The sequence below is a fragment of the Ochotona curzoniae genome, unplaced genomic scaffold (assembly GCF_017591425.1).
Source record: "Ochotona curzoniae isolate NIBS_2020 unplaced genomic scaffold, NIBS_Ocur_1.0 contig_2210, whole genome shotgun sequence".
Lineage (NCBI taxonomy): Eukaryota > Metazoa > Chordata > Mammalia > Lagomorpha > Ochotonidae > Ochotona > Ochotona curzoniae.
Window position 1 is genome coordinate 20,964,433 of NW_024465369.1, and position 72,089 is coordinate 21,036,521.

General features: G+C 37.7%; 2 protein-coding genes across 3 annotated transcripts; one reads left to right on the forward strand and one right to left on the reverse strand.

The window, feature by feature from the left end:
* Window positions 1-6,982: 6,982 nt before the first annotated feature.
* GALNT5 (polypeptide N-acetylgalactosaminyltransferase 5) lies at window positions 6,983-43,291 on the forward strand. The gene is made up of 10 exons (XM_040971992.1): window positions 6,983-8,427; window positions 20,068-20,234; window positions 21,858-21,977; window positions 28,004-28,139; window positions 28,793-28,912; window positions 31,902-32,019; window positions 32,989-33,312; window positions 38,669-38,749; window positions 42,571-42,732; window positions 43,151-43,291. The coding sequence occupies exons 1-10, from the start codon at window positions 6,983-6,985 to the stop codon at window positions 43,289-43,291; spliced, it is 2,814 nt and encodes a 937-aa protein (XP_040827926.1).
* A 7,564-nt stretch (window positions 43,292-50,855) lies between these two features.
* On the reverse strand, window positions 50,856-56,364 carry ERMN (ermin). Of its 2 annotated transcripts, none has more exons than XM_040972031.1 (3): window positions 56,127-56,364; window positions 55,507-55,554; window positions 50,856-52,941 (listed from the first exon to the last, which is right to left on the reverse strand). In XM_040972031.1, exons 1-3 carry the CDS (start codon window positions 56,362-56,364, stop codon window positions 52,424-52,426), a joined length of 804 nt encoding a protein of 267 aa, XP_040827965.1. In that variant the 3' UTR covers window positions 50,856-52,423. The 2 variants fall into 2 exon arrangements, with proteins under 2 accessions (XP_040827965.1, XP_040827964.1); XM_040972030.1 differs by having other exon boundaries at window positions 55,507-55,599.
* Between the last annotated feature and the right edge of the window lie 15,725 nt (window positions 56,365-72,089).

Below are 72,089 nucleotides of genomic sequence, written 5' to 3' on the forward strand. Positions count from 1 at the left end.
ACAGAGAGTTTTCTCCTGTTGCTTCATTCCCCAGATGTTAGCAATGGATGGAGCTGGGCCGTGTTGAAGTCAGATGCCAGACGCTTCATGCAGGAACCCAAACACTTGAACCATCTTTCACTGCTTTTCCCAGTCCATTAGAGGAAATGGATCTGCTGAGACTCAAAACAACACCCATATAGGATGTTGGTGTGACACATGGCAGCTTTACCCTCTACACAGGGTGCTAGCCTCTTATTTATTTATTTATTTAGTTATCTATCTATTTGTTATTTATTTTAAAGATAAAAAGACAGTGGGAGAGAGATGGATGAACATACAGAGTGAGATACCGCCTGCTTATTGCATCGGTCTCCAAATCCTTACAAAATTAGAACCTGTGGCTGGCAAGGACCCAAATATTTTCATCACCTACTGTTGTTATAGGTATAGATCATTAGACAATCAGGAACAGGAGCTGGAACTTGAAGTTAGACACTCTGATACAGGCTGCAGTTATTCTAGGGAGCATCTTAACCACCATGCCAGAGCAAGCACCCTCCCCAAGGGAAAAGGAATTCTAAATATTAGGCTTTTGGCTCTCTAAACTCAGCCTCATTCAAGAAAATTGTCTTTCTTATTATTTGATGCCTGTCTCTTTAGGGATAATTATTCTTTAAGTTTTCTCTTAGGGAATAAGACCCAAAAAAGAAAAAAATGAATGCAAAACATTGTTACAGCAGATCCTAAACCAGGATCTCCCTTGTCTTGGCTGCCTGTCTTTTGGCAGGTTACTTACATGTAACATAGGAACAGATATGTTGTAGTACGCATCTCTACTCCCAAATAAATTCTTAAGTACACTCCCAATGAAACTGTTAAATATACTTTGACTATATGATCCTTGGTTTTCTATAGTGTAGTGTTTTACTACAGTACATTATTTCACCCTATACCTGCAATTCCATAATACACTTAAATAGCAGTTTGATGGACTTGTGTCTGTATCTGAAAAGCTACACTATTGTAACAATATGGGGGAAAACAGCAAGGGGACAAATATAGGATCTATGGAGGGGGAAATCCTTGTGCCTCCAGAACTCTCATGAAAAAGAAAAGAGGAGAAGGAAGAAGAGGAAGTGGAGGAGGAAGAAACAGGGGAGAGATTGCATGATGTAATGCCCATACCGGAGTGAATGTTAACCAATGCAATGAAGTCAAGCACATGCGGATTAAATCTACTATGGAATCTGATTTCTGTCCATCCCTCCAAATTCATCTCCTGTTCTTTATGTCACTTGCTCCAGTCTGTTCACAGTTGCATTACCACCATTCCACAAAACACCAGACTTGTTTGCAATTCAGTGCCTTGGTTTTGTATTCTCCCTTCATGACTTCTCCCATATCGTTTTCTATGGTTTATTCCTGTTTTCCTACCCGACACTTTTTATTTTATTCCAACATGCATGCATCATTGCCTAAATAAATACTTTGTTCAATCTGACCAATTTTGGAAAAAGACTGTTAGTATTATTTCACACCAGGCTAAACTCACAGGAGACCTCTCACAGGAAACCCTACAGGCAAGAGGAGAATGGATTGACATATTCCAGATTCTAAAAGAAAAAATTGTCGGCCCAGGATAACATATCCAGCAAAGCTTTCTTTTGCCTTTGAAAATGAAACAATCTGCTTTTTAGATTATGACTTTACACCTTTTGTTTGTTGGTGGTGTGTTTTTTTTACACAATGTTCTCTTGTTGATTATAATTTGCTTCTTCTGTAAGACTGTATTTGGGGGAAGATGGTCACACTAAATGTACATGCTCACATGAAATGAGAAGCACACCAATCAAGCTTTTCACTTTGTTTTCTGGTAGTAGTTTTTACCAATTCTGGTGTCATGTTTATGTTTTTAATCAATTTTAATTGATTTTATCTCCAAAATAAATTAGACAAATGATATTATTCATAATAACATCAAAAATTGTTAAGGCTACCTTTACACCAGAGTAAGGAAAGATCTTTACTCTAAAAATATAAGATATTGAAGAGAAAAATCACAGGCACAAACACTTTGAAAGCAATTTTGCAATAGGTAATTGATAGCCTAAAATTTGTACACTCAAAATGATGCATAGATTCACTGCAATTTTTGTCAAAAGTCCAATAATATGCTAGTAAAAATTTAATGCTAGTAAAAAATTTCTAAAAATTCAAATCACACAAGGCCCTGAATAACAAAAGAGCTAGAGACATCAAATTAACCTGATTTCAAAATACACTTTCAAATTATCATAATAAAATAGCATAATTTTTATAGTATTAAAACAAATATACTTACTAATGGAACTGACCAACTGAGAATTCAGAAATAAATGCACACATTTGTAATGTTTATCTTTGATAAAGGTGTTAAGAACAAAGAGGGTACCAAAGTCTTTTCTATAACCATTGTTAGGAAATTGAATATCCAATGCAAAAGAATGAAATTTCAATTTACTTTTAAAAAATATTTGCTTACTTATTTAAAAATCAGTGTAATGAAGAGAGATAGGGGAAAAGAGAGATTTCCTATCTTTTGGCTCACCCTACAAATTGTTACAACAGCTGGAGCCAGTTAGGTAGAAGCCAAGAGCCAGGAGCTCATCCTGCTCCTCCACGTGTGTGGAAGTGTCCCAGAGACTCTTGCTATGTCCTATTGCTTTCCCAGGCACATTTTCAGGCAGCTGGAATGGAAGTCAAGTTGGCAAGATTCAAACTGGCAGTTGGACATGGACTGTTGGTAGTGCAACCATAGGTTAATTCATTAACAATTCCTGACCCTCATGTTTAATTTAGATTTTTGCATTCCATTTGCCATTGGTGTTAGATGGGAAGCAATAATTGTGTCCAAAGAAATGCTTTTAGAAAACGGGAACTGTATGTAATTGATGAAGTCACAAGAAATTTGTACTAAGTTCAAGAAGGTTCAAAGGATTGAACTGACAATGTTGTTCATAAGTTATTTCTCCTGGAAGAAGCTGGACCATTTCGCTAAAAGAGTTCATTCATGGGAGATTCTCCATGGTCGTACTACTGTTAGTGACCAAGTCAGTACTTTGGACCAAGTCTGACTGTTGATCAGCTCCTGCTTTTCAAAGGGATTTGGGCATTTTGTTTTCACTTTTATATACTTTTTGTGTCTCATTCTGAATCATGCTTCAGATAGACTGAAGTCAGAGTTAATAAGTTGCTTTACCTGTGATATGTAGGTCAATATTCCAGCTTAGTTTTTACCTCTAGTGAGTAAATTTGTTTTGGTGTGTAAGGACAAGTCAGAGTCAGATAAGTCAATCATAACTTCTAAATAAATATAGAACAGTAAAGATATAGGAAGGTAATTTTTAAAATGATGTTTTTTTATTTGGCAAAGAAATTGAAGTCCATGCAATGAATCTTTAAAAATTTATGAAAATGTATTTTAATAAAAGCTAAACAAATTTCAAAAGCTTTTTTATTTAATTTGGGGAACAGCTGGTATTTTGCCTCCCACATGTATCCACATATCTATCAAAACAAGATATTTGTACTTGTATCAATGACAGTAGCTATCATTATGGGATACAGTAGTGTGGAAAAGATATTCACATGATTTACTCTAATTTTATTAACCTTCAAAAAGCACTTATTTCCTTCTCTCTTGCTCAGTAACCACATTGGATCTAGCTTTACAGTGCATTATAGTGTTGTGTAATATGTAAGCATTTGGATTATGGTGTCAGATATGTGTATTCAAAATCTATATTTTTCAATTTTTTTCTGAAAATTGCTTTGTCTTTATAAATTCTCATTTCTTGACTATAAAATGAATATCACAATTTTTACCTTCCCATTATATTACTTTGTGAATTGAGTTAAATGTTCAATGAAAAAGTGTGGGAAACTACTTAAGGCAAATTGAGAACACACAAAGTACACACATAAACAAACACACAAACATAGACATTTAAGCTAACATCCAAGCTTGTGTTTCCAGTCTTCTTGGATCTTAAAAACTCAAACTTTCTCTAAGGTCCTTTGCTTTGTCTTCATCTCTACATATTTTTCTAATTTATCTGCATTTTAGCATCCATTAACATTCCCTCTGTCCACAATTTGAGCAAAGACCATTAGATTCTAATTTCTTCTTCAAGTCCAAGTCTGGTTTATTCAAAAAGCATCTATGTCCCTCCAAACTGAACTATGAACCCATAGAATCCAATATATTCTTTCTCTAATGTTATTTATTGCATATTACAAAATATAATAAATGTCTAAATATCTGTGTCCACCAATAAATTATGAGATCCTCAGGACAAGAACTATGTTCTATCACTCGGTATCCCTCAGTGTCCAGCACTGGGCCTGAGACAGGGAACATCCTCCGTGGATTTTGAGAGGACAGATGAAGAATTGAGGCAAGGATACTTCCGGAAAACAGTTGATCTACCACTTCTACCATCCGCATGGATATTCCAAGCCATATTGTACAGGCACTGAGTAGAAAGGAGAATCAGGGATTCAAGAAAATGCCACCAGGGATGTTTTTATATGGGTTTTTCCATAGAGCAACATACATACTTAAAGGCTGAAAGTTAGAGAAGGCAATGATTTGGGACAAAGAATTGAGTATCTGTCCTTACTTCTCTACGTTTGCCTTAGACTCAAAAAGCAGAGTAATGTGTGGCAGCAACATCTTCAGTTCACTCACAGTTCCTCCAAGAACACAGCTCCTGAGCACGGTCTTCATAACTCACAGCATGAAATAGTACACTCGGACTCAGTAATCCTTGGACTGCATGATTCTTACTAGGTTTTACTCTATCTTGGAAAGAATTCCACACACTATTAATTATATTATTAAATAATAATTATTTAAATAACTAATTATTTGACAATAGAGTTCTCCTGAGAAACAGAGCCAATGGGATAACTAAGTAAGTATGGAAAGAAAGAAAAAGAGAGAGAGAAGAGGCAATACATTAAGGGAACTGCTTGTCATGATTTTGAAGCCTGAGAAGTTCCACAATATGCTTAAGCACTAAGGAAGAAAATAGCATGGCTCAGTATAAATCCAGAGGCTCAGGAGCCAGGCAATCAATAACGTAATTTTCAGTCCAAGATCAAAGGCCTGAGAATATGTTGGCTACTGGTCTAAGTCATAGAGTAGGAAGAGCAGAGATTCTGGAGTTTCAAGTGCCAAGAAGAAGGCGAATGTCTCAGGTCTAGGAGATAGAGAGCACATTCATCTTTTCCCTTTCAGGTCTTCCTGGTCCAGCAACCAACCTAATGGTTCCCCCACCTGCACTTGGTGAGAGAGGATCTTCCTTACTCAGTGTAGATGCAACCGGTATCACCTATTTAGGTAACTGTTCACCCAGCCAAATTAATATCTAACATTGCGTATGAATTGCATGAAATTGTCAGTGTTCAAATGTACCACTTCTCCACCGCCCCTGCCCCAATATTGATGGATGTCATTTTAGACCAGTGTTTTTCAGCTTTGATCATCTTTAGAAACCCCTCGGAAGCTTTTGAAAATTATAACATCAGACTGTTAGTTCCACAGCATCCTCCATCGATTAAGCAGTCCTTAAAGTCTGATTTCTTGTAAGTGAGTTTGATGTAAAGTTTGCACAAGCACCATTGAGCTGTCAGTTGAACAACGCCAGTCAAAGATTGGTCCAAGTCCCAGAGAAATGTTCAAACTGTTACAGGCCCCTGACAGGACAGAAAGAATGGAAAGTTGGTCTTCATCTGCTTAAGGTGCTATATTAAACACCCTACACTGAGTTGTTGATTAACAATAGCAGTGTATTTCTCACAGCTCTAGAAGCAGGGATGCCAACATCATAACACTGGCATATTCGACATTGGTAAGGGCCACTACGTTTTTAATAGAAAGTGCTTTCCTGGGATACCCTTTGATTGTAGAAAAGGCAAGACTGTTCCCTGTGTCCTATTATTTAAGGGATACTAATCCTAGCTAGAATATCTCTGTTCCCATAATTTCATCATCGTCCAAAGGCCCCCTGCATTCTAATTCTATTGCACTGGTTTAATATGTTAAGTGGAGGCATACTCAGACCTACAGCACACTGTTTGGGAATGTTTGCAGCACGAGACAAGCAAGCTTATATTTCTTGAATCTAGTTTTAAATGTAAATAAACTAATGACAAAAATGCAGTTGGCTTCAAAAGAAATCTTTCAATTTCCCCCACAAGAAATGCTTCTGAATAATTAAATGTCTTCCCCTGATGCCAAGAACACACTGGTCTCCTGCTTTGAGCCAGTGCTCCTGCCAAAGCTGAAACGTTAAGGTCAATAGTTGATTGTCCAGGCAGGGCATTCAAAGCACCAGGGCACACAAGGGTTAATGAGTAGTAGGCGTGGAAGGTTGGGGTTATAAACCAGGAACACTAGCCCTCCCAAGTTAGATAGATTTCTTTCTGTTTAATTGCTCTTAAAACACACACACACTCTCACACAACACGGAAGGTGAGAGCTGAATGAACTTCTCTGGGTAATGCCTTGAAATGTTTTCCTTATGAGAAGTGGTGTTGAGTTACAGCGTGCAGACTCAGAGACTGAGAACAAGGAGGAGAGAAACAGCAGCTCCAATCCGCCCCCCACATTTTTCCTGGGCCGGTCAGAAGGTGGGCATGAATTCACGTGGAGAAGACAAGTGATAGGTCCAACTGTCCGGTGGCTGGAATCGACTGCTCTTGGAATGACCCAAGGGTAGTGTTTAGCAGGGTTTAGCCAAGGCCAGCTAAGCAGGCACAGATGCTCTGCTGCTGTGAAATGCCACGCAGGCAGAGACTGACAAGCAGTAGGAGCTGAGCTGTTTCCTGCTGTGTCCAGGGGAGGGGGCTTGTTCTGGCAACTCTGCTGCTCCTGCTTCTGGTCTTCGGCTTTCTCTCCACTCAAGGTAAGCAAGGCTCGAAGGGAGGGCAGGCTGCAAGGGGAAGACTTTGCATCATGAACAAGATCCGAAAGTTTTTCCGAGGAAGTGGGCGAGTCTTGGCATTTATCTTTGTAGCTTCTGTCATCTGGCTGCTCTTTGACATGGCAGCTCTCCGCCTCTCATTCAGTGAGATCAACACCCGGGTCCTCAAGGAAGGCATTGTCAGGAGGGAACAGATAGGATTCAAGATTCAGCCAGACCAAATGAAGATCCTTTACAGCAGCAAAAAAGCCATAAAGCCTCTACAGAGGAGATATGGGAAGGGGGAATGGGACAAAGAGAACTTCAGAAAGAGTGAGGAGAGAGTGCTCAAAGCTGAGAATGACTTGTACCAAACTCAGTACGAAAGAAGAATGCCTAACGCCCTGGGAAGAGGCAAAGTTTTGCCTTTGTGGCATCCTGCCCATCTGCAGACTCACCCAGTTACTCTCACCAATCAGCAGGCAGAAGAGAGAGGCATCAAACCTGAAGTTTCCTCTCGCCAGGTGGCAACAAAGCAAGCAGCTCAGGGTGCACAGAAAACCCCTTTCAGGGCAGCCGGAGGAACTCCACAGATCCAAACAGAGGCACACACAGAATTTGCTGGTATAAAACAGGAGACCCTAAAGAGTCTTAGCCTCGACACATCGAAGCAAGTGCCCGAAAGGGACCTGAATTTGACCACCAGCCTTAGTACTTACTGGTCAAATCAGCAATCAAGAGCAGTGGCCAATGAAAGGACACACCCCGTCAGCCCACCAGTGCCAAAATCTAGAGAAGCCATAATCTTAAATAAAACCGAGACTCAGAGCAAAAAACTAAACGCAAATAAACACAAAGTCAGTGAGGGTCTTCCTTTTTCCAAGTTCCTTGCCAGTTCCAATCTCCTAAAGAAACACTCTATTAATGAGACACAGTTGGGAGGTATGCCAAAGGATGATGGAACTGAAGTGGCCCCTGCAAAGACGCTCAATTTCTCTGAAACCCGTGTTGTGATTATAAACAAGGGGGAGGAACTGAAGACAGATTATAAAGAAGTCCCCAGTCCTAAAACCAAAAGCATGTTTCCTAAAGGACTGCATGCAAGCCAAAGCAAACATGCTTACAGGAGTAGAAGTCAGGCACCTTTCCCTCCACTTACTTCACAGAGAGCAACAGTGTCTCAAGCCATGCAGACCTTAGCCACATGGAAGGCAGCAGCAAAACTCAACTTAACTGCCAAGACCCAGACCGCAGGGGACAATCAGAGTCAAGGAAAAGCCTTTTTACCTGAGGACAGTGGAATGCATCAGGTGCTGAGAATCGATGTGACACTTTCTCCGAGGGACCCCCAAGCCCCAGGTCAATTTGGACGTCCTGTAGTTGTTCCCCAAGGAAAGGAGCAAGAAGCCAAAAGAAGATGGAAAGAAGGAAATTTCAATGTCTACCTCAGTGATTTGATCCCAGTAGACAGAGCCATTGAAGACACAAGACCAGCTGGGTAAGATCCATTTCTTTTGTTTTCTGGCCCCATGTGCTTTGGTATTCATGTAGAATGGGTTTATCATTTGATAACTAGGGGTGATTTGGGTCACCTAGAAAATTAATTATGAGATGTATTAATTATGAGATGTCCACTAATTATCGCATGCATATAGAGATAATTTCTATAATGCTGTTCTTTCTGTAGTGATTTCCAAGAGCAGGATAATAATGACTTACATTTGCAGAGTTTCACTATTTACCTGCATAGATTTGGAAATCTTCATAGGAACCTTGGAAAGGAGGTGGCAGGGGTTGTGCTTCAGATGACCAGATGAGGGCATTCAGGAGTTTTGTCCTTCTCCAGAGGTTAAAAAAAAAAAAGCTATGAATGGGCCTCCAAGCATTGGTTCTTCCAAGAAGGAAACCCTATATTCCATCAGCAGAGGATGGATCAAGTCATAAACAGCTGATGTGATTTGAACACAACTGGGTTCCTGGATCTTTTTGACCCACTTATAAGTGAGGTACTTTGAACCTATATGAGGGGTTTTTTCAAAAGGTTCATGGTAAAATGAAATTAAAAGATTATTTTGTTGGAAAAAAATTTGGATTACAAGCATATAAAATGAGTGTTTAAAAAGTTCATGGAAAATACACATTATTCAATATATGGAAGAATTTCCCTCTTTCTTGGTAAAAAAAAAAAAGTTCGATGGTTGTTATAGGAATCCAAGTCTTTGAAGAATTAATGTATCAAGAGTCATTTAAAGAGGGATAAGCTTGGGAAAGTGACAACCCTCCTCTTTCAGTTCATACGATGATGCAGAGCACCAAAACCCAAAACAAATGTATCTTAATTCCACTTTTCAATGGTCTTTTTGCAATGACCTTATTGTTTTCTAGGCATTAATGTATACTGCAGGTTGAAGTATGCCTGGACATCCAGTTATCTAAGCCAGACAATGTCATTCTGGTAGCAGAAATGAAGGAATACCAAGATTGAGAATTAGCACATGTGATGTGCAGTTATGGCCTTGTTTAACCTCAGCAGAATTTTTTTTTCCTTGTGATCTAGGTAGTCAGGGTTTCAGTTTGGCCAGTGTTGCCCGGAAGAAGACAGATGTGTGTACACCTTTGTTCTTATTAATAAGCGGAATCTCTTCGTTCTGATATCAGTTAATATCAGTTACAATGAGACCATTTTAGACTCTGAGTCACTGGGAAATGACTACCAGCATGTTACTAACTGCCTGCTTAAATCAAGCACTGTGCTGTTTTTAATTCCTCACCTCATTGATACTCCCAGCATTGAGGGGAGTTGAAAGTTACTCAAAGATGAGGAAACAGAGACCCAAATGGGTCTTCATGAGTAAATGCTTCCTAGATTCCAGATCCTGTAAGAATACCACTAGGTGAACAAAACCAGACATGTTGATTTGATTCAAATACAGCTGCGTTCCTGTGAAGATGCAGCCAGTAATTCTACAGAAAGGATTTTTTAAAATGTTATAATGTTCCATCTCTTGCTAATTACTCCCACCCCCAACTCCTTAAAAATCCTATTAGACCTGTTCTAACGAGAGACCCTGTTATCCCAGTATCATTTATGCCAGTTCTAAACACAAAATGTGGGGGAAAGAAGTTGCTGTTACAGAGAGCTCCAGTTCCAAACTAGAGAAAGGGAAATATACAAGGCTCAGACATGAGTCATAATGATGTTACCCTCTGTGTCCTCTACTGAAGGCTAGGTGGTTCCTAGCCCTTGCTAATTTCTGTAATTTGGTCTGCAGAAGTTTGGCATTTCAGTCCAGGAAAGTTAGCCAGGTTCTGTCTGGAGCAGACGCTATCCAGCTGCAGAAGATACTGACACGTGGACATGAAATGATGAGTCAGACAGTATGTGGCCAGGCCTCCTCCTTCTTATCACACAACCCACCTTGGCTAAATATAGGCAGTTTTCCACAAGTTGCCTGGCTGATCTGATCCATAAAGGACACAGGAGACTTTCCAGCCCTTATAGCATCTGCATGCGGGTCCCCACTCTGAACCACTGGCATTGCTTCTGTGCTACTCTGTCTTGAAATTGGCTCAATTTTTAGCCCCCCTTTTACTTAACCACTCAAACAGTATGTGGGCATAGTGGATGTGTAGACTAAGATAACAAAAATGGAAAACATTTTATTCATCGGGCTAGTCAGATTTGGGATGAGGTATATTTTTCAGCTTCATTTTATTTTTATATTTGCTCAAAAGTATTTGCGAAAGCACATAAGAGTGCATCATGCAAGAAATTTTTTCTTAATAAAATTTAAGACTCAGTGAAAAGGCATATGGTATCTGCGTCTGAGAGACAATCTTTCATAAGAACACAGGAGAGTTGGCCTTAAAATTAGCTATAGCATCAATCCTTTATATTTCAAAGTTCAGGGAAATTTCTCCCTTACTGCTTTTTCATTTCTCACCCCACCCTCCAAAGTTCCTACTATGGATTCATGAACAAAGCTACTGACAGGTCATAATTGTTGATTGAATATAAGTTGAACCCAAAAAGATAAAAAACATAGATGTCTTACAGTCAGTTACATTCTATTCCTGTCAGGAAAGATCATAAGTAGTTACCAATCATTACTGCCTTATGATGAATGATATGCTAGGACAAGCCTAACATTAACAGGTAGTGGGATTATGCTGGTTCCAACCCCATTTGTATGAAGCCTGAGAATAAGGCAGAGTAATGCTCGAGTGATGGCAATTAGAATGGTGATTTCTTACATGAGGTAGATTCAGGTGCGTGAAAGCAAACTTTTTTTGAAGTCATGGAAATGTCCAGTAATTTGTCAGTAGTCGTGAAGATACAGCTGTATGTATGTATCCAAATTAGTTAAATTGTTTGCTTGCTATATAAATGTCACTTCAGTAAGTATTCAACACATTGCTCAAACTTAGAAAAAAATCGGTAGAGACAAGACTGATTCCTAAGACAACTTGCCCGAGAATCTTTGTTTGTTTGTTTTGTTTTTATCCAAGCCTGTGATTCCCACATGATTCCCAAAGAACTATTGCTGAGATGGAATATGCAGTTGAACCAGTTCTTCCAAAAGCACAAGTGCTCCTTTCTCGTGTTACTCAGTATGTTGTGAGAGTTACCTGTGCTCTCCATTCCTGCGGCGTAACCAGGGGCACTATCCAGGGTGGCCCATCCACACAATGATCATGTTTGTTTGCTAAGCCCACTGTTGGGCACAACTGTTTTTACTAACTCCATCCTTTTCAAACCTACCTCTCCCCTTACCTTGCATGGCACCAACCATTTTCTCTTACACACCCTCATTTGTCACTGCTTGACATTTAGATGTCACATACTCCTCGTGAACTGTGACTGGAGCTTTGTTTCACTGGGCACAGAGCTCTGAACTTCATGACACAGATTTACACGATAGGTGTCTTTTTGAAATTTGATATTGAGAGGCAGCAATTCAAATGAAGTTTAAAATAAATCTTTGATAAATGCACAATGGTCATTTTGAATATACAGAACAAGTTAGAATTTCAGTCTAGTATAACTACATCTTGTTTAATGCTGTGTTTGGTTAATTATTTTTAGTTCATTTTATTAATCAGTTGCATTGGTTTTAGTATATGTGCAGCCAAAGTGAGTGCTGTTGCATTGGTTTTAATTTTAATGCTTTGCCTTTCAAGAGAGAAAAATCTCATTTTATCTACAAGAAAGCTTTATGCCAGTAAATAAAATACAATTATGTTATTTCTTTTAATGTATACCTACAAAACTACCTTAAAATTCTATTTTGTCCATTATGTTAAAGTTCCATGTCTAATCATTTTTCCTGGAAATTCTTGGTCAGAATCATTAAAATTTGTTCCACTAACAATAGTCAACGTGCATACAAACACACATGCTGGTTTTGCTAAAATGCACTCCTGTCTACTGAAAACCCACGACAGTTCTACTTGCAGAAGTCTTATCTTTTGGCCTATAGCTATAGTTAAGAAGAAACTCCAAAAATGAACTCTTCCTAAATCTGAATTTAGAGAAAAGTGGCTCAAAGGAATCTTTCTACTAACATTCAGTTTTCAGATTACAGAAAGAATTACAGTATGTGTGTTTGTCACTGTTATGCTGTCATAACTTTGCCTAAATGGTTAATTTAATGCTTTCCTATAGAACTCCGACAAGCCTCTCAATGAAACACTTAAAAACGGGTCTTTATTCTTTTAGTCCAGAGCAGGGACTGTCAACCAATAATTTGATTCCTTCCTACACAGCTTGAGAGTTTCCTTTGGGCACATATGAGAGGTAAAAGATAGCATCGTGCCTTTGCCACAAACCCATCCAAATTACAGAGAGGAAAAGAAAACTGTCTGGAACCTTAATTTTGACCTTGGAAAGGTCAAAAGCTTTAACTGTGTTAGGGGAGAACAGAGGAAATGTGAATGAACAGGGTGCAGAAGAGGGAGATGGAGAGAGGAAATAAACTCATCACCAAGACTCTCAAACCTCAGATACCTGAAGGCTCATCAGGGCTGGAAGAAAGTTTTATTTTTATGGTTTTTCTTATTCTAATAGAATTAGAGTGCTTTTGTGAATAATGATGAATGGAGAACATTATCTAAAATTGACTAGATAAGTAATTTCGCTCCTGGGAGGATGAGGGGTTGCAGCTCACACGATCGTTTGTAAGGCCTGCTTCTTGCTTTTGCTCCTCCAATGCATGACAGCAACACAATAACACTTATTACATAGTGGCTGAGTGTCTGTGTGGGTGAGTGGGCATATGTGTGCACATGTTTATTGTTGAGTTCACATGTATTTGTGTGTTAGGGCATATGCTCTATTTTACTGGAAACCCAGGTAAGGGACGCAGAAATGAAATAAATTAAAAAAATGTTTAAAAGGTTCAGGTTGGTTTATAACAAAAGTTAAATACAACCAAAAGTTGATTACTGAGCCTTAACTATTTTATTTAACACAATCTCCCCATAACTAGAGCAATCATAAAGAGAAAAATAGTAGGAGGAGAGAAATGCGAAACATATTTCTTCAATTAATTTAAGGAGAAGAAAATAGTTACCCAGAGCCTAATTAATGTAACACTGAGAAATGTTAATGCAAATCAGCGACTTGTTCTTCCTAAACATTATCAAAGAGCTAGAAAAACTCTTGGAATAAAGCAATTAGCAAATTAGGAATTCAAACCTGTTTACACTGCTTTTTCACACGTCTAACCCTGTGTCTGATTAAACCAGCAGCCTAATTTTATCTGGGTCTTTTTGTAATATTTCAGTGGCTACTTTTGTCCTGGAAAGTAACTTTATGTTGAATGTTCTTGGCCATTCAGAGCAGAAACTCTCAAGAGGGGAGCACATTTTTCCCCCTCAAAGGTCAGAAAATGAACAGTAAGTGGAAACATAGAAGCTCTATTTTGTGTATGTTTCTTCCGAGGCTGAGGTGTTCACAGTCTGTTGGGGAAAAAAATCTGTGTTATTCTAAATTCAGGTACTTTATAAACTTGAACTGCTTCTAAAATCTTGATCTATGGACAAATGAGAGCAGTCAGAATATACAGCAATTGAGAATTCACAAAGTGCTTACTGTTCGCTTTCTCATTTGATCCTTAAAATCTTTCTCTGAGATGGACTTGGCCATCATACCAGCTTTAATTATAGCAAAGTATGAAGCCCAGAGGAAGCTGAGGCTTCATTTGGTAGATAATGCCGCAGATCACTGTGTTTCATTTCATGTGGTATTTGCTCCCTGTCTGTCCTATGGCCATTCACCATGCCCATCAGCTGGACCTTTCATCCTGCCTGGATATCATTGCCTTTGATCATTACCACAGTCTTGTCTGGTTGATCAAGACTTGTGCTTTGTTAACAGACAAACAAAAAACACCACAAAGAAAGGTAAAGTGATGTGTCTCAGGGCTCAGAGCTCACAAGTGACAGAATTTGATGCAATAGTGTTTCTTGATTCTTCTCTCTGGAATCATTCCATGTTCTCATTTGGAATCATTCCACATCAGACTGTCTCCCTTACCCGGCTGCTCCTTCTTCATAGTGACCATCATCACCTCCATGTGTTTCCTTGCCAGGCTCAGTGAGAGGAATCTGTGCCTTGCTGAGCTTCACATATGTGACGGTGCTTGTCGCTTCAGCAGTGCTGTGTGTATTTGTGCCTACCATATGTATGTATGTGCACATGTGTGAATGCATTTTCAGTCTAACTCATCCTTACATTCTGCCTGCAATGTGGTGCTATAGCATATGATGTTCTTATGTTAAATTTTGCCCCCAAATGTCTGTACCAACATCCTAGAATCTCAGGACTTACGATTTCCCTTATGGTAGAAGTCTTTGTGGTAGAATTTGTTCCAAAAGCAGAGGGGCAAGATGTGGGGAATCGTCCCAGGCCCCGCCCTGCTGCCTGGAGGGCGTGGCTTAAGCCTAACCTTCCCATAGTCAGAGGCACAGCTTCCAGGCCTACACATGGAGTGTGACCTCCAACAGAGCTACAAGGTCAAGGGAAGTACAACCTGACCTCTGACATGGCTGGAAGATCTAAGGAGATAGACATGTCATACAGTCAATTACAGTGTCTTTCGTGCGTGTGGGGTCTGCCGGAAGGCTCCCTCCTGCCCTCCCCTCCCTTACCCTTTAAAGCCTGTAACCTGTGCATAATAAAGTGGCCATTCCTCACCCCCCCTCCAAAAAAAATAAAAAGAATATAATAAATGGAATTCCCATGTGTTTCACAGATGATAAGCAAAAACAAATAATAGTTATTCTACTCAGTATGCTAATATCAGATTTGGGACTCAAAGGACAGTTTCCCAACTTGAGACTCCAGTACTTTTTGTATAAAATAGAATTTCTTTTTTCTTTCTTTTTCTTATAGTCCTATGCCTTTGTCAAAAATTAAAACAAATTTCTTCCTCATCCATAGCTTAGAGGTGCATGAGGGAGTTAGTTTTTCTTGACAGGTATATATTCTGAGAAAATGTGTAGACATAATTTATATAGAAATAAGAAATAATTTTTCTTTAAAATTGCCCCAAGACCAGAGTCCAGATATGCAAGGATATCGCTGGGTTTCTAGTGGATGGTGTAGCATTAGAATATATTACCTAGTTTCAAGTTAGGTAGAGCAAAATACCACACAAAAACACAGGGTACTCCTGGAGGAAGGTAGAGAGAGGTTTGATTGGACTTGACAAGGAGAAGAACATTTGAGCTGCAACATGCAAAGGAAGAAAGTAACAGAAGTGGGGGAAAAGTACCAAGGGAGTGATTGAGACCCCAAATGAAGCTGTCACTGGGTAAAGAAGAGTGTTGAAAACTTATGGAGTAGTAAAAGCCCATAGAGTCCATGCCATTCAGCACTTTGTTAGGGTTCTTCAAACTGCCACTCAGGAAAAGTTAAAATCTCTTTTTTTTTAAATATCTTTTTCAATTATTTAAGAGGCAACATGAGGGAAACAGAGAGATCTTCCATCTATTGGTTCACTCCCAAAGGTAAGGTTTGGGCCATGCCTAAGTTCAGAACCAAGAACTCCGCCCTGGTCCCCCAGCTGGCTGGCAAGTGCTCATTCTATTGCTTTTCTAGTTGCATTAGCAGGGAGCTGGATCTGAAATGGAGCACCATTTGAATGGTGCTCTGTAAAGTTGCGTAGAAATTTATCATGGAATATTGATATTATTTGAAGGTTTAAGAGTGATTTCTGAGTCCAGTAAGTTACAGAGTTCTGGAGGGGAAAGTGACTTGCCCAAAGTCCCACAGAGCAGGAGAAATAGAACTAGCCCAGAGTTCTCTTATCTCCAGCCAATATTATTTCTGCCACATGGCATCTCTTCTGTGTTACTCCCTCCCATCCCAAGGTCACATTGACACAGCTGCCTGCTGAAAATAGACTACTGTTCAGGGATAAACACTGATGCGAGGGTTTGCATTTCCAAGCCTGAGCCTGTCGCTTTGGTTGATACAAGAGTACTTCAGGATGCACAGCTTCATTTAGCAAAGTCTCTAGAGTGGAGGTGATGTGTGTGACTGAACTCATGAGTGAATGTCAAGGACATTCATTAACCCTAGAAAGAACAGAACAGAAAAGTAGATTTTTATAATATTAGATTCTGTTACCAGTGAAAGGAAAAGACAACCCAGTAATGCTAAGGTATTGGAGAAAAGAATCTAATTCCAGGCAGAGCTCCTCTGATGGATGCTTGATTCTCCTCCTGATGTTCCAAAGATATACCAGGACTTGGGGACCGCAGGCCCCTGCAGGCGCACATGAAGGCTCTACTTGAATTGCAAATAGAAACTGAGAAAATATTCTCCTCGACCTTCTGTTCCAACCTGTGAAGCTGAGACTTGGCCTACATAGTACATTTTGACTCTCTTGAAAGAAAATGAAAAATTCATAGAGAAGAGAGAATGTTATCGTTCCTTCAATCTTTAGATCTCAGACTGTTTTCATTTGATAGACTACATTAAATCCCAGTTAGTGGCTGAGTATTCAGCAAATGGGAGCCCAGAGGACAAAACACATCAATTCTTTACCTCATAATAGATGACAGAGCACCTGATACATTCAGATTAAAGAATTGCTTGGGAAAGAATAGCGTATTCTGCCAAAATATGTGAATCTGGATTGTGGAAAATCACATATTCTCACTTCGGTTATTCATCATGAAACTCACTAAGTATTTTAATTAACTCAGCAAATTTTCATAGGCATTATGTGATGAGCCCATTGTTAAAATTAGGAAACTGATCCTCTAGAAAGCTGAGCTACTTGTCCATGGCCGGGCAGACAATAAGTGCCAAAAAAAGACTCAAGACTTTAGTCACTCATTTTCTCAGGTTGAAAGTCTTTCTGTTCTGCCAGAGTAATGTGCCAGCTCTCTACAGAATGGTCAAATTGTCCATGCTAGAGTCCCCATTGGTGTATAATGCTTGAATTGACTCTAGTACCCTAAGTCTAGATTTCCTGAAACTAAACAGAATGGGTTAATTTTTAAATGCTTGTTAAACATAGGTATTTATTTGAAAATATGGAGTCAGAGAGAGAGAGAGAGAGAGATCCTGTGTTTCCAGATTCATTCCCTAAATGACAACTTCTGGCACTGCGCCAGGGTGAAGCCAGGAGCTTGAAATCCAGCCAGGTCTCCTACATGGGTAGCAGGAACCCAAGTGCTTGTGCCATCTCTTACTGCCTTCCCAGACACATTAGCAGGATATTTAGTCATAAGTAGAACAACTGGAACCCCAAGCAGCACTCTGGCATGGGACACCAGTGTCCCAAGCTCTGGCTTGACTGCACTGGAGCATTGGCCACCAGAATGGGTTAATTATTAAGTGAAGCTTGGGGACTGTAGAGTCAAAGCACCCAATTTATGTAATCAATGAATGTATGCACTGAAAATGTGATTTATTAGCTTCAAGAAATGTTTTTTTTTAAAGATTTATTTACTTTTATTGGAAAGTCAAATGAAAAGAGAAGGAGAAACAGAGAGAAAGAACTTCCATCTGCTAATGGCCATAAAGGCTAGAGCTAAGCCAATCCAAAGCCAGGAATCAGGAGCTTCTTCCAGGTCTCCCACACAAGCATAGAGTCCCAAGGCTTTGGGCCATCCTAGACTGCTTTCCCAGGCCACAATCAGGGAGCTGGACGGGAAGAGATGTTGCCAGGATTAGAACTGGCACCCATATGAGATCCTGGCACTTGTAAGGTGAGAACTTTTACTGTTAGGCTACCACACTGGGCCCTCAAGAAACTTTTTAAAACCAGAAATATCTTGTACTTAAATTAGAATTTACTATAGCTGCAATTCTTCTTAAAGAAGAGATCAATGTTTATAATGGGAAAATAAGAACACAGAAAAATTATTTTGACAGCTGCAGTGCAGAACATCCGAACTGTAAAGTTTACTGATTTGTATAAACCACATGGTTGTCAGCATGCATGCCTGATACACAAGTTAATGGAGCTGAAAGCCTCTGGTTTTACCCACTGTGTCTTTGAAGAAAACAACCACATTGGTTTATCTAGACATGTGGAAAATATTTAGAACAATGAAATAACCTAACATCTCAATTATCTAAACCAAAGAGCACTCTGAAACTTTGTGCATGAAACCCCTTGTTTTTCTTGTGATTCTCCTCTTCCTTTAATATTGTCTTTTATCAGGCATCAATATGAATAACAGCATACAACTTATCTTCAGTGTGGCTCCTTAAACACATATAAAAATATATGTTGTAAAAGTGCCAGAAGTACTATTTATTTTCTGGATATTAATACCTCCTGGAATCCTTCATGAGTTACTCATTTGGAATTCAAGTGGTGAAATTAGGCACCAGGACATGTTGAGGGGAAGTGGAGAGTCAGGTTTTGATGGATAGAGTTGATTTTCCACATCTCTCCAATTCTTGAAAGTTTTTCTTAATTCCGATACTTGTTCACATTTCCATGGGAATCCTCTCTAGCTGAATGATTTTGAATAAGACAATTGCTCAAGTTTTATTTTGCTGTACTTGAAGAAGAGTAAAAGATTATACGTCTCAGAATTGTGTGATAAGGAAAATAAATGATACATGTGGGAATTCTTTATCAACTATAAATTATGTGGCACACAAATATAATTTGTTTACTTTTACTCATATGTCTATAATAGATGCATACATATATATCTTATTTGTAAAATAAGTAAAGTGAATCCATATGACTCAGCTGTCACACATCTCCATGATTGCCATCATTCATCTGTAAAGAAGAGTTGCTACAGGTTTGAGGTTTTAAACTAAGATAATGTATTGTGTTGATGATGTTTATTTGTGACCATTGCCATCATTAATTATTGGATTGCTAAAAGTAGCTATGTTCACAGGATATTGAATGTTCTTTTTGTGGTTCAACTGGGCATCATCCTGTGAATAACAAAACAGGCAGGGGATGGAAGAATGCCCGTGGTGAGACAGTATGAATTACAGGACATGGGAAAAAAACAAGACCCACTTAGCCTTGTTCTCCTTGCCAATGAAATGATTCCTACTTTGGCTACTCGACAGCAGAGTCTCAGCAAGGAACCATTGGGTAGAAATGCTGAAGGAAATTTACTTTTTGGCACATATATTCACATTGTCCAAAAAATACAATGACACATCGAAAGGGAGGGAGAATAAATCCTTTGGCACCTGGAAATTAGTACATGGAAAGGACGGTCATAAAGCATTTGGCAGCAGTATATATTTCAGCATACGCTCTTCCGGTATGCAACCCTATAACAATAGCAAGAGCTTCCACTTAGTAAATATCTGTACCAGGGATATTATGCTGGACACTGTATGTGTTTTCCACTCAGTGGCAAAATACTTCGAGCAAAAAGCATTACTTCATTTTTATGGGTGGGTAAATTAAAGTATGGGAAGACTAAGGAATGTATTACTGGTTGAAGTCAGAAATATGCTGATAGGATTCAACATAGAATCTAATCTTAGTGAAATCATTGGCATACCCATTGATCCATCGGTGATAGTTGATAGAGTGTGTGTATATGCACATAATCACACTTTGAGACTTCCAACACAGGCTTGTGGATCTCACTAGCAAGTCTCCTGTGATGTGCTTACATTCTGGCCCAGGTGTGCAGAGCAGCTCATTCACAACAACCTCCCAACAACCAGTGTCATCATGTGCTTTGTGGATGAGGTGTGGTCCACTCTCCTGAGGTCTGTCCACAGCATCCTCAACCGCTCTCCTCCTCACCTCATCAAGGAGATTCTGCTGGTGGATGACTTTAGCACAAAAGGTAAGAAAATCAAGCTTACTTTCTTGTGAAGGAAAGGCAAAATTGAGTTTGAGGCAATCCCAATTTAGTAGGAAGGTTAACAGGGTAATTTGATGAGGTGCAAACGTTTTACAAGTGTTAAATCAGTGCTTCATAGGGAGACACACTGGCCAAGATCTTCTGAGACTTTTGGAGTGTTTAAGTTCATCTGGGGCTCTAGGGAGTTGGCTGTCTCAAATTTCACTGAGCTGCGACCCTCCTGCCTTGTAGGAGTCATTTGCTAGGAATGGCTCCTTGGAGATGAACACTATGTGCACCAGAGTCCAGAAGATGTTTTGTGCAATTACACAAATCTCATGCATGAAACTGAATCTGCAAATGCCTTGCACTAAATGGAATAACTTTCCAATGAGAATATCTAGGTTTCTGCTTAAACCCCATCGAAAGCATAGAAAGGGAAGTCCTACGGCTTCTTCCTCCAAGAGCAAGGCACGTTTCGTGTGTGTAGTCAGGGTTGGGAAGTCATGGAACTGGAGGGATGTGTCTCTAACAAAGTTCAAAAGCAGCATAAAGCATATTCGCCACGTTTCTTTTTATTACAGTGAAGCATCTCACTGCATTGTCAGCTTGATTATTTGGTTGCCTCAAGTCCCATGACTGACACCTTATAAATTTCCAAAATGTAACCCAATTCAGAGAATTAGAAAATAGCAAAGGGATGACAGTGTTAAACGAGACCTAAGCCAAATTTGAGACACATTGACATGAATAGTTTCTTTTGCCCAGGACATTTTGCCATAACCACACTAAACTCAGCAAGGTGGGATGTCGGAAGGAAATCGATAGAAAAGTGGTAGTTGCCCTGGATGCACCAACTAACTTAATATCTAGTTACTAATCAGATAAAAGCCTGTTTATGAGATGATAGATCCAGAGTTTGTTAGGCCTGAGGTTTATAGACTTTGCAGTCTTTTTTAAAGAAAATGACCCAAAAAGTATAGGAGAGGGAGCTGAAAATTATCTTTGAAATCCATGTTACTGGAGCCGTTGTCAGTAGCTACATTAATTTACAAAAAGTGGCTAAAAGCCACAAATATACACCCTGTAAAACACTCAGAAATCTTCCTTATGCTGAGTCACACCATGGCCACCCGGAGAGAGGAAAGATGTGATGAAGTGGAGGTCAGAATAGAATATGGTAGTGATCTCAACCAACTACCACTACAACAGCTTTGCTTTCAGTTTGTCTTACTGCAAGCTCATGCTTCGAACATTGACTAGCTTCTCTCCTGGAAATCAGGAGGAGCCTTAGCACAGGAGCAGAGGAAGGAGTGGTACAGAAGCCTCCTTAAATTTAAGGTAACTCTCCTTAATAAATATGCAGAAAAGAGGATCCTTTGCTGTGTTATTTTGCAACACTAAGAAGGATTTGCAGTTTGTTAAGTCAATCATGGACTATTAAGCTGAAACAAAACTTTTCTGAGAAAATGGTATCAGGAAATGCAACTGTAATCCAAGGAATGAAATGTATAACCATAGTAATGACACTGTTTCATGCATCTGGCATAGGAACAGCATCTTCTCTGGTCTTGTCCAGACACAGTTAATGAAAGCGTTGTATTGTGTGTTCTTACCTTGATGCAGATTACCTAAAAGATAATTTGGACAAATACATGTCTCAGTTTCCAAAGGTTCGGATTCTTCGCCTTAAGGAGAGACATGGCTTAATAAGAGCCAGGCTGGCAGGGGCACAAAAAGCAACAGGTAACAAGTTACTCATCTTTTGTTTTGTTTACATGTTTTGTTCTGTTATACAATTCTTTGCAAACAGAGAGAAAAATCTAACAGAGTAATACAATGGACAGATTTATCCGATACGTAATTCTACCATTTCTCTTACTTTTCAGTATGTGTTTTATCACAGATTCATAGACATCCATTTACATGTACACACTTTCCTCGCTGAAGCTCAGTAAAGGACTAACAGAAATCATGACACAGCACCCCAAGTACTTCAGCAGCCACCGCTTAGTAACAGGGATATTCCTTTACATAAGCATAGCTTTCATATCCAAATATCACTGAAGAGATGTTGTTTCCCAATTCCCTAATTCACACACTACTTTGAATTCTTATAGGATGATATTTTGATCAGCGAGTATCCTGTTTCCTCACAGCATTTTTACCCCTTGATTTAGAGTCCATTAATGATCCTTTCTTAATCAAACCAGCATTGTAATATTGTTTTTCTGTCATTCCTTTTTTTTTTGTCTGACATTCATTAGTACCAAGATCTACTCTATATGCTTTCCGTGCTCACTTAGATCTTCACAAAACCTATGAAATAAGTAAAAACATTTCCCCACTTTATAAGTAAGACTCTAGAGGCACACAGAAGTTAAGAATTCTCCAGGGTGCCTCACCTCATCTAGTGAGAAAGCCAGCCGTGCCGCCCGCCCCCACCACCACCACACACACTGCTGCCTGGGTCTGTGCTCCCGTCTGCTTCTCTGCTCTGAGCATTAGTTCCCACCCTGCTTCGGTAAGCTGCAGCACCCCCGACCTCTACCAGCTTGAATTCAAGCTCATTGTTTTGGGGAGCTATTTATTGAGCTTCACCTCCACCTAACTAGAACGCATGCATGAAGGTCTTATTTCATCTATCTGCTAATGAATTTCTTCTTTTTTATAATATAAATTTTAACATATATTTATTACACATGTAAATAAACATGTTGAGTATACATATACATATGTATTTTTTAAACCAAAACTGGAATTGCATTAACAGTTAAGTTTTTTAATAGTACATTTAGAAAAATATCAGTTGGCATTCCAATTTTTTCTGGAGAGCAATTGTTACAAATTATATGAAAATAAGATAGTCAGGAAATATTTCCATTAGGTAACTTCAAGCTGAGATCTGGGTGAAAAATATCCAAGGCAAGTGGAACAAATGATACAAATGTCCTAAAGCAGAAATGACTTTGACCTACTCAAGGTAAAGAAAGGAGTCCATTATGGCTGATGAGTACTGATAGTAGAAGAGACAGGTAGGAGATTCATTTGGAGAGAAAGGCAAAAAGTCTTTTGTAAAGTTCTGTGCATCACTGAGGTGCTAGAGGTATTACTCTCAATACAGTGCAAAGCTGATGAAAGGACGTTAAAGAGCTAAGTAAAACTGATTTATGTTATGAAAGCAGACCCTAGTGACTATCCATAGAATGGATGTTACAGAGCTAAGGCAAGGAGGATGTAATGAAACCAGTTAGGAGGACACTGCAGGGGTTCCACACCCACAGTCACAAGGACTACCATCACACACGTAAGGAAAACTGGACAGAAATATATAGGGGAAAAATTACATCTATTGTAAATATACACAGACTACCTTTCTTTGCCATTATTTTCTAAACAGCTAGGTAACACTCATGAGTATCACAGAGATAAATATTTTATAGATATTACAATTAACCTAGGAGTGATTTATATATGGATTGCTTTATTAGTGAGCAGAAGGATTATGTAAGTCATATGAAAATCTTATGCCATTTTATAAGAGAGGCTGAGCACCCACACATTTTGTTATCTGTGGATTCTCCTGGAACCAATACCCCAATATGAATGAAAGAGTATTTATCAACAGAAGTGTATACATTACTCTGGATAATGAATGTAGCTCCAAAGTACTGTTTTCCATTTCCATTCCTGTCTTTCACTTAGATGGCAGGATCTGTGGCACGCACTTTGGGCAACATTAATAGGGGGTCTGTGCCTCAGAGTTTGGAGAGAAATAGAAGTGTCTTGATGGGTTTAGTAAAGACCTTACCTGAGGGTGATGCAGTGTCCCTAATCCTGAGGAAAATTCAGGAAAATTCAGAATCCTTTAGTTGAGATGGGAATTTAGAGACTTGCACTGAGTGGGGCTGGCTGGACTTGTTCCCCCATCTTCTGAAGTACAGATAGGCCGGAGAGCATGCAGCAGCTGGAAAGTCCCATAAAACAGGTTGGCAACAATACCAGGCAGTCACATACCCCAGAAAGCATTGTCCAAACAAAGATATTCAAGACACAAAGTTGAGTGCATAATCAGAAAGATTCTTGACAGGTCCCTGAAGATTTGCCCTTTAGGAGAAATGAAAAGAAAGGAAAAGAAAGCAATAAGCAATAAAGAAAATTAATCTGAAGTAAAAGAACATGCAAAAATACAAGTTAGATGGTCCATTTTGGTTCAAGGAAGATTATCAGACTCTGAGAAAATTGGAAAGATTTGTCTACAAAATAACAGGCAGTAATCTCTAAGCATTAGCAGGGTACATTATGCCTTAAGGTGCTAGAACATGTTAGGTTCTTCCTGAGAATCTGATTCATGCATAATGACAAGCTCATTCTGTTGCATGCTGTGAACACGGAGGTCAAAAAGCCCAAGCAGATTCAAAGAATTGACAGATAAGCCAGAGGATAAGATTCCGGAAGAATCATTTGCCATATGAAGGCACGTAGTAGGGAATGTTCACTGCAGAACACTAAAATAAAGATCACATTTTATCTGCTTCATGACATGGCACTTAGCAATGCTCTTAACATCGTCATGAGTATTGGAAATATTCCCCAAATGACAACGGCCACAGCTGAACCGATCCAAAACCAGGAGCCAAGAGCTTCTTCTGGCTCTTCTATGTAAGTGCAGGATCCCAAGGACTTGGACCACACTCTGCTGCTTTCCTGGGCCATAAACAGAGTAGGATCCGAAGTAGAAAAACGAGAACATGAATCAGTACCCATATGGGATATCAGTGCCACAAGATGTAGGATTAGCCAGCTGGGCCACTATGCCAGACCCCTAGAAATTTGTAATTGTTTTTTACTCTTTATTTTTGTTCTAGAGTTCCAATGGCTCAGGGATTTCCTCTCCCCACTCTTCCCGATTACTCCTCCTCACACTGATTTCCCCTGTATATGACGATAATATAGTCCTACAAAAACAGTCACAAGTCCACCATTCTATTTAAATATGTCCTGACATTGTAAGTATAGACAATGGTAGAAAGTCCAGTATTAAAGGTAGTTGTGTATCAGTGCAATCCTATTTCACTGTTTCACTGTTTCTCAGCAAAAGCAGCAGTCCATGCAATGTCTCAGGACAATATCCACCCCAACTGGAAATCTTGCCAAGTTTCACTTTGCACAGAAATCTCTGTTTTCTTGCCTGGTACAATCTGGTAATTTTGTTTTAAAATAAAATATCTGAAAGTAGTACAAGGACATTTATGCATAGGAGCATACACGTCTCTTCCCTCAAATAAAACAATATGAAATACCATACAGATTCGGGCAGAACCTGCTTCCCTCAGGTCCTGGGAATAAGACAATATCTGTGGACCAGGTGAAAAGTGAAGGCAGATTTAGGGACCCATCCTTATGCCACTGAGACTGAGGAAGTTTATCCAGGCCTATATGACCCTATAGGCTCATGTGAACACAGGGACAAGCAGTATAGAAGAGAAAGATCTTCAAACTCCGAGTTTGAATGGAGTAATAGCATGCATTGTGAGAGAAAATGATTGCTATTGTAACCAAATGGACCTTGCAAGCAGTGTACACGTTCCCTAACTATGGCTGAAGGGAAGAGTTCTATGAAGGCCCTCTTTGGAGGATGTTTTAATCCATATAGGTTGCTATAGTTAACTATCTTCCACAATTTAAATTATAAGTAATGTTTATCGCTCACAGTTCTGAGGACTGGGAACCCGCAGACCAAGGCACTAGCAGATGCAGTGTCTGAGAAGTACACATCTCCATTTCAAAAAGGATGCCTTGTTGCTGGAAGCTCAGATGACAGAAAGATGAAGGAACAAATTAATAAGATTACTAATCCCATTCAGCAGGGATTGGGTCACCTTCGTGACCTTTCCCACTTTTCAACCTCTCATGACAGAGGCAGGTGGGGCTACAGTTTCAGCTTATAATTATTAGGAGGACACATATAAGAAATTGTAAATATGTTCATGGAAAATTCACTTTATGAGTAAGCCATAGGCATTTCATAAATTTCTACATCAAAATAAAGGTACACTTAAATTCTATTTTTCTACTTTTCTTTCTTTCTATCGGTATAGTTAAAGAGGGGTGGGGAAAGAGAAAGAAATCTTCAATCTGCTGATTCACTCCCCAAATGGTCACATGGCTGGAGCTGGGCCAGTCCAAAGCCAGGATCCAGGAGCTTCTTCAAGGTCTCCTACCTGGGAGCGGGGCCCAAACACTGCTATCTCAGGTGCATTAGCAGCGAGACGGATTAGAAGTGGAGCAACTGGGACTTGAACCAGTGGTCATATGGGATGCCTGTGTCATAAGCAATGGCTTAATCCCTTTATGCCAGCCACTAAGTTTCAGTTTTCAATGAATATTTTGAAGTACTTTACACAGTTAGAACAGCAGGGGATAATAGCCATAAGCTATAAGTTTCTGAAAATTGGATTTATCAAACATGATTAGGAGATATAAATGCTCTCCTCCAATGTAGGGGGCTGTGGGGGGGTGGGGTTGGAGGTAACATTCTGCTGCTCTGTCTAAAGAGGCTTCTCCAGCAAATTCTCCACCAAGACCTTGGCTAAAGTGGCCCATTTTCTGTCAGCCAAAACTTCCGTTTTTGGCCAAGTAGTTAATATATTCTGAATCTCAGTAGTTGAGAGGTAGTTTACAGAGTTCAGTAATGTTATCTCATCCAAACAACTATTCTCACCTTGTTCTTTAGGGTTTCCCATCCTGAAAGTTGTGCTATTTTCTGCCTTCTTTCTTTTGACAAAATAGACTGTGGAATGAGCTACCTATCTCCTAAAACCACATTGCCACTCAGAACTGTGCAGCTTTGAAAAGCTACTTGGGTTCTTTGTCCATCAGTTTCTTTGCCTCTCAAATAGTAACACAAACTAGACTTATTTTGTACATTTGTTGTAAGGTTCTGTAAGACGACTTTGCAGAATGCCCACAACAGAGTCAAACAGAGAATCAGTACTTTGTCAATGCTATCAAAGGTTGTTACAGGCTTATTAAGAGATGAGCTGAGCAGTCAAAAATTGAGGTAGTCAGTTAACACCATAAGCCAAAATTAGAGAAACATTTTAAGTCTTAACCAATTACTGCAGTGACATTGAAAAGAAGCTTATTCATCTAACATTTAGCTTTTCTCTATGAGATGGCATTGAGTGGCAGCACAGAGCAGAGGAACTGCAAGAATCTTCCCATTGCTGCAGGTTCCTCTGTTTCCTGGTTCCAAGACCCAGGGGGCGTGAGAGAGGGACAGAATGAAATGACACTGAAAAAATATGTCATAATGGAGAAGTATATCTTCTAAAGTCATGTTAGAATTGGTGAGATAGTGACTGAGAATCAAGTTTGAAAATGAGAGGGCCCTCTGTCACTAGTTCTGTCAGAATCAGCTTTCACAACTGACCATGAGATTCCACGTAAGAGACCAGTGCTATTGCTCTTCAGATTAGGCTGCCTCCCCCAGTGCTGGCCTCCCTGTGAGTGGCAGTTCAAGTCTGGGCTGCACCACTTCCAGTGCAGCTCCCTGCTAATGATGCTTGCCCTGCCAGAGTCTAGGAGCATAGTTTCTTGAATCTCATTATGGAATGAAATTGTAAGGACCATAAATTTTGGTGAGAAGAAAATGCTATTGTGTTTACAATCACCTTTCTGATGCAGTCTCCAGCAAAGTTAAAGATGCATTCCATATACTCAACATGCATGTTTTCAATGTTTGTTGTTGTTCCTTTTTGAATCTTTAGGTGATGTGCTAACATTCTTAGACTCTCATGTGGAATGTAATGTTGGGTGGTTGGAACCACTTCTGGAAAGAGTATATTTAAGTAGAAAGAAAGTGGCCTGTCCTGTAATTGAAGTCATCAATGACAAAGACATGAGGTAATACTGCTATAATCTACAGGATGCTGTTGGGGCATTAACTATAAAAGCATAAAGTCCTGGGGTTGTTCCTAAAGTGTGTAAAACATATAGTTTATTCTCTAAATAAGTAAACACACACAATTGATATCTTGGAGTTCAAATCATTGGTTCAAAAATCTATTTGGTCTCCACAATTTCTTATCCTAAACATCAATAAATTGTATTGATCACTATTTCTTTCTCCTTTGTATTTAGTGACCTCTAAAATATTTATTTTCCTAAAGTTTCATTTCATTTTGTGGGGAACATTTTATGTACTTCTAAGTTGTTACTTCCTCAGAAATAGTCAGATCATTGACAGATATTCAACAAGTTGATGAAGGGTATCCATTACCAACACACTATGCAAAGATTTCAAAAAGTTTTCACACCAAAATAAACACGATTTTAAATTCCATTTCCCCACAAAATGTTTGAAATACTTTCATGTTTTAAATAAATAAATTCAAGAAACAAGTCAGCTGATTTGTCACTAATGCCAATTCTCCAAATTAAGCAATTTTGAGTGTTAGATCATCTAAAAAAGAACTTATTTCGAACATTGGAAAAAGTAGTGGAGCCAATGTGATGAGGTTATCTCAGGTAGAACTTTGTTTTCTTTTCTGGATTAGTTACATGACCGTGGACAACTTTCAAAGAGGCATCTTTTTGTGGCCCATGAACTTTGGTTGGAGAACAATCCCTCCAGATGTTGTTGCAAAAAACAAAATTAAAGAAACTGATATAATAAGGTAAGTGTTGGAAACTTAAGGCTGGGAAGCAATCATGGATCTTTCTGTAAAATTGTGGCAAGGATTTCACAAAAGAGCTGTCATTCCGCGACACAACAAAAATTACAGGTCTGGCCCCTGGATTGACAAATCAAACAAACTTTCCTAAAAAGTAAGTGTCACACTGTGAAAACTCATTTTTTTAAAACCATGATTTATTAATTTTTATTTATTTGAAAGACAGACACAGAGAGATCTTTTTTTCCATTGATTCATTCACCAGAAGCCTACAACTGCCAGGACCAGGCTGGGCAGACACCAGGAGCCTAGACGCTGATTCAGGTCTCCTGCAAGAATAGCAAAAATCCAAGCACTTGAGGCATCACCTGCCATGCTCCAGGAAAGGAGGCTGGAAGCGGAGGTGGAGGTGGAACTCAAACCCAGACACTCTGATTTGGAATATAGCCATCTTCAACACTACACCAAATTTCTCTCCCTCGCCCCCATAAAAAAAACACTCATTTTAAAATTGTCAGCTGCTCCTTCACTCTTGTACCCCTGCCTTTCCAAGAAAAAGATGAAAAAAATAAATATTTTTAAAATGATCAGCTGCACGCTATCCATCCCTAAACCAAGAAAAATTCACCAACACTATTCCTGTTCTCTTGAAATCTAAAAAATGCAAACTTTGAATCTGTATCACAAATGCTTTATAAACACTTATAATGTTAAAGCAACCATTTTATTTATCCAAAATCAATTCATAGCAACATATAACGTTTATTAAACCTGTTGGATTTGATTTTCTAATACCAGAGTGTTTCAGAAGTTGAGAATACTATTTCAAGCCTGCAGGATAAAGCTGCCAGGGCTTCCATAGCATTGTCCTTTGCCTGTAAATTATAATTAGTAAAAAAATTAATGGTAAATAATAGTAATAGAAATATCATTACAATAATATCTGTGTTTAAAGTTTTCTTTGTATTTTAATCATTACCTTTCATGGGCCAAGAGCCAAATGCTTTGAACGAATTGAAAAATAGACATAGAAACTGAATATGAATTTAAATTGGTGCTTTATTATTGGAAAAGCTCAGCTGAAGAACAGAGCTTAGGCCTGAAGCCAGAGTTGGAGTTTCCTGTGCTTTCCCTTGGGCCTCAGCCTGTAGCACAGCAGGAATCCTGATACACTCCCTGTTGGGGATATGTTGAGCACACACACAGGTTCCCAATTCCCAGAAGAACGCCAGGCCAGATGGACATTGCAGGGTGCTTCTCTATGCCCACCTTTCACTAAATAACTCCTGCATCCTGGCCAAGTGTGTTATCAGAGTTGACAACCCCAAGGAGTACCATTTATTGTGCATGATGTTCTGTAGATAAACTGCTTTTCCTAATCAAGGGATTGAGGTGATCATACTTTGCTTAGGGAAAGGAGGAAATTGAGATTTAAACCAGTTAAATGATTTTTCCAGGGTTATGCAGCTACCACAGAAAGGATCTTTGGGCTCAAATCCAAACCTCTCTGGATTTATTCATTTATTTTTTAATGTGTTATTTATATGCTTAAATTATCTGAAAACAGAGAGGTTGACACCAAGAGCACATTCACTGCTGCATTCACTAATGTGTGAAATAATGAACTGGCCAAAGCCTGGAGCTGGAAACTTGACGCAGGCATCCCAAGTGGGTGGCAGGAACCCAATTTTTGAGTCTCCTCTGCTTCATCTCAGCGTTCGCACTGGCAGGAAGCTGGGATCAATAGCAGAGCCAGACTTCAACTACAACGCTTTGATATGGGACACACAAGTCCCTAGTAGTATATTAACAACTAGGTCAAATACCTATCCCCCGTGAATTTAAAACTTTTGTTCCAATCTTACTCCTAAAAAGCCTTTCTTTTTTTCAGATTCCCAACTCGAGGGTCAACATAGTAGTTGAGTTCAGATTATATCCAACATATCAGGAAGAGAATGATTTCTGAATATTCTAAGAAGGGTAATTACAGTGTGGATAGAATACGTACTTAAGTAGAGAGAAGAGCAACTAACTCCTTTCAAGGATTCACTATGACCATAAGATTTCTAACACTGTAAATTCAAAACAGGTTCTCTACAGAAACCACTTTCAATTGACTCAGTGGTGGCCATCACAGAAGTGCTCACCCCCTTACTGAACTAGTGACCGAACTGTAGTTTCTATGCTCCATGGTCACTGACGGTTGGAGTTATGTTCTTTGCATTTGATTCTCAATAGGTATTTGCTAGTCCTGTGAGCTTGCTAAGGAGGGCTAACTATTTTTGAGTTTCTGTTTGCACGATTTCTAACACTGCGACTGCAATCAGCTAATGCATACAAAGTATTTAATATCGTCGTGTTCCTCTATAACAAGCTATCAAGTTTGCTGTAATTGGGAAAAAGGATAGTAGAATAAGAAAAGATAGCAGCTGAGCCATGACCTGGCTCCTGGTTCGGCCTGGTCTCTGTTCAGGGCATTTGGGGAATCAGTTCATGAATGATGGTGCTCTCTGTTCCTTTCCTTCTCTTTCCTTGTCATCCAAATAAACATAAATAAATCAATATGCTTTTTCTCTAAAATTATAAAATGGCAGTCTGTTGTCTTTGGGAAGGTGTCTTCCTGTGTGTTGCCATTTCTTAGTACCACATGTGATTTTTGAAATTCTAAGAGAACAAACACATTGTGTTTACAGCATTAGTACTCCCTTAGCCCTAAATAAGTGCTGTGAGAAACAACCTTTTGGATAGTTTGTGTCAAAGTATAAAAGACAATAAAGACCCCTTGCTCCAGGCTGCATTTTTGCTCTTCCAGTCAAGCCCTGCACCAAAGCACAGAACTCATCACTGAAGAGTTATTTGTGATTCTATCCAAAACTCCCCCAGGAAACTCTCCTGAAATTTCTAACTCTAACATGCAGATGGTCTACTCTCAAGGTTCAACTCCCATGAGATGACTGGTTCAACAACCAACTTTTTACTTTTCTTCTTGTAGGTGTCCTGTAATGGCAGGTGGATTATTTTCTATTGATAGAAATTATTTTTTTGAACTTGGAACATATGACCCTGGACTTGATGTCTGGGGTGGAGAAAATATGGAGCTTTCCTTCAAGGTATGACCAAGTGTTTCTTTTCTGTATAATTAGGAGTTTATCATTTTTAAAAGACTTCATTTGATTACTACAACCAGATATGTGATGAACATGAAGAAGAAATTTCGTAGAAATTCTAGCGTCTCTAGATTACTTTTCCTGTCCTTGTAGAACTTGGAAGAATCACTGGGCATGAAATTTACTAGTGTCCTAACAATTCACCACACCATTTCTGTATGTAATATGTAGAAGAAATGACTTTCTGCCAATCTGCGGGATTCTGTGCAATTCCTACTTGATATAACTCTCCTGAAGCATCTCTACTAATTCAAATTAATGTAATCATTCAGCAATGGATCATCTTGAAGAATACAAATTTCAGAAAAACAAAGGAACACTGTAAGGCAGGCCGCTCACAAGCCAGGTGTATCCTGGCTCTCAGCTCCTTTGTCCACTTCCTACTGTGGGTTAATAAATGAGGCAGATGTAAGAACAACAGTGACAGACAGCATCCACAAAGCAACTGCTGTGTGACGGTACCAGGTAGTCTGTAATTAGAGGGCTGTGATTTTGTAGTTTCTGGTCAAGAAGATTGGTATTTGAATCCTTAAGGCTCTTCGAGGATGACAGCAGTGAAATGTGGGGGGGTCCATATTCCTTTCCCTGCTTTGAAGAAAACATTAACCTATGTCATAGAGTTTATATATTTGGGGGCTCTGTAAGATGTCTTTAGAAATAAAACTATCCAATATATTGCATGACAGAAATGGAAAAAAATACATTTTGTTTAGGCAAAATTGATGCACAGTAATATATAGAACTGACCAAGCTGTTGGATTTGATTTTCTAGCACCAGAGTATTTCAAAAGTTGTGAACACTATTACAAGCAGGCGGGATACAAAGTTACCAGGGCTTCCACAGCATGGTCATTTTGACAATAATTTATAGAGAATCGTGGGAAACCAGTGCTCATCATGCATTCATTCCAGGTATGGATGTGTGGAGGTGAAATTGAGATCATCCCCTGCTCTCGTGTGGGCCACATCTTCAGAAATGACAACCCATACTCCTTCCCCAAAGACCGGATAAAGACAGTGGAACGTAACTTGGTGCGAGTGGCTGAAGTCTGGCTGGATGAGTACAAGGAGCTCTTCTATGGCCATGGTGATCATCTCATAGAGCAAGAGTTAGATGTCGGCAATCTCACCCAGCAAAGGGAACTTCGGAGGAAACTGAAATGCAAAAGTTTCAAGTGGTATTTGGAGAATGTCTTTCCTGATTTAAAGGCTCCCATTGTTAGAGCCAGCGGTGTGGTAAGTTCAAGTGCCTATCTGAAAGATGACTGCAAACCAGACATCCTTCTACACTGCAGTGCTTAGGAAATTCTCTCTGAAGAAGTAAGCTTTACACTCAGCAAGTGTGAGCCATTTCTAGAGAGCAAGCATTTGGCAGAGAAGGCAACTGATACAACACAGTGACATTAGGAGGCATTCCAGAGCAGCAAATGATGGATATTGTTGTCGGGGCGTGAGGATACAGCTACGAATAACAGGAGCAGAAAAGGAGAGGGAGGCAGCAGTCAGATTACACAGGTCCTTCTAGACAGAGTAAGGTCTGCTTGACTTTCTTCTTTCTCCTGTCTTTCCTTCTGAATATAAAGTTAAGCACTAGAATGACAAGATTTCATTAAGCCATTTTAAAACTTACAAAGAAAGAATGGCAATAATGGAAATAGTCAACAAAGCAGAAGATAAAAGCCCAGAACATGAGGTAGGGTAGCAAAGATTACTAGAGGGATTGGGGAGAGTACACAGCAATGACAAAATCAAGGCAGAAGACAAGTGGAGGAAAGCGGAAGTGGCACCTTGAAGAAAATGGGAAGACATGAGGCCATTTTGCTAGGGATGGGTGTAAGGGTGGGCAGCCCAGGCTCTGCCAGATCCCTTCAACCTATATTTCTTTTCAATCTCTCTGACTTCTACTTTAATTTGGATTTATAAATATTCCCAATGTTTTCTTGTTTTCTTTCGCATTTTCCCATTTCTTCATTTAAGGCAGGCTTGGTCGTTGGTACACCTGCTCTGCTGGACCACATTTTTTTCAACTCCCTGTAGAAAGGCAGTAGTGCGAACTAGCTGAGCTGCACCTTGCGAATCATCTGCCAGCAAGAACTTTCAGTGATTGGCCCCCTATATTAGCAAAATTTAGCAGTGGTGTGGAAAACAGGAAGTTGGTGTGCTACTTTGTTCTGTTCTTGCTTGTTGTAAAATTTTACTGACAAAAAAAGTGTTAGGAGGCTTACTTTTATGTAATAAAACACTTATGAAGGTTCTTTTTGTACCAAAGGATCACCATACATTAGCAGCAATTTCAGTGACTTCAGTGCTATTTTTTATCTTGGGTAAACCAGAAGAAACACAATTCAAACAATAACAGATGAAATACATATGTAAAATAAATGTATGCCTTAATTCCATTCCTCAAGTGTGTATGTGGGGCAGGGGAATAATGGAACTCTTGCCATAGTAATTTCTTGTCCTCTGTACACAGAATCTCGGCGATTGTATTACTAAATTTTAACCACCAGAGGGTACTAAAAACTAGCTTTTAAACTTGAATATTGCACTCCCACAAAATTTTTAACAGCTCTCCTGATAAAACTGCCTTCTGCTGATACCTGAACTACAATAAATATTTTTAAGGATTATTTTTTATTTATCTGAAGGACATAGAGAAAGAGAAGGACAGAAATAGATAAGGAGAGAGAAATTTTGTAACCACCAATTCACATCCAATACTTGCCCTGGTTGTTCCAGGCCAAAAGCAGGAGCCAAGCACCCAATCCAGGTCTCCCACAGTGGTGGAAGGAATCCAAACGCATTTTAATCATCGCCTTCTGCCTCTCAGGGTGCACATTAGCAGGAAGCTTGGATCAGAACCAGAGCTAGAACTGAAACCCAGCCATCATGATGTGGGATTCAGGTGCACCAAGAGGAGTCTTTTTTGGTTTGTTTGTTTGTTTGTTTTTTGCAGATGTGTCTATTTATTTGAAAGGCAGAATTACATAGAGACAGAAAGGAGATCTTTCCTCCTTCAGCTTACAGCCCCAGTGGCAGCAACAGCCGAACCAGTGCAAAACCAGTGCATAGGAGCTAGGAGCTTCTTCAAGATCTCCCTTGTCGGTGCCATGCCGAAGCATTAGGCGATCTTCCTCTACTTTAACAGGGTCATTAGCAGGGAACTGGATCGGAAGTGAAGCAGCTAGATATGAACTGTTGGCGATATGGAATATTTTCTTTGCAGGCAGCCACTTTACCTGCCATACCACAACACTAGCCACCCCTATTCCCAAAGTAAAATCTTTAGTACTGCAACAAATGCTTGCCCCTAAACAGTGATTTCAAACAAGTTCCCTTTTCTATTTTTCATTTTTTACTGCTTTGCTTAGACAAACTTTAATAATTTTGCCACTTGCTTTTGTAACAGCCAGTAGTGTTGCTACTAGTCTATAAAAACGTGGGGTTTATCTCTAATTAATGGAGGATAATATTAACTATACCATTATGCTATATTAGACAATTTGAAGTTTCAAGAAAACAAACTGCATGCCCTCTTTTCTCTCATTTTCCCATCTTATAACCTACATACATAGCAATTTAAATATCTGATTTTTTTTAATGACAGCAAAGAATTTCTCAATCAACTTCAAGCATTGGAAAAAAATTAAAAATAGCATGCAATAATTTATTTTTGCAGTGGATTAAACTATTAACAAAAAATCTTACCTAATATTTAGCAACTCTGTACTGTAATAACCCATAGGAATTCACAGCTCCTAAATTGGAAAATGAAATAACTCAACATAGATAAGTCAAAATTGGTTTAACTTAAAAATCTCAGTTGAAGTTATTTGCAATAAAAACATGGACATAAGACTTTAAAATAAAAAAAATCAAAACATTTCAAATGAAATTAAAGCTAATAATTTCTTAGCATTTTGCAAAAAACATTTCTTTATAAAGAAAAAGGGATTCTCCAGTAGGAGAATCAAGGAAAGAAGGGAAGTTTCATGGAGGAGTGAAACAAAACAGAGTTTTCTATTTCCTCCTAGTGCCTTTCAGTGTTCAGAGGAAGGAATTAAATTGTGTGAATTAAAAACAAAGAAATTCAGTAAGCTACAGGTTTCCAAACACTGTGATGAATAACGTTACTGGTGCTACTATCGGAACCAAGTAGATTTGAAAAAATATATTACATTCTGAAGCATAAACTGAGCATTAATAACCCGAGTTTGGAGTAGGGTAGCCTTTTCAGCTCTGTTGGGATCTGAGTTTTCCAAACTTGTTTAAAGATAGGATCTGCACAATCCACGAATACACCAGCTTCTCTTCATTGCTGCTAAGGGCCTCAGAAGAATTAGAGCACACATTCCTGTCTTTATACTGCAACATTATTTTATTTCATGCATTTCTATTCTCTTCCTTGAAGTCTGCTGTGCTTTAATTTATGTAAGCTTTGTAACTGTTTAGATTTACCAATAGTGGATGGTTCCCTCTCACATTTGTGATTTTCATTGCAAATGGAAGGGTCCAGGGTTTGGAGTTTGGCATAGCTGGCTAGGCCACCACCTGCAGTGCCAGTATCCCAAATGGGAGTTGTTTTGAGGTTGAGTCCCTGACTATTCCACTTCTGATACAGCTCTCTGTTAATGCTCTTGGGAAGGCAGCAGAAGACAGTCCATCTTCTGTGATTGGGCTCCTACTGCCAATGTGTAAGACCCTGGAAAAACTCTAGGCTTCTGGTTCCAGTCTGGCACAGCCTCAGCCTTGTGGTTGGATGGGGAGTGAACCAAAGGATAAAAAATCACTTCCTCTATATTTCTTTCAATCTTTAATTCTTCCTTTAACTCAAATAAACAAATACATCTTTAAAAATTAATAAACAAATTGCAAATGCAGCTTTCTTGGAGAAATATTGATGGAGACTCTCATTCTAGCACTGCTTTGTGCTATTCAGTATGCTAAACATCAGTTATTTGAGCCACAGCAGGACCAGGAAAGATTAATTCCTCAAATGTCCACAATGGCAAGAACTGGAATGAGGCTAAAGTCAGGAGTCAAGAATTCACATGCATAGCACAAACCTAAGTGTCCTGAACCTTCACCACTGCTCCTCAGCATCTGCATTAACAGAAAGCTAGAGTCTGGCACCAGAGCCACAAACCAAATCCACACATCCTGACAAGGATCTGGCATATTAACCAGTGTCTTCTAAGCTAAATACTTGCCCCCAGCCTGGTACTATTTTTAATACTTGCATCTATTCCTTGAAGGTTAGTAAGAGTTACTACACAAGTGTGTAAATTTTAAGGTCAGTGTAAGGTTTCGGGAATGCCTTGCTTCCTTCTGGTCTCCCTGTGCAAATGGAGAAACTGATTTTCCTGGTGCACTGACCCACCGAGGATCTAACTCTTGGGCTTTCTATTTTTATGTGGTAGCCCTAACTCCAACCTTCTGACTTCTGCATGGCTCATTGTTTCTCCCAATGTCTCTGTCTCCCTGAAGAAGAGACAAGCCCGTGTTGAGTAACATTCGCCGTCTTGTCTCTGGCTTTTGGTTTGTCCTACATTTTCTGTTCTATGAAGAAGCTGCTTATGTTTTTGCAAGCTGAACTATGAATGTGAAGGTAGACACCCATCTATGGACCCATCTATGGAGCCACTGCTACAAGTCTGTCAACCCTGTGAGCTCCACAGCCTGCCTGGTTGGAGCACGTGAGCCAGCTCTCTGTGATAGGCACCATGGGATCAGGACGCACAGATAGCACCCTGGAAACAAAATCTCACACAACTCCCCCCAACCCCAGTTCTGGAAGCATTCCTGGAACATAAATTGTAGCTTTGACACTATACACTTTCCCCAGAAATCTGCCTATCCTGAATATCTTAACCTACCATCTCATTGGCTCTGTCCAGGAGTTGAAAGGGGGTAAATGAGTCAACATATTTCTACATTAAATGGTGATTTATAGAAAGCTACCTCTGGGTTTGACCTTGTGAATCAGTTTCAGACTGGAAGTAGGAGGACCTGCCAGAAAGTACCTTTACACCTGGCTATGTTAGTTTTGTCCGTTGCTTGCTTGAATCATTAGGCAGCTCTTGATAGGGAATCGGTGGGAATCAGCTGTTCTTTGAGGGATTCAATTTATCTATGATTCAGAGCCTAAGCAGTCAAATAGCTGGAAAGGGTCAAGCAGGGAGCATAGCCATAGTTTTTGATTTGATGGAATTTCAAATGTGATGTGCACTGACTTTTAATATATGCAGCAGATAAACTTGAGACAAGAGCAATTACTTTTTATTCCAGCTTTTATTCATCTAATGTTTAGTATTCCAGGCAAGGGTTAATTAACAGCTTCTGTTTCTTGGCTCTGTGGCTGAATCATAGGCCTAAACTGACAGATTGAAGCTGTAGTTTAGCAAGATTACATTATGTTTCTGTTAGAGATAGCAACCAATGAAATCCTCAAGTGCTAAGAAATGTGGAGCTATTAACTATCTTTTAATCTTATTACAGTTTTATATTCTATGTTTTCTAGATGCATCAGTGTGTCTTCTTCTACTTTCAAATACATCTTTCTTTAATTTGTATTTTCTATTTTGCTCCCTAGCTTATTAATGTGGCCTCAGGAAAATGCATCTGCATTGAAAACACCACAGCCATTCTGGAAGACTGTGATGGGAGCAGCAAGGTAAGCCAAGCTGAAATTCTTTTTCTCTAGGGAGTTGACAGCATGAGTACATGACATGTTCCATGTTCACTTGAGGAATTTACTTTTGCCCAATAGAAACCTATAGTTAATATCTAAGTGTCCTGGTACCTACACAGCTAGTGTTAAAAGGATCCACTACTAAATGCAAAGACAGAGACTAAGTAAATAATCATAAAGAAAGTAAAGTCAACACACTAGCAGCAGAAAAAAATCCAGTGCCAGTTTCTTTATTTAAAAACCTGTGTTATCCTTCACAAACCCTTTGTACTTTAACAAATGGTAGATATGGCATTGCCTACCGTTTCAGCTGGTGAGATGGTAGAATTAGGTAACACATGTAAAGCACGTTAAACCCTAAGTTTCAAGCAGTGCTCTGTAAGTGTTTGCACAATGCCATTAAGACAAACGTAAAAAAGAAAAAAAAGGATAAAAGGGGAACCCAATAAATAAAACACATGTCTAGATCATTTCAATTGGGGAGAAATTTTTTTCTCTGATGTCTACCTCCCTCCTGCCCCATCCCATCCATTCTTCTGCTGCATGTTAGCATAGTAATGGAAACCACACAACCCATGATCCGTGGTGGACTACCCTGCAGCAAAGCCCCCACAGACTCAGAGCACAGTAAGCAAATTCAGGGAGACCAGAACAGACTGCTTACACTGTGCTGGAAGTGAGGTCTGAGTGATCACAGATGATCACATGTCCCTCTCCAACTTATGTTCCCTCACATTTGTCCATTCTGTGGGAAAAGTTACCTGGGTTCGGTGCCAAATAGAACTCACTGGAATGCTGATGTGTGACTAGTTCATTCTTCAACAGACAAATAATAATAAATTAGCTGTCTTTTTTTTTTTTTTGATTTGCTTTGATAATGCTTAGTTTTTCAATTCCATTCCATTGCTCCCTCTAAGTTCAACGCAGCTACTAGAAGGAAAAACATATCTGTTACAATTTAGCTATGGATCGTCAACATGAAGTCAAAAGAATGGTTTCTTAATTAGGAAGAGATGAGACAGGGTAGTGAATCTCTTAAACAATGAATTGAAAGAAATACTTTTAACTCATTAACATCTCAAAGAGAAAGTGAAGTCACAACTTACAAAACCAAATCACAATCAAATTATTTAAAGGAAGAATAATACATAGTTTAAGCCTTTAAGGTTCATATTGCTAGGAACTATCCTGAAAAGTAAAAATCAACAATTCCAGACCTCAAAAAGGACTACCGAGCAATGGTCATCAGAACAGGCTGGTACTGTGGAGAAACAGAAAAGAAAAGCAATGAAAGAGAATAGAAACCCCAGGAAAGCCAACACATGTACAACCAACTAATCTTTGACAAGAAAACTGAAAAAAAAAAAAAATCCAGGGAAAAAGCTTGGTATCTTCAACAAACGCTATTGAGACAACTGATTAGCAGACTGCAGAGATAAAGAGCAAGACTCGCACCTATCACCTCATACAAAAATCAGCTCTAAATGGATCAAGGACCTAAATCTGCACCCAGAAACCATCAAACTATTAGACAAAAACATAGGAAGCACTCTCCAAGATATAGGAATAGGGAAAGACTTCTTGAAAAGACACCGAAAGCACAGGTAGTCAAAGCCAAAATAAACAAATGGGACTACATAAAACTAAAAACTTCTGTACAGCAAAGGGAATGATCAACAAAGTGAAGGAACAACAAACAGAATGGGAGAAAATCTTTGCACACTACACAACTGATATGGGACAAATAACCAAGATTTACAAAGAGCTTCAGAAACCCAGTGACAGCAAAACAAACAAGCCTGTGAAGAAATGGGCAAAGGAAATGAACAGACATTTTTCAAAAGAACAAAATCAAATGGCTAATAGACACATGAAAAGATGCTCAGCTCCCTAGCCATCGGGGAAATACAAACGAAAACCACATTGTGATTCCACCTAACTCTAGTGAGGTTGGCCTACATTCAGAAATCTACTAGCAACATCCTTTGGTGTGGGGAGAAAGGCATCCTCCTTCACCGTTGGTTGGAATGTAGGCCAGTATAGCCGCTCTGAAAGTCAGTGTGGAGAGTGTTGAGACACTGAAAATTAAACCTGCTGTAAAATCCACTATCCCACTTTTGGAAATACATCCAGAGGAAATGAAATCTGCATGAGAAAGGCATCTGTTTATAGAAGCACAATCTACAGTAGCAAACACATGGAAATAACCCCAGGTGCCTGTCCAAAGAGGAGTGGATAAAGAAGCCATGGTACATCTACTCCATGGAGTAATACTCAACTATTAAAAAGAATGCAATTCTACCATTTGCAACTGAATGATCCCAACTAGTGGTCATTATGCTCAGTGAAATAAACCAATCCCAAATGGACAATATTATGTATTCTCTCTGGTATAAGCCAAACTTCATGCTGATTATAAAATCAATAACCCCTTCGATACTCTTTATGCTGCAGCCCATGGATTTTGATATTTCTGTTTTTATTTTCATCCGAAATAGTTTGCTTTGTCTTATTAAATTCTTCAGTGACTCATAGATCACACAGTGACATCATTTTCTCCAAGAAGGTTTGTTTTCTTTTTCATTTCTTCATTGACACATCGCATGCTATTTAATTCTATGGTGCTGTAATTTTTTTAACTTTAGTTCAGTCATGAACTTTAAAACAAATTGAAACGTCCCTTTTCAAGATAACCTCAAACATCTTCCAGTAACACCACTTCTTATCACAATGCTGTTCAACCATGATGTTCAGTTTTTTTTCTGCACACTAATCACCTGGGGAAATTGCTACCATACAAACTCTGATTTCATAAACCTCTGGGGAAACTAATATACTGCACTGTGAACCAGCTCCCAGGTGATGTTGGTATTGGTCCAGAGATTATCATTCATGTACCAGTGGACACACGATAATTCAATTTAGTCTGATACTCCGTGTTAAATTTGAATTACCTTAAGCATGATTCGTTATGAAAATGCATTCAGATACATTTTACTAGCAATCTTGTTTTTCTAACTATTTCTGCATTAGTATAAAACATCAAATTTTCCATGACCCAGAGTCTTAAAGTACACTGACCTGATAGATGTTAGAAGACTATGAACAACTCGATAGAATATTGTGAATAATTAAAAATGTGGTTCTATTGTCCAGATTTATATTTTTTCAGACACTAAATACCTAGCAACATTTTTTAAATAGCAGTTCCTATGAACTGGTCGATGCTGACCTAGTGGCAACTTCGTAATTCCTGTCGCTATCAGCAAGGGTAATCTTCCTTACAAATAGAACAAAGCCTGAGTGTTTATACAGTCTTAAACAAGGGAGCAGAAACATTTTCCCTAGAGAAATTTAACTTGGTCTGGAGTCTCCTGGAAATCATTCATGAATTGGAACCTTAATCATTTGGTGCTTTGAACATCCCAATACTGTAGGAACTAAGTGTTGTTGGGGATTCAGAATACCTGAGATGACATCACATGCAGACTTACTGATTGCACTGATTGCACTGATTGCCACAACTGGCATTCATTGAAGCATTGAAAGCTTACTGAGTCTAAAACATTTTACAGTCATGACCCCAACCCTCTGAGAGAGATGCTATCTTGAAAACAAGAAAACTATGAGCAGGCAGAGTGAATGCTTATATTAATCACAATGAAAAGTGGAAGGATTGGAATTTGACCATGCTGCATCAAAGTACCTTTTGCATGATCCATTGTTAAGAAAAAAAAATGACAGAGTCCTTACCTTTATTTGCTCTCTGGAGTGACCTTCTCTTTATTCATTCTTCCCTGTAGTTTCAACAATTTAATTACACTTGGTTAAGATTTATCAAGCATGGAGAATGGTGTCTGAGTTCCATTCCTGACAAAGGAATCCTAAACCTGAACCTTTGCAATAATAAAAACAAAGGGATAAAATGGCTGCATAAATCAACATCAGCCTTTCACCCAAAACTGGTAAGCAAAATCTGTGTACCCCTTCTTTACCACAAACTCAACTGTCAATCAAATGGGATATAAAACTCTCCTGGTGAGCTCGTGAGTGAGGAAGCTTTCCATGTATTCGTGCCAGTAGAGGTGGTGTAGAAGCTCGCACAGAGAGAAAAACATTTTTCATTGTAAATTGTTTTCTTCTACAAAGGCTATTTCAAACTAGTATTTTAAATATTAGTCAGTAGATTGTTACTGTTGTATGACAATCATTATTTTTTCTTCTGTTTTCATTTGTTTGAGTCAACAATGCCAAAAGTATTGTGCAGGATAGAATTGGTTCAAAAAATTCAGTTGCCTCACTTTTTCCCTGGTTTGTAGGTCTTTTTATTTCAACCCTCAAATGGAGCCTGTGACTCATTCCCAGATTCTCTTTTCTTTTTAGATGGATCACATTGTTTTTGATAACTATCATCAGTTGTTATGCTTGGAAGCAAATGTTTCTCAGAAGACCCTGAATGTAGCTGCTTGTGATGCAAAGAAGCCACAACAAAAGTGGAAATTTGAAAAGTATTTTGAAGAGTGAAGAATTGATTTTTTTTATCTCATTAATCTCTTAGATACTGTGAAAATAGCAATGAACTTGATCACTGTATTTCTCCATGGTTGTTTAAATTTTTTATTTTAGGAGCATTTGAGTGGAAGATTTTAAAACACCATAATACTTGGAATTCCAAAACATAACTCAGGGAAACAATCTGGCATTGGGTTGGAGTCCTTCTATAATACCATGTGGCCTTCTAAACTATGTTTCCCATGCTATGTGGAAACTGTTTCTGCAAGTTGCCCCATCTCTATCAACAGGTAAGCAGGAATGAATACAGGCCACTTGGAGAAGCACAAGGATACTCACAATGATTGTGTTTTACAATATCCAGTTCATTCGACTCACAAGGAAGCATACTCAATGAGCACTAAGTCTTTGATTTGCTATTTTTGAAAGAAAAGTTCTTGAGTTTGTCTAGACAGAAAGCCTTCCATTGATAGCAGAGCTATCGTCCTGCTCACATCCCTCTGGACTAGTTTGCATTGGTATTGATCAACTGTCAAAGACCCTCCTTCATCTAGGATGTCAAATAATGGTTTTTCACAGTCTAAGGAAGTGAAAAAGTTTTTTAGGAGAGGAAGGAAATGTCAGTTCTAGGAATGTTTCGGCTTACTTTGTGATTTAAAAAGTCACCACGTTAATATATTTCTAACATTCATGAATGCTTAAAAAAAGCAAAGAAAAAAGCAGCTGAGTCACAACTTATCATAGTGACAAAAATACAATTAATTAGAAAACACTTTTCACAACCCCAAATGAAAGGATTTAGTGTGAGTAAAGCAGAAACAGAGCAATGAAAATATTGTTTCTCTGATGTGAAAATAATAAAATATTATATGAATTTATAAGTATGCATGAAGACGAAGCATGTTAAAAATGGATTCCAAAAAAATTCAAAACATAGATAGTGAAGGAAGTATAATGAAGGGAAAGACAATGAAGTGAACAACCCTTTGGCAGGGAGCCAAGAAAAAGTTGCCGTGAACTTGAGCAAAGAAGAAAGTTTTAAAAATGTTTGCATTAATCTAAAGAGAAGAGCCATTTTGCATTCCATAGGTACAATTCCAAGAAGATAGCCACACTGCTATCCCTCTCCTGCTTATCTTCAATATTCCTCCCTTTCTCCTCTCTTCATCAGGTTTTGCAAAGACATAATTTTAATCTATTCTATATGCACAGGCTTAACTTGGCCATAATCAGAATATTAACAGGCAAAAAGTAGGAAGATCACAGTGCCACAAGAGTATAAACAGGGTTAAAAATAACAATCATATTGCAAAGCATCTTTTGTATACAGTATTAGCTGCCATGTAGGAGAAAATATGTGTGGTATTTGACTTATCGAGACTGCTTTATTTAATTTAGTCTAATGGCTTTCAGCTGCATTCATTTTGCTGCAAAAAGAAAGGATTTTATTCATTTTTGTGGCTCGTAGTAGTTCACCATGTATATCCCCTACTTCATTATATGGAAATGAGTTCTAGTGCCACTGGGACAGAAAGAACCAATACTTCAGAAGTAACAAATGTTTCAGTGTGAATCCAATGACACCTAGACACATTTGGGGAAAGTTCTTTTTTTCATTTGTTTGTTTAAATTGAGCCTCTAATTTAAAGTATGCCAATATTTATGTATGCCAAGGGACATGAGTAAGTAGAATGTATTTACATTTGCTTTGTTAACAACAACAACAACAAAATGATGCCCAGAAGACTAACTACTGTCTAAAAATTATAGGCCATTTAATAAAAGAATCAGGATTATAATTCTGCTCTCCAGAGCCAGGGATTATTCTCCTGCATCAGATACCTGAGCTAGACACATATGCCCACATGGTATGAGTTAGAAACTCACAGCCCTCTGTCCTAGATTAGGGTCCCTGGAGGGTGCAATGCCCTACTCTTGTTATAATTAGGAAGTTTAACTTATAGTTGTGGTAAAACTGATCATTCTTAGTTCTGACTTGTTATTTCATACTTCATTTTTATTCCTAGCTAGTGAGAAGTAGAACTATAGCTAAGGGTGCAATGAAGAAAAAAATGCACATTTATAATGTACTTAAGATATATTTTCAAATAATAGATTATTGTAGCTGAGATCAGAGAATAGGTGATGTGAAAATTATTCTTTAAAAAGCCATATTATGTAAAGAAACAGAAACAAAACAAAACAAAAAAACCAAAAACCCAAATCAGTAATTAATTAAATTACTGACCAAGTGGAACAGTTGCCTCTGTTATTCTTCATGTAATTACAAACAAAAGTGAGATTATCTTTCTCAGGACTATTGCCTATCTTGCTATCCAAAAACACTTCTCACAAAGAAAAGTCAACTTCTTTGCTCAGGAAATGATAAATTTTGCTTTGAATATGCTCACCTTTGGATATACCGGCTGAGGAAATTTGAATGTTCTTCTTACAAGACTACACAATCTATTTAACATGCATTTCTCCAAACTTTGACACACTCAACATCAATCTATATTTGGATCTGTATTATCAATACACCAAACAAAGGATTATTTTTTCCAAACATGACATGTTTGTTCCTGGGTAAAATTTCAAAACTGTTGTTACCATGTGTTCACTCAATGATGCCAGTGTGCCAGAAATTAATCACTAACTAGGAATGAGAAAGAGCCTAATCCTGAGAGTATGCACTAATTGTGAAATACGCCACACTTTTTTTTTCCAGCATTGCCATTAAAATTTTGTTTTCAGAAGCCTGAGATCATGGTGTAAAGACTGCGGAGTCAATGGTATTGCTAATATTAAATCCTTGAGTGGCACACATTAAGGACCTAATCAGCTCATATTTCCTCAATAGAGGTTTTATTTGGGACATCAGAGTTTTCAATAAGTTGCCTTAAATATTGTTTTTTCTTAACAAGATATGTAGGTATCTTCAACAAGATTTAATCAAAAACTGAATTTTCCAAACCTTCTAAGTGTTTTTGCATGTTTCAGTTTGTACAATTCCTTCCTCTTTTTCAGTAGTTACCCAGTGTTTCCACCCTACTTTTATGTAGAATATCACAGATGCTGTTGGTAAAACCAGATTTTGTCACCAGCATCAAATTTGCTCAATTCTGCTTGCTGACATTCAATCAGCTGTCATTCCCAGGCTGCAAGCCACTGTGTACCACGACCACAAGGTATCATTAGCTTTGTCGTACTAATTTGGAAACATCCTGTTAGATATTAAAATTTCTCACTTAGGGCATTGCCTTAGGAATGAAAGAAGGGCGTTGTGTGGAAATTAATGTGATCAGTCTTGGTTTCATGAATGACTTGCAGTGATTGTCAAGGGGGCTCCTATGCAAGAGAATGGAGTTGAGGCACACCTCAAATAAAGATAACACCATCTTTGTTTGTTCTAACATCTCTAATTTAACTTTCATATTCAGAACACAGAAAATAATTATACGTTAGATGTGAGCCTGAATATCTTAGTTAATTTTTTTAAATGCACTTCAAAGGGAGAAGGAAAAAGTAAGAAGAATTAGTTATGGAGTACTCACTGTGTGAGAGGCAATATGTATGCTCTGTCCCTTTGCTGTGTGCGACAGGAAGGTGGAGCTCATTCTCCCCATTACGCAGACGAAGAAGACGGCTGTGTGTATACTGATCAGCGATTTGGTATTTCCACTGATAGGACATCAAATCTAGTTTCCATTTTTTCCAGATTCTAACAACAGCTTCTTTCACTTTGCCATACAACTTTAACACTTTTTTTAAAAAATAAGATAGCCAATATCAGAGGGTTTAGTTTACAAATTCCTGTTAATATTAAGTCAGATGAAGTCAGATCTCTGTGACGTCTCTTGGGTGTGAAGTAGAGAGGAAGCAGGAGCTGACTGACTGTTGGTGTAGGGTGGCTGCTCAAACATGGCTTGCTCATGCCTGTTTAACTTTATGCAGAATCTGTTCTTTCCCATCTTCTAGAGTGAACATGAGAGAGACAGAGAAATGAACACCTAGAGAACTACTGCTCTGATTATTATAACCAACTTTTGCTTTCCCCAGACATTAGGCAAAGACAAGTTATTCAATTCAAGCAGAAAGATAGCAAAAATTAAGAGTTCTTTACTTTAAAATGCAAACCATAATTTTTAATTTTTTAATAATAATTTATTTTTATTAGAAAGGCAGATCAGATTTACAGAGACAAAGAGAAACACTAAGAAAGATCTCCCATCTGCTGGTTCACTCCCGAATTGGCTACGAGGGCCAGAGCTGAGCTGATCTGAAGCCAGAAGCTTTCTCCAGGTCTCCCATGTAGGTGCAGGGTCTCAAAGCTTTGAGCCAACCTCTACAGCTTTCCCAGGTAATATGGGAGCTAGATGAAAAGTGAGGCAACCAGGACATGAACCAGTACCCAGATGGAATCCTGATGAATGCAAGGTGAGGACTTAGCCAATGAGCCATGGTGCTTGGACTGCATAATTCTAATTTCTACTCATTGTATAGATTGACACTTTGTATCAACTTTGTCAGAGTTACTGAAAAATGCCTAGAAGACAAGATACTTTAAAAAGAATTGCTAACAAAAGGAATCATATAAAAATGTTTATTTACAACAGAGAGCCATTCCACGGACAGATTTAATAAGCCGTGTAAATCTTTGCATATCCCTGATGAGGTCTGGTGGATGATATCTCAGATTTGAGTGGTCTAAAGCAAGGAAAAAAGCCCTGTAGCACTTGAAAGGTTTCTTGTCTCTGTGCTCAGCCTAATGACTTAATCAATGGTTGCTATTCCTATTAGCTCTTTACAATTTTAAATGAATCTTGTTTTTAAAAAACACAAATACAAATGAGAATTCTGATTTTCCATCACTAGGAGCAAATTGTATTATGCTGAGTTCCTTTTAGAGATGGTTGCTATTAAGTTTAAAAGAGAGCAATTTATTTGAAATAAAAGGCTTTCCATTTTATTAATGATAAATTCTAATAGTTTTCAGAAATTGATTATAAATATCTCTATAAATCAAACCCATCTATTACTCACAGAATTATCAACTGATGTATCATAAATAGTTCTTTATGTGATCACTCAAAATATTTTTATAAATACAACGAGGATTCAGAAAGCTTATGAAAAATAAGATGAAAAAATATGACTGGATGTATAAAAATTTCCCCAAATTAGTTCATCTTTTCATTCTAACTCCACAAATGTTTTGAAGTAATCTTGAGTATGTGTTTGATTACACATATGATCAGTGTGTTTGTATCTGCATCTAATGCTTGGAATTGTGAAAAAGGAGAATTGTGCATTTTTATTGACACTATAATAGAAATTTTACAAGTTAGCATTTGGGGTATATTGAATTCTCTCTAGGATCGTGTCTCTCTTCTCTACCTTTGGCCTTCTGCACAAAACTGGGCTAGTTCCAGACTTAAAGGAGCAATCCAGCTCCAACCCATCAGGGTGTGTGCTGTTCAGTTTAGCCTTATGTATATGGCCTAACTCCCCATGTTCAAACAGCTGTCCACAATGTCTTTGTTTTTAACATACTGGCCATATAAAATTGATTTCGAAACAAGAGAATGTGAACTAGTAAATTTTGTATTGATTACCTGAAAAGAGCTCTTAGTACAGGAACAACATTAAAACTATGGTGGATAAATGAGTTGAAGTGAATTTGGACTATTTATTCCTTTTAAAAAATATACACATAGGAAGTAATTACATGCATTTCATGTAAAGCATTTGTTCATTTGTCACTTACCAAATAAAGTATGAGAAAACAGTTCAGTATATGATTTTAAATTTCCAGGTAAAAATCCAAAGTATGTTTAAAAAAATACATTTGAACATTTCACCTGAGCTGAAAGTTAAGTACTCGCTGTCATCATTTGGTTTTGGTTGTGTCATGTGTCTAGGTGATTACTGCTACTCATTGCTGCCCATGACATTATGTTTGTGTTTTATGGCCTATTCATCTCATGGTCTTCATGAACTCTATACACGTTTTCATGTTCATTCTTATTGTGTTATATTATTGTCTGATGTATCAATATTGGCAAATGTAACTTTTGGCAGTATTTTGATTACCCACTTGTTTTTTACAGTGACGTGAAAGTTCATATGTTAAAGAATTTGGTAGCCTTTCTTAGAGGGTCAAACATATTTCTTCCTTATGTTACTCCTGTATTTCATTCTTTTCCATAATTCTCTATTATTGCTTACATCTTAAATGTTTTTGCTTTCATTTTGAACAACTTAAATGTCCAATCTCCATTTTGAATATGTGCCAAAAGTACAATACCCATGTAAATATGCAGAGACAGTTATTATGAAAAGGTCAGCATGTTTTCAATGAATTATCTTGATGACCACAAATATACTCATGTTTTTTTCCAAGTTGTCGATGTTAATATACTTCTAAAATAATGTTTCTTTAAAAATTATAGACATTTTCCAGGAACATTACATATTTTTCAATCAAAATTTTTCCCTCTGATTTCGCTTTAAGATGTTTTTTGAAATAAAGAATATCTATGAATTAAAATATGTTGTACTTATTGATAGCTTTAATAACTGCTGATATGCAGCAGCTCCTTCAAAATATTCAAAGGCAGCTAAAGAAGTAAGATCTTGAAACCGGAAACAAAGACATAATTTTATTGAGAACTAATGGAACACAGCTGTATATTTATTTAAATTGTTAATAGATAGTTTGATAGATTCTGGTAAATTCTGTGTCTTCAAGTGTAAGATGAACTTTGTAAATGAAAGATACATTTTATATTGGCAGAGAAAGAGAGCACTTATTAATCCTGACTCAATCAGTAATAAAGAAAAATAATAAGTCATGTAAGAAATGACACATTTACACAGGAAATCAATTTTGTCTCCCATGATGACCAAGGGTCTTTGCCAGCCTTGAAGGTTGAAATCACAAACATCCAGGTAAACTTTCATGTGTTATTACAAACAGGTCCTATTTGTGTTTCAAATGCTTTAAAAATTCCACCACGCAATCCAAATGAGACATTGTCTTTGGTAGGATACCAAGACTCACATAGCCTACCTGTGACCAGCCTGTTGCTTAAACAACACTTGGCTCCCTGGCTTTGATATAAGATGGCAGTGAAGGCCAATGCACACCAATGTAGCACAATTGCCGCAATGCTTTCTTGCAACTACCTTACCTTCTACATGAACACAAAGCCAAATGCATCTGTCAGTAGTCCTTGTTGATAACGCATAAAGTTTGTTTAATAAGTAAGAACACAAAGCTAAATAAATGAGGGGTACTATTCAGTGGAGCCCATAAGGGCCAGTTGCTTGCCCATGTCACATAACCATAGACCTCCCACCTCAGTCAAGATCTACAAGTGTTATTACTTCTGTTATTGTATATTATATTTCATGATGGATAACATAATACAGTGTCTTGACAGTAATGATAATATTGTGGGGATCAGCAATAATCCAAAAGAAAGTGGGTTGCCCTGGTGGAAAGACCTAAAAGGTATAAATGAAACAGGAAATAATTCTAGTACATCATCTTTCTACCTAACTTTAGCAAACTGACACTCATGAATGAAACTCTTGGATTCCATAGATCATAGGTAATCACACTTTCAATGGTCAAGTGGTCTGGAATTTGTTTATAAGGATAAAAAGGAGCACTTCAATCATAAATTCAAAATTGGGTGGTAAACACTAAGCAGCAATGAATTATATTGTGGAAATAGATTAATGACCAGGAATAACTAAAGAAGCGATCATGAGAATGCATGGGATTTGCTACACATAAATAAGCAATAATCTTAGGAGGACTCACCCAGGGTCTTTCACAAAATACAACAAGAATAAACAAAGGGTTGAATGGTACAATGAAGTCTGTGTTACATCCGAACAATAAGGAATTGTCTTTTTATTTGCAGTGCCATGCAGTATCTTTATCTGTGTAACAGAAACCTCAGGGTAATATATATGGAATCAAGAAATGGAAAAAAAATGTGGAACCAACTATCAGGGAGTATAAATATAGATACTATCTTTTCATAAATATTCAATACATTATCTGACACATTGCCTTGAGTGAAGCTCCACAAGCACAATTTTAAGCAACTTGCTTTGGGCTGAGGTCCAGTAAATTACATATTCCTAACAACTATCAGAGCTTTCTCACTAAAAATACATACTCACACTCCACTTTGAAAATATTCTAACATAATTATTTCCATTTTCATAGTAACTAGTACAGTTATGACTAGCGTTGTCTCAGGTTTATAAGGAGAGAAAATTATTCCGAGATACTGTTAATAAGAGAAACTATAGTAATAGAGGGGCATTTTCATAAAATTGTGCTAAAGCTGTCATTTTTATTCTTAATGATTTTAACTGTGCTAGACAAGGTTTTACTTTCAGTAACAAAAATATAGCCAATATAACTCTTTATTTAGTCTGTTGCCCAGTAACTTTCTAGCCCCTCCCTGTATCAACAACACAATAAGTTTTAGTTTGAAAGCATAATGCCAACATTCAGCAAACAGAATTCTCCTGACTGACAGTGTCCCATCCCCTCTAATGAGAAAATGCACTGAATTATAACTCTAGAAAGGAGGTTTTTAAAATTTCACCCTGCATGTGTCAAGGAAAACTATTTACAGTAGTTTTTGAGGATAAAGAAAAGGTAAATGATTTTGAAAACAGATTGCCAGTCTACAAAACCATGCTTAAAAGATAAGAGAGGTTTAGTAACAATCTTTCTATGATCACAATATTCTTTAAAAACAGACACACAAAAAATATAGAACCATTTCAAACAGTCCCTCTTCCAACTGATGACTCTTTTCCAACACTGAAATTTTTAAAGCTAATTCAGGCCAGCTTTGCCAGTGGGGGCTAGTGTAGGGCTCACCATACAATGCTATATTATCAGCATTTTAAAAGCAAATGTCCAAGAATGAATCTATTGCTTTTTTTTACTTCAAGTTAACAGTCTGGATTTGGGGTGATTTCACTATTCAACGGTACATAAAAAGTAAGCTTGAACAGCTTTCATGTGGATAACACAAAGAAGGCGTAGAAAAATGCATCTGAATTAGCTGTTGCTTTAGTGGGTGTGATAATTTCTCAGTTCCAGTTAGTTTATAAATGCATCATAGACTCAAACTCATCGATTCTTTGCTTTGTGTTCCCCTTCCTGATTTTCCGATAGGATATTGTATTGTATCTTGAATAAGTGTTTCGGGAAATATCATTCTTTTTTCCTAAAGTTGGTTGCTCATCAGGTGTCGCAGGTTGGGAACTGGGACTGCGCAGCGGGGTGTCCTCTCTTGCATCATCTTCCTTCTCAAATTGAAAGCCCTCTTCATACTTTTTCTTAAATTCTATCACCCGAACTTCATCTTCATCATCATTGCAATCATCATCATCATTATTGATTTCTTCATCCCAAACCTCTTGCTCCTGGTCATGTTTAGAATGAAGCATGTCAACTTGGCCAGGTTTCTGAGATCCCAACCATTCAATCTCAGTCGCCTCATAAGCTTTGTTCTTCCTAGCCTCATCTGCTCTTTCTTCCCAAGGTTGTTCCATAATCCTTTCTTCCTGTATACTTATTTCTTGGTTACTGCTGCTCAGCGGAATCTTCTCCCACTGATGTCCTGTAGCAAAACCAACTGGCAGTTGAAATGTTCAGAGCACAATACCCAGCTGTTATTTTGTTATCTCCAAACAATTTTTATGGACAATCAATTCCTAACTTTTTTATGACATTTAATTCTCTCTGTTAGCAGTAAGTTTTCTCAAATGGGCTACACAGTATAATTAGTTAAGTAAGCATCTTCAGAATTTAGCCAAGTTTTTAAAAGGCTAAGGAATATTGTAAGTCTCCAAGAAAGGTAGCAATCCAAAATTATTTGAGTATAGAACTCTTTGGGAGAGTACTACCAAATTTAGAAAGAATGAAATTTCCTGAGACACACTGACACATCCTTTCTAACTGGAATCAATTGGATATGTGAATATGCAAAATAAAATTTCGGGGTCTCCCTCTCTCTTACACATGCATATACACATGCATATTCATATCACTCAAGGGAAAGTAAGAAAAATCCCTCAAAACAAAACTTTTTCTTCTAAAAAACTGAAGACACTTTTAGCCCATTCCTGGTCATACTCATTAGAATAGCACAATTGGCATTTAACTTAATATATCTCAGATTTGTCCTAAAACAGCCGATTACAAAAGAAATGGATCATCAAGGATTGTGGCCTTGCGTACTTATGCATCAAGACTATCAAAGTGCATTTAAAATGATTTGAAAAAAGCTGTCACTGAATTTTAGGAAGCCAAGTTTGAAAAGTCATCCTGAGGTCATTATCACATAATGTTAGATTAGCCTGTTGCTTTGGACACACTTCTAATGACATTTCATTCCAGTTATTTTGTACCCTGTAATTTCTTTCAACAGGTAGTCATTCCACCAAACCAGCTAGACCATATCATTGCACAATCGCAACATTGATTGATCATGTTATAGATCAATTATCAGGAAACACTGGTAGCTTGCACCCCCATGGAGGTTCTGTGGGACACCTCTGTCCATGATGTGTGTGACTCAGAAATGCTATCTTGGTTAACTCCTTCTCCAGATATGGGTTCCCCCTTTCCTTCTGACAATACAAAACTGTGTAAATGACATGAGAGTTCATCTTCCTCTTTATTCTTTTTTTTCTGAAAGATGTTTACAACTTTTTAGCTTTCATCCAATATTTTGTATTCTCATTTTATTTCTTTGTTTTCCTGCTTTAAGCATCCAATTGTAAACTTGAAGAGAGATAAATTACTATCCCTGATAAGTAATATAACATATAACTGCTACCAGATATGTCTATTCAAAGTTCTATACAGTAAAATACGCATTTGAATGTTTGCAATATTCTTAACATTATTTAATTCTATTGTATCTTTTCATAACGACTAGGAAACTGAGTTTTTATTCATAATCATGAGATGGGCATAAGATTGTCATGTATGAAATTACTTCCTAAATTTAAACTTTGCTTTATCTTGAATATATTTAGCATCTTTATATTTTTCAATTCAGGTGATTGTTTATCATTGTGGAAATAAAATCCCCCAAATTTGTGCCTCTGTCAGAAAGGAAAGACATGAATCCCAACCAAACACACAAGGATACAGTCAGGGAAAACACCAACACTACTGGCTACTTTTAAAAAGCAGACTGTTTTCATTCTTCAGTCACTCAAAATTGAAGATCCTAGAGAAATGTGATTTGCAGTTGATATTGTGATAGGAAATTTGAGAGGAATTCCAGGTGGAATATGAATAGCCTTGCCTCTGAAGTCCCGGTACATTGGAAGCCAAAAGGTGAGGCCAAAGAAATTATTCATTGTTAAGGTTCCAAGTCCTACAAATTATTTGTAGTAATTTGTTATCTCAACAATGGTTAATTCTTGTTATCATTTCCCTAATATGCTTGCTTGGTTAAGTCTAATCAGCTGACTTCAATTTTGAGATATATTTTTTATACCTACACGAGATGAAAGGAATGATGAATTAGTAGATTCAATTCTGTTTATTATTTAGGAACTCCTTGTATGTAGGTGTCTTAGAAGAAAAAAAAAACTAAAGGATTTTGTGTCAGTCTACAGAGTGTATTTGAAATGTAATATAAGGCCATTTTTTTTCCTGCCATTTTCTTGAACAACAACAAAAAAAATCAAAATTAGCTTAATAACCCCAGGAGCTTTTTTGACAGGAAGTAGTTAAACACTTTTTACTTGGAGAAGTGCCCTAGAGTTTTCTTAGGAATCAATCAAATTGCAAACTAAATGCCAATAGTAGAATTCTAGAGCTATTTTGAAAGATATGTATTTTACAAGGCTATCGAAAGATTTGGAGACACAATCAAAAGCAAAGGCTGGTTAGTGGGCTGTTTGAGAGAGGGATGTGCTGATCAGCTCCACTAATCCAGGAGTGTGAAGTCTGAACTGTTTGGAAAGCTTCTGAAGGTATAACTCACAGATAACTCAGGACTCTATTATCTCCTGTAATGATTGCATGATTTTTGTGATTTTGAAATCATTGCCTGGATGAATTTATCCAACCCCACAATCATGAAGCAGTTCATGTAAAAACTGCTTTCCTTAACCAATCACACAGTTTCTGAGTGCAAATATATAAATAAAGTAAAGTATATTACCTTCTCGGAATGCTGTTTCATCATCACTCGTTTCCTGAAGAGAAATATCTGTGATAGCCTTATGAACAACAAAAAGGTTTTCTTCTGGGTTTTCTGGGGAAAAAATAAGATCAGAATTTTAAGATTTAAAGTATATATAATTCAAGTATTTACAAATTTCCAACTAATACTCTAAATAAATTTCTTCAGTTTTAATTGTGAGCATTGATTATTGTCATTTGACTCCTGATTGAGCTATGTACTGCTTCTCCCTTTTTGGTGATTACTCAAAGTGTTCTTTGATAGTTGTATAAAACATAGAAGCATGAATTCAAGTTCAGGTATATTTAGGAAGAATTCTAAAATTCTTAATTTTCTTTCTGTAAATGAAAATGGAGCTGTCCACAATAATTGCAAGTGATAGTTGTGAATATTTAACCCATGCCTGGAAATACTTGCAGCCATACTACAAAAGCAAGTACTGCTCCTTTGTCTTTGTGTGCGGAAAGAACTTGAGTTTATGGATGTAAGGATCGTTGATCCGTGCAATATATTTCCGCTAGAAAAGCCTCTAAGAGCCCACTCTTTTTCTGAGTCTATAAATCAAAATAAGTGAATATAAGAGAAATGAGCTAATTTACCATTTGGTATCTTCCCATCCATGGATGAGTTGAACAGCACATTCCCTTGTAATTTTCCACTTTGATCCTGGTTTCCTTCTGCGGGTAATTCTTGAAGACTGGGTTCTATTCTGCAGTATAGAGATCTGGTCACATCAGTTATTTCTTCATGGATTGTAGAAATTGACAGTTGACCATTTTCAGGTGCTTTTTCCTTATTGTATGCAGCCTGACTACATGCTGCTGGAACATCTGTCATGATGTGCAGTCAAGTCCAATTTGCAGAAAGCTTTAGAGAATGGAGTAAACAGATCCTTGATAAGATATCTTGAAGTCCAAAAGTCCCAATTCCTACTTTAACAGTGCAAGGTTTTCTCTTGGCATGTCATAGGAAGAGTCTTCTCTTGCAGGTGTCCTGGCAGAGTGTGGCACAAAAGCAGTAGGATTTGTCAGATGTGCTAGCAGTCCATGAGCATCAGCTCAGCCAATCACCACCTCCTTTGTTGCTCAGCAGTTCCAATCGTGAATCAATGGCACCCTTTTGATTTACATAAAAAACAAACTGAAGAAATAAGGTTTTTGTGTTGGTACATAGGGGGGGAATTTAAGCTTGTCGGTCCCCTCTGGGAACAGAGAATTTTGTCCCTTTCATAATGGCTTATTGTAATTTTCCTTGTAACAGGAGCCTCAATTGTTCCACAGCTTTAATCCACAGAGAATGACCGTCTTGAGGCATCTTAGTTCTGTGTAACCAGCTTAACATTTCCAAACAGATTTTGTTAAAGTAAAATCTGAGCTATTTTTTTTAAAGGACAATGGCATTGTTTTTATCTTTTAATGAATAAAACATATATATAATGTATATAAAACAATATTATTGTAAATGCTATAACAGTAGATTTTATGGTGTGCTTTCAGGAGGCCAAAGAAGTAACTGAAAAGTAATAAACTAATTGTAATTACTTTTGGGGTAATTCCTTTAATCTTTAACCTCTAAGACTCTAGATTCTTCATGATAGTTAATGTTCAGCCCTTAACTTTAAAACTGTAAGGTACTTTTCCCATAAAATGTTCACATCTCTAAATAAAATTATTATTAATATCCTATATTGATTATACATAAAGCTGAAATAATTGAATAGTATCAATACAACCTGCCTTTGAGTTCAAACAATGAGTAAGTAATTTACCTGGATGCTTTCTTTTTATAGAAATAAATTAATCTTCTGCTCTTGTATTCTCCTGTTGTACAAAATGATTTCCAAGCGCTTGCTCATGCTGCCACCTCTTTGAAATGCCCTTCTCTTCCTTAAAGCCAAGTTGCAGACCTCATCAGCTACTCTAAATTGTCAAAGCTGAAACTTTAAAATCATTTCCCCTATGACATAGATCCTGATCAACTAGAATAGGATGGGACTTCTGTTACTTATTATTTCTGACCTTTGGGTGCTCTTCAGTGTGTTATTTAACTGTAACTGCACAATTAGCTGTGTGGTATCTTGTTCAGTTACTGGAGCTCAAGCTTTCTGGGAGTTGGAAACATTAGTGTTTTTGCAAGTGTGCCCAGCAGGTAGCATCAGATTTGGCCTAAATATTTGTTTAAAAAAACCCTACATATGTATTATGTATATATAAATAAATATAAATATGCATATATAGAGAGCATGTAAATATGACATGTATTTACATAAATAAAAATATACATATGTAATAAATATATGTATATGTTTGAATCTGTCTGTGTTTGAATCAACCAATGCATTTTACTCCAAAAGAATATACTTGACATCCTTTAAGAGAAAAAGAAGAATAGAAACTGAAGTGTAATTGAATAATTATCACCCTCCAAATTGTGCCTAGGCTGGGTCCAGTAACACCTGCTAGTATCCAGAACATGTCTCTGTGGCATCACTCCCTCTCCAAAGACCTTGCATGCATCTCAAGTCCATCCTAGGGCTCCCTCCTCAGTCGCCACCAACATTTCTGTGTCTGGCAAACCTTTTGTCTGTGTTTGTTTTCATTTCTTTTCACAGCACACACTGCTCTAATTATATCACAAACGGTAATACATTGAAACTTCATAAGCATCTTGTGAGGTGGGTGTTATTATTACTCTCCTTTTACTCACCAGAAAGATGAAGTACAGGCAGATTTAGGAATATGGTCAGTGTCACACAGCCAGTTAGCCTACTGATCAGACTACACAGCCCTGTTGAAGCTAAGTGCCTCTCTGGCCTGCCTGATGGTGTTGGAGGAATCCTCCTGCAAGAAAATCAACCAAGAAGCCCATTTGATGGCATCAGAGCGGAATGAAAACACCAGGAGGAATGTTTAGGAACAAACGCAGACAGATTGTGAGAGGTTTTCATGTAAGAGGTGATATTAACTCAAATGCATATCCAGTAATAGGCATAGACAAGTAGAAATAATATTTACTTCAAAGGAACTGTTCCACAAAATATAAGAATTCAAGGGTACAGAGACATTCAGGAAGTTTAGATTCATTTTCCCCTTTACTCCTAGATTTCTTTCACCCTGTAGTAACACAGAGCTCATGTCTATATCCTCATTTTTTTAAGATTTTTTTTTTACTGGAAAGTCAGATATACAGATAGAATGAGAGACAGAGAAGAAGATCTTCTGTCTGCAGATTCACTCCCCAAGTGGCCACAATAACTGGAGCTGAGCCAATCTGAAGCCAGAAACCTATAGTCTCTTCTGGGTCTCCAACACAGGTGCAGGGTCCCAAGGCTTTGGGCTACCCTCAACTGCTTAGCCAGGCCACAAGCAAGGAGCTGGATGGGAAGCGGGGCTGCTAGGATTAGGGCCGGTGCCCATATGAGATCCTGGCATATGCAAGACAAGGACTTTAGCCACTAGGCTACCATGCCAGGCCCTATACCCTCCTTTTTTTAAAATGGGAGATTACTCTGTTAGTTAACTTGAAATGGTCTTTTTTAAATGCAATGCTTAAGTTTCTATGACATTCCAAAAAAATGATGCAAAATTCTCTCTACCTCAACTATCCAGTGTTTTCACTCTGATAAACAAGTTTTTGCTTTTTTTAGAAGATATATTTACTTATTTGAAAGTGAGATATAGAGAAGGTTTTACTTTAGCTGATGTACTCCCAAGATGGCTGCAGGGACAGGCTTGGATCTGGTCCAAGCCAGGAGCCAGGGGCTTCTTCTGGGTCTCCCCATGAGTAATGGGATCCCAAGAACTTGGGTCATCACCCATTGCTTTTTCCAGGCCATTAGCATGAAGCTGAATTGGAAGAGGATCAGTTGGACTCGCACCAGCAATCACATGGGCTGCCAGCACCACAGGGAGAAACTTGGCATTCTGTGCTGCAGCACTGGTCCCTAAATGTCTGTTTTGATCTAGCCCTACAGAATGATGTTGGGTAAATGGCTCACAACTTTTTCTGAGCAAAATAATTAGGGCATGAGACATATTTAGCACGAAGATGAATCTAAATAAAATACTAAATAAAATACAGTGCATTTTGTCCAGAAACAGGTTAATTGTCAATCATTGTTTGTAAAATTCTATGACTTAGAATTCTGGAATTCTCACTATTTTTCTTAATTAAAACACTGCTGTATAATGCTCCCTGTATGAATTATAGCTTTTAATTTTATATGTTACTGAAATATAAGGTATTTTTCTCATTTGTTATTTTTAAGGACATTGTAGAAATGTAAGCCCAATCAAATATATAACAAAATGAGATCATGAAAGGATCATCACAATGAAATACTAAGTATCAAAACAAAGTTATGTCAAAATTCACTTTCTCTTTGCCAAATGATAAACACTTAATAGCTGCATTAGATCTAAAAGCTGTGTTTGGAGAAACATTAGAAATATAGATCTCTAAGAATGTGTGAAAAGCCACAAATTAATGCTATAGCTGAGATATGGCCAATGTACAGTGCAAAGATAAAACAAGAAATAAAAGATAAGTTTTCATCTTGACTAAAAAAGTCAGTTCTCTAATTTTATTATACACATTTTAGTATATATATATTGTATACATTATAGAAAATGCATAATGAGAAACAATTTTCATAATATATGCAATTCTGTGCTAAAAAATCTTTTAAAATAATTTTTATTTTAAAAATATCATATGCATAAAATTTCACATATTTGTATCATGATTTGTGTTGCTTCATTATATGTATGCATGTGTAATGTCCAGAGGGAATATTTTTATCTTTTCAAGCACTTTACATTTCTTTGCAGTGAAAACACACAGAAGTTGTATTGTATAGTTATCTGATAGAAAAGCATACAGTAAATTAGCATTATCTATTTTTACCCTATTGTGCAATAGAACCCTAGAACTTCTTATTTCTCTTAAGGTAAGCCTAGTACCTATCCATCTTTTCCCATCTTCCCTTGCCACTTCCCAACCTCTGGTAGCTACTGTAAGAGCACCTTCCTTATTTTTGGAATCTGCATATGAGTGAGACCATAGAATACACTTCTTTCCATATTTGGCTTTCTTTATATAACATAATGAACTCAACTTCTACCCATGTTGTTACAAACGGCAAGATTTGATCATTTGGTTACCGAGTAATGTTTGGTTGTATACATACACACATGTTCTTCATCTATTCACAAGGTGGACATCTCTAAGGTCCTTCTAGTCCCTGGGTATTGTGAATAGTGCTGTAATAAACACAGGAGTTCAGACGTCTTTGCACAGACACATTTCACTTCCTTTGGACATCTACACAGGAGTGGGATGACTGGATCATATGGCAGGTCTCTTTTCAGAGTTTAGAGAAACCTCCAAATTGTTTTCAACAGTGTTTGTACATATTTACGAACTTACCAACAGTGTGCAAACATTTCCTTTTGCTCACATCCTCATAAACACTTTTAATCTTTTGTCTTCTTGCTAAATTACCAATCTTACCAGAGTGAAGTGATATCTCATTGTGATTTTTTTACATTTTATTATTATCATTTTAATATACAGTTCCATATTCCCTCCCTTATTCCCCCCACCTAGTTCCTATATATCATTACTAACATATAGTTCTTCATACTCAGTCATATGCCCATCATTGCAGACATGGACAATGGCAAAGAGTCCAGAATCCTATTGTCAAGATATAGTAAACAGTTTCATTATAAGTCCATCTTTGTCTGGAAGCAGAAATGCATACTACACTGCATCCTCACATCTGGATGTTAGTCTCCATTTCACAGCTACTGTACGTCCCCTTAAATGAAAAGTCATGATACAATGTCATATCTAGTAACATGTCATTTAACTTCATGGCATTGTAAATTTCTATTTTTCTTTCTATTGTTGATTTTACATCATTGTGTTTTTGTTTTGCAGTTCTCTTAGTGATGTGACACAATTTAAAAATATATCTAGTTACAATTTATGTATCTTCTATTGAGATATGTCTATTTATATCTGCTTAACATTTCAAAATTGGAGCCATCTATTTTGATGCCATTGTTGCTTGTATTGTTTGTATGTTAACCCCTTATCAGCTGTATTGATTGTAAGCATTTCATCCTATTGTCTAAGCTTTCCTTGGCTCTGTTCATTGCTTCCTTGGTAATAAAAAATTCTTTAGTTCAATGAAACCCCACTTGCAATTTTTATTTTCACTTCTTGTCTAATGAAATGTCTTGATGTGTTTTACCTGTTTCCTTTTAGCAGTTTCAAGCTTTCATGTCTCATATGTAGCTTTGCAAATCATTTTGATTTAATTTTGATTTATTGTGAAAGCCAGTACTCTCTTTTGCATGTGCATATCCAATTTTTCCAGCACTGTTTGTTAAAACAAGTATCCTCTCTTTAATGCATATTCTTAGTAACTTTTAAGTCTAGTTGTCAATGGATGTGTGGATTTACTTCTAGGGTCTCTATTCTACTTCATTGCTTTATGAATCCGTTTTTAAAAGTTCATGCTTCTTTAATTGCTGTATATTTGTAATATGTTATGTATATTGCATGTATTAGGTATATTACATATTCTTTAAGTCAAGTAGTGCTGCTCCTTTTGTTCAAAATCACTTTCGCTAATCAGGATTAGTTGTGTTTTCATACAAATTTTACTGATGCTTTTTCTCATTCCACGAAAGAATGTCATTGAAATTGTATGGGACTTATGTTGAAAGTGTACATTGTTTTAGATAGAACACAAATTTTAACAACATTGGTTTTTCTCATCTATGAATATGGTATATGTTTCCATTTCTTTGTATCCATTTTCTTTTTTCATGTCTCGGCATTTTGGGTATATTTATTTCTAGACTTTTTGTTTTCTGAAGCAATCGGAAGTAGAATCACTTTTTTTGAAATTTATTTTTCAAGGGATTGACATTTGGTATATAACAAACCTACTGTTTTTGACACATAAATTTTTTGAAGATTTTTTTCATATTGGAAATCTATATCTATATATAGATAGATCGATAGATGGGGGGGGGGAGAGGAGAGACAGAGAGGAAGATCTTTCGTCTGTTCATTCACTCCCCAAGCGGCTGCAACGGCCAGAGCTGAGCTGATCCAAACCCAGGAGCCAGGAGCCTCTTCCATGTCTCCCACACAGGTGCAGGGTCCCAAGGCTCTGTGTTATCCTTGACTGCTTTCCCAGGCCACAAGCAGGGAGCTGGATGGGAAGCTGAGCTGCCAGGATTAGGACTGGAGTCCATATGGGATCCCAGTGTGTGCAAGGCGAGGGCTTTAGCTACTAGGCTACCATGCCAGGCCCCTACACATTAATTTTTCATCCTAAATGTTTGTTTACTTTATTTATTAATTCTAACAATTCTGACAGAATGTGGAAGGAGTATTTGGGATTATCTGTATCTAGGCTCATGCCATTTGCAAACTATGACAGACTGAGTTCCTCATGTCTAACTTTGGTCTTTTTCTTTTCTTTTCTTTTCTTTTCTTTTCATTTCTTTTATTCTCTTCTCTTCTTTTTTTCTTTCTCCCTTCCTTTCTTCCTTTTGCCTAACAGTTTTACCTAGGATCTTTGGTACCACATAGAATTAATGTGATGAAATTAGCATCAATATCTTATTTTTAATCTTTGAAAGTCTCCAAGTTTTACAATCAACGTGATGCTGTCTGTTCTCTTGTATGTATGACTTTTATATTATTCAAGATTATTCTTTCTATAACTAGCTTGTTCAGAGTTTTTCTCTGGAGGGGATTTTGAATTTTAACCATTGCCTTGTCTGCATTTATGCAGATGATCATATGAATCTTGTCCCTTATTCTACTAATGTAGTCTATAGCATTTATTAGTTTGTGCATGTTGGTCCTTACACAAAGAGGTTGCTGAAAGGAATACAACTTGACTATGGTTAATGATCTTTCAATACTATCAGATTTGACTTACTAATATTTCACTGGGATTTTTTGCATCTATATTCTTGATGGATATTGGCCTTCAGTTTCTTTGATGCTGTTCTTGTTACCTTGCCTGATTTTAACATAGACTGAATGCTAGTCTCAATGAAAGAATTTGGAAGAACTCACTTCTAGGTTTTGAAGTAATTTAAGAGAGATTGACATTTATTTTTAAGTGTTTGATAGAAATCAGCAACGAAACCCTTTGTTCTAGGCTTTCCTTTGATGGGATATTTTTTATTACTGATCAATCTCAGAACCTCTTATTGGTCTCTTATGTATTCTGTTTCTTTTGTAACCTTGGCCAAGTATACAAATCAGAACTGTTTGGGTCTCAGATTACAGAAAGACAATGTAAACTTCAAAGAATTTTAAACTGAATTTAACAGCTCATTTAACTGGTAAATCCAGAAGAGACTTCCATATTTTTTGATCCCGGATGAAAAGGAAACTGTGTATTTGGAAATACTTGTTTTTATCTAAAGATCCCATTTCTTTCTAGGCCCCCATCACTTCTGTCTGCATGTCAGAGAATCACTGAAGACCACCTAAAAAATACCCACATTCTAATTCCCAGAAACCATGAGATAATACCTTATATGGTAAAAGGTACTTTTCTGGGGTAGTTGATTTAAGGATTTTGTGATGAGATTATTCTTGAAATCATGGAGTGAATTCAATGTAATAATCAAAAGAAATCTGAAAGAAGGAAAGCAATAATGGTAATGGGAAAAGTAGGAGAATAACTGTGACTCACCGGAAGACATTAGAGGGAAGCATATGAGGAAGGATTTTGAGCCAGTGAACTTGGAAACCCCTTAGGAAATAAAGAACACAGGGAAGTGAATTCTCCCTTGAAGCTAGTAAGGGGAACATTTTCTGCTAAGGTCTTGATTTTAGATACTTTTAGTCTCCACAACTTAATGAAAATAAATTTAACTCTTTTAATCCACAAAACCTGTGGATATTTATAGCATCAGTAATAAGATTCTGAGATAATGATATTCCCGCTTCTCTGCCTTTATTTTCAGATTAGCTAGAGGCATAAGATTAATTTTTCTCATCATTTGCAGGATATATAAATTTTAAATCTCAATGGGATTGAATTTCTTCCTGTTGTCCCTGAAGACCTCTGTAAACAAGGCTGTGCTTTTTTCAGCTCTGCAATAGTACTTGATGCAATGGGCATTTACAGAGGTTTAAAAAGCTAAAAAAAAATTCACAAACTCTGTAACATGCTGATATTTCCCTAAAAAGTCTCCTAAAACTCAATATTCAGTAGAAAATAGCCTAAATCAGGATCTAAAGGAACAGTTTAGAGTAGTGTTGATCAGCTTCATAATTAGGCAAGAGTGAAGTCTCAGATTTTAATTTCCTTGAGTGATTCAGTCAAATTCTTAATATCGATGCATTTTGTACAAAGTGTTTCATTAGTTGAAAACAAAGGGAATTTAATTCAAAGCAACATCAACAGAAATGGATAATTTATGGCTTTGGGGAATCTCTAGATAGATCAATAGATGATAGATAGATAGATAGATAGATAGATAGATAGATAGATAGATAGATAGATAGCAGATAGATCGATCCCTCTCTCCATACTTTCTTATTGCTCCATTGTTGTACTTCACTCTGTATTGACTTTTTCTCAAGCTGGTCCTCAATGGCCATGGGACATACTCCTTTGGAAACTCTAACCTTACATTCTCAAGATTATTAACAATGGGAAAAAGAGCATTTTTTCTTCTGCCACTCTTTGTAGGATGGCCTTGATAGAATAGTGTGGATCATGCAATATTTCCCAAAACCAACTATTATTTATACTGGCCAAGTATGGGATTAGTGTACAACTGGAGTGGAAAAATTGGAGTAAAAAATGTGAAAAACTGCAGGGAAATCAAGCAAAACAACTGAAAATATTGCACATATCTACCACATTAGGAAACTCAGGTCTGCTGTTAAAGATATGTAATAATGGAGCCCAGCATGGAAGCCTAGTAGCTGAAGTCCTTGTCTTGCACACACCATGATCCCATAGGGGCACCAGTTCTAATCCCGGCAGTCCTGCTTACCACTCAGCTCCCTGCTTGTGGCCTGGGAAAATAGTCGACAATGGCCCAAATCCTGGGGATCCTGCACCCGTGTGGGAAACCTGGAAGAGGCTCCAGGTTCCTGGCTTTGGATCAGCTCTGCTCTGGCCATTCCGGCAGCTTTGGAAGTGAATCATCATCCTCTCTCTTTCCTCCTCTCTGTATATCTGATTTTCCAATAAAAATAAAATAAATCTTTTAAAAAGATATATAATAATATGTTATGTAGAATTGTTATAAGATTTGAGTGAATGAATCCAACAAGATTGTTTAGCACAATGTGATATATATCCATTCAATATTTGCTTTATTGCTACAAAGTTGCATTACTACTGTTATTATGACTGCTGCTTACTCTGTAGTTCTGTAGAAATCACATCACCTCACTATGTCCATTTCTCCATCTTTGGATAGAGATTGCGACTCATATTTTGCAAGAAGACAAAGAAAATTAATGTCTAGCATGGGAGCCATACATGGAAGAGACTGATGAATACTAGATAGCATGTGTATTGTTTGTGAGGAAGAGTCTTCTGAAGGAAAGGGTACAGTAGCTCATCTACATATTATGGGGTTGTTTTTACAAGTCAAACTCTGACATTTGACTTCTGGACTTCTGAGATGAGCTACAGTTAGATTACTGCAGAGTTCCGTATTCAGTTAGAGTTGGGCAGATGCTAAGATGTTTCTGTTGCCAAGACTTTCCATAGATATGGAACAGCTCTGTTCACTGAATGGCAGAGATGGACTTGGTGCATGGAGCCAATAATCACACACATGAATCACTGACTGATGATCAATAGTCAACGTCTATTAACAGCATCAGAATTTTAAAACTGAGGCATGAGGAAGGAGGATTTCAGACAGCATGAGAGTTATATGTTAACAGCAAGAAGGGATTTGTTAGTAAACCATTTGTTCTAACAAGACCTCTTTTTGGTCTGTTATCTAGTCTTGAGGATATGGGCATCATTGCAAACAATATACACACACTTTGATGGGTAACCCATCTTCACCTTCCTTGCCTTGATTTGAGAATCACGTATGAGCACCAACCAGTGGTTTGCTACACTGTGTACTGATGTGGTAAAAAATGATGCTATGCTTGTATGAAATAATTGTGTAACACTCTAGACTTTGATATATCTATCTCTCTTGAACAATTGTGCATGTTGACAATGGATAATGCTCCTTCCGAACAAAGTGTACAGGTCAGGAAAAGATAAATTCCCATAAAATAATTTCATCTCTCTTGGCCATAATGTTAAGTATAATATCCAAAAAGCCTACTTTTTTGTAGTTTTCTAAACGGACTAGACTCCCTAGAGATTTTAGTTAAGCATTGAGAATTCTATTTTAATTACAGTGGGATTTTTCATGATGTGTTTTCATTAGAAAGGTGGTTTCGCTATTTGCAGAGACTATATAAGAATGAAATTGGTAGAAATTGAATTTGTGTGGGTATTGGTAAAGCCAGAGAAAGATAGTTTTAGAGTATGTATACAGAAACAGTCTGGTAGTTTGAAAGCATTTTGTAATCCTGCTTAGGAAGCAGAGGTGAAAGTAATACTGCCGTCACAATCAGCCCTCTCAAACTATTTCAAATGTCACTAGGAGTAAAGGCAGCATGTTGTTTTTCAGAGGAGGAAAGGGGAGAAAATAATTAAACACATTTTTCCTTACAGAAAAAAAGGAAAAAGCCTGCTGTGAGTCTGCCTTTGAAAGCAAATGATAGTGACTGTGACTGTGAACATACACAATTCCTCCCAGAGTTCCTTTGATTGTTCGGCTGAGTAAATTGCGTAAGTAGGAAAAATTCACATGCTGGCAGCAAATAATATAAACACAGATATCTTTGAATCTTTTGCACAGGCTTTATATTCAATCCAAGAAGGGAACACTGCAGATTTTTCTGGCTTCTAATGATTTAAATGATCAGCTTATTCACCTCCAAGAAGTTGAAGCCAGAGTGGAGATATTTCTTCAAAACTGCACTATACAGAGAAACTTGGGGAGTGGGTCACCATGCTCAGTGGGTCCTACCAAGTGGTTTCTACCCAATAAATTACATGTAAACTCAGAGTTGTTCATCTCGCCCATTTTAAAATAGGCGTTTAACTACTCTCCCATCTCCAGTTTTAATTCTGTGCCCTCACCTTCATTCATCATTCCCAATACCAACATGTTAGCAAACTAACATTAAACTGCTAAACACACTCAGGAGCACCATTTGGGGAAGCAGTAAAGATGGAACCCTGGGCTCACACATCTCAATAAAGTGTGTGGATTTGAATCAGACCCTACCTTGTGTTTTTTACAAAGGCAACTCATGATGAATCACATGTCCAAATCTGTGACCTGCTAGCATCAACTTACTAGAGGAGAACATCGGGGAACCTCTGCAAGATATTGCCATAACCAGACTTCTTGGAAAAGACTCCAGGAGAACTGGCAATAAAAATCAACACATGGGACTACATCAATCTAAGAAGATTCAACACCACAAAAGAAATCCTCAACAAAGTAGAAAGGAAACTGACCAGAAATGATATTTGCAAACTGTGCAACTGATTAAAGTTTAATATACAGTATCTCTAAAGAGCTCAAAAAATGACCACAACAAAGCAAATAACCTAATTAAGAAATGGGCAAACAAAATTACCAAGCATTTTTCAAAGATGAAATAATAATAGCCAAATGACACAGGGAAATATGCTCAAGATTACTAGCCATCAGGATTATACAAATTAAAAGAAATGAGGTTTCACCTCACTCAAGTTGGAATTCTTGTCATCCAAAAATAAAAAAACAGTAAATGTTGACAAGGATGTAGGGTAAATTAGCCTTATACACTGTTGGTAATAATGTAAACTAATACAACCCATTATGAAAGAGAATAGAAAGATTACTCAGAAATCTGAAGATAAATTGACCATATGTCTTGTAAGAATTTACTCAAATAATGTGAAATCAGTATATGAAAGGGCTGTGTGTACGCCTATATTTATTGCAGATCAATTCACAATAGCTAAGATATGGAATCAACGCAGACATTCATCAACTAACAACTTTATAAAGAAAATGTAGTACACACATACTATGGAATACAAATCAGCCATTGTGTAGTACAAATACAACTCAGCTGTTTTTTCCCACAAAACAGATGCAACCTGATAATATAATGCTGAGTGAAATAAGCCAATCTACAAAAGATAAATATCATATGTTTTCTCTGATATGTGGCAATTAATATAGGATGCAAAGCATGTAGAAATGAGATGGACATTTGTGATGTCTTTGTTGTGTTAGCCATTCTTTATAATTTTTTGGAACTGTGATTTTCCTACATTTACTTATTACATTTTATGGTGAATCATGAATTAAGCCAGTTCTATAGAGAAGAGTTGGCAAAATTAATGGGAAATAAAGAAAGAAGGAGAGGCATTTAGGAAGAAGGGGGAGAGGAATACGCTTATTTTCTTAGAACTGTGTCTATGAAATCTCTCCTCTTCATATTAATAAAATTTGTTTAAGAGCTTCAAGCCTAGGGCAAACACACTTTTGAGAGTAGCAATAATGATGGTGATGATGATGATAATGATGATGATGATAAGCAACTCTCATTCAGCACATACTATACACCAATCATTAGACAACAAGCTTTTCATGCAATAGCCTTTGACTTTCACAACAATTTTTTGAAGCAGATACTCTTTTTGCTCATCATTTTATAACGGGAAAAAGTGGAAAAACAAACTTATAATTTGCCAATGTCACCTATATGGGAATAGTAAGGGACGTAGCCAGGATCATCCAAGAAGTTTAGCTTTAGAGACTATGTTCTTAATCATATATATGTACTGGTTATAAATACAACAGAATTCACAGACTGCCCAAGTTACAATGACTTTTTCAAAACAAAGAAACATCCAAGTTTTTGTAACGTTTTTGTAACACGTCTCTGTTTACTCAGTTAACATTTGCACTAGTGGTCCTAGAAAAAAGGTAGCTTATATGGCACTCACTGACCATCTTTCTAACCTACTTTACTATTTTTCATGGGGGCTGTAGATGGGTATTTTAGTTTATTTGAATTAGAATTCTCCTTGCTTTCATCCATCGTAAAATATCAGTATTGAATTCACGTTGTTTATAGTTCTTCAGTTGGGTGCTTGTGGCTATAGTCTTTCAAAGACCTTTATATCTGTTAATTTCTGTATTATTCATTGCTCCATTATCAAATTAATCTATCCTTTTTGAAAGACATCATTTGGAAATACCAAAGGAACAAAATCACAGGAAATTTCTATAACAGGCAACTTTTAAGGGAAACAGCTAATGTGCACCAGAAAGCCTGAGGTGATGACTACTTATTCCCCATCCATCCAGTAAGAGAAATAATTTAATGTGTATTATCTATCAGGCTATGTTCTCATGAGATTTTATGCTTGAGCATGAAATTCATGCCTAAGGCAGGTCTTTGTAGCAAATTTTAAGGAGCAACTAGCTGTTTCTTCCACTGAAAATCCCAGGAGAAAAGAGGAAACCGGATAGGAGAATGACAGGCATTGGAACTCATCATTGTCCCTAAGGGGAATTTGGTAGCAATTCAACATTGATTTGTGTTCTTTCTCATGTCTAACAGCTTGCTGCTCTTTTCACAAACAAAAGGGTGATAATAAGCAACTGATAAATGGTGGCTCCAGTGTCCACAATCCTTTCACTAGTAGTCATTCTTTTGCTGTGAAAGAAGAAAACCGTTTCCAGCTCAGTACAAGAATTATTTTTTAAAGATTTATTTTATTTTTATTGGAAAGGCAGATAAACAGAGAGGAGAGACAGAGAGGAAGATTTTCCGTCCGATGATTCACTCCCCAGGTGAGTGCAATGGTCAATGCTACGCCGATCTGAAGCCAGGAGCCTCTTCCGGGTCTCCCATGCGGGTGCAGAGTCCCAAAGCCTCAACTACTTTCCTGGGCCCCAGGCAGAGAGCTGGATGGGAAGTGGGGCTGCCAGGATTAGAACCGGCGCCCATATGGGATCCCGGGCGTGCAAGGCGAGGACCTTAACCACTGCGCCATCGCGCCGGGCCCAGTACAAGAATTTTTGAAAGGCAATCTCTGGCAGCCCAGCATCACAGACATCTCATTGAACTGATTGGAGCTTTGACAACCAATGTCCGGGCAACACACAGGTAGAGCTAGCAGAATGCTTGTTCCCAAGGATGCACTACACAAATGTTAAATGAACATACAAGGGATTGAAACAAGCTTTCTCTTCTTATGGGTGAAAAACCTAAGCTTCATAGAGGTTGAAAATCTAAATGAGGCAAATTTGAAGCAATGGTGCAGTCATGAGAGCCAGAGAAGTAAATATCTTTCTGCCCAGCTCCCTCCGTTTCTTCACTTGTGTGTCTCACCTTTATTTCACTGTAATGTGTCTGAGTGTTTCTTGAACTTCTATGATTTTTATTCATTAACCACCATAAAATAATCATCTAAATATGTGTATATGCTTAACTAAATAAAATCTGATCATTTAAAAGGGTCTTCAAAGTAAAGTGGCCTCAGATTGGAGTTGCTCAGTACCTCACTGTGATATTGAACTTCTGGAGCCCGCATGGTAGCCTAATGACTCAGGTCCTTACCGTGCACACACTGGCATCCCATATAGCTGCCAGTTCATGTCCTGGATGCTCCACTTCCCTTCCAGCTCCCTGCCTGTGGCCTGAGAAAGCAGTGGAAGATGGTCCAAAACCTTGGAACTCTGCACCCACGTGGGAGACCTGAAAGATGCTCCAGGCACCTGGCTTTGGATCAGCTCGGCACCAGCCATTACCGGCTGCTTGGGGGAGTGAATTAGCACTGTATAGGGGCAGTCATTCTTTGAAGTGTTTTCAGTTCTGAAAACTGTACAGAGCTGAATTTCCTTGCCCTAAGTCTTTTCTCACGTTGCTTGTTCTTTGTTGAACACTTGGTAATATATACAATACATTTATTCTGTATTCCACCTGGCAATTCTTCAGGTATTTGAAAACAATTTTCATGTTGCGCCCCTCTCACAAGTTTTCCATTCTGGAATAGATTCTTTTGGTCTCTTTAGTTTATCACACAACATTGTATTGAGTGCTTCTCTGTGCAATATTGTTCTCGGCCATTTTCTTTTGCTGCTTATATACAAGCCTTATGTACAAGACTAATTGGAGAAAATACTCAAGAACATAAATACACATTTTGTTAAAATATTGAAATTGCTCCACTACAACTATTGAGAAGTATGGTCTAAAATCCCTCACTGGATGCCCACACTGCAGTTAAACAGAACCTGTGACACATACATGATATGACAAATAATCCACATTGTTACTTCTTAGTTGATAAATATGCTTTTTTCTTGGTGAATGCCAAAATCATGTCAACTGATAGTTATCTTAAATAGTATCCTTGAAATATTTTTATAAAAAGACTTCTTAAATTTTTAATAAAATTTTAA

Excerpts from the sequence above, each read along its gene's own strand:
- ERMN (XM_040972030.1), bottom strand. The coding sequence starts at position 56,364 with ATGACAGATGTTCCAGCAGCATGTAGTCAGGCTGCATACAATAAGGAA. Across the intron at positions 55,600-56,126 it reads GGATGGGAAGATACCAAATG|AAAACCCAGAAGAAAACCTT; the intron begins GTAAATTAGCTC and ends TTTTTTCCCCAG. Across the intron at positions 52,942-55,506 it reads TGAAACAGCATTCCGAGAAG|GACATCAGTGGGAGAAGATT; the intron begins GTAATATACTTT and ends GTTTTGCTACAG.
- GALNT5 (XM_040971992.1), top strand. The coding sequence starts at position 6,983 with ATGAACAAGATCCGAAAGTTTTTCCGAGGAAGTGGGCGAGTCTTGGCA. Across the intron at positions 21,978-28,003 it reads AGGGGCACAAAAAGCAACAG|GTGATGTGCTAACATTCTTA; the intron begins GTAACAAGTTAC and ends TTGAATCTTTAG. Across the intron at positions 42,733-43,150 it reads CAGCCTTTCACCCAAAACTG|ATGGATCACATTGTTTTTGA; the intron begins GTAAGCAAAATC and ends TTTTCTTTTTAG.